Source organism: Molossus molossus, unplaced genomic scaffold (genome assembly GCF_014108415.1).
Source record: "Molossus molossus isolate mMolMol1 unplaced genomic scaffold, mMolMol1.p scaffold_m16_p_17, whole genome shotgun sequence".
Lineage (NCBI taxonomy): Eukaryota > Metazoa > Chordata > Mammalia > Chiroptera > Molossidae > Molossus > Molossus molossus.
The window spans coordinates 64,687,681-64,757,588 of NW_023425352.1; the positions used below are offsets into that span (position 1 = coordinate 64,687,681).

The window sequence follows — 69,908 nt, forward strand, 5'->3', positions numbered from 1 at the left end:
GTAGTCTCAGGAAACAAGTAATAGAGGTAAAAGAAAGGCCCTTGGATCTTAGGAAAAAGAAAGGCAGAGAGAAAGTGCCTGGGGGTAGGAGAGGGCGAAAGGCACAGGAAAGCTCCAGAGAGAGAAAAAGCATGCTGAGGTCTTTGTTTTGAGGGTTTTTCTTTGCTTTCCAAAAGTAGGAACCCTAGGGGAGGTTCCAGAGGAGGCTCTCAATAGAATATTCTTCAGCTTTCCAGGTGTGACCTTTCAGGTTGATGGTGTTCAATGATTAGTTAGCACCAGGGCAGAGGATCATCAGTCACTGCAGCTGGTCCTGTAAGCCATGTTATGGTGTCCCCTCACTGGGCCTTGCTCCTTTTCTAGGCCTGGTACTGGAACAGAACCTAAGACCTAGATGTTATCGCTAGGGCTTAATGCTTAAGGGAGTGGTGGTGCAAGCATTTGAATGAGTCTTAGGAGGCTCTTCGCCAGCCACCTTGTTCCTTCTTTAATGGGGTCTACCACATGACTAGAAACATGCTAGGAGAGGAAAGGTCAGGGGAGGGTCCCAACTGCATGACCAATGATATTCAAAGGGAGGAAAGGTCATCCTAGGGGTGAGATGCTTGTCTTTTCAGTTTTGCCTGTTGCACTCCACCTGGTGCTTTTTGCCCTAGTGATCTTCCTCTGCCCGTTCTCTTTGCTCTACTCATGCCTATCTAACTGTCTACTACAGTTATATAATTGTCCCTGGGTTACTTTCTTAGTTTTAATAAATGTACTATGGTTATGTAAAATGTTAATATTAGCAGAAGCTGAGTAAAGAGTATATGGGAACTATCTCCGTAACTCTTCTACATATCTGAAGTTATTTAAAAAAAAAGTTAAAAAAATGACATTGACCAAAAAGAGTTCCCTTAATAATTGGGGGGGGGGCATCATAAAATAATATGCCCCCCAATTATACACTTGAAACCTATATAATTTTAGTAATCAAATGTCACCCCTAATAAATTCAATAAAAATATTTAAAAATAATAATATGACCATATGATCATACTGTGTTAAAAATGTTAGGAAGCTGTGCACATAAAAGAATATATATCAGGCCCCAGGTAAATTTTGGCTGGTTCTGAGAAATGATGTGTGTCCTCCTCTTCATATGAAGTTTCTTACATATGAGCAATTTTTATTATTAATACTGAATTGGTAGCTTGCTTTATTCCTCATTCTAAAAAGTAAGTATGGTCATGAATATTATATTAGTTTAGATAAATTTATTTTCTAAGTGTTAAAAAGTAAAATAACTGTTCACGTGGAGACATGAAATTCATGCACACCTTTCCCTTCTCTTGGCTTGGGCTTGAAAGGGACAGTGCTTTGATGCACATCTCTGGGGAAAGACAATCCTGGATCCAGACAGGAGTCTCTCAGCTGTCTGCAAGGCAGAGGACCTCCAGCTGATGTCTAAAGCAGCAGGCATGGTGTATGCTGGGAAAGGGACTCTGGAGAAATGTACTTAACAATGTACGTGCCAGACACCGTCCTAAATGCTTTTACAATGTGTATTCATAAAACCCTTGTTAACTAGGCACCATTACTAGCTTACTTTTACAATTTCGGAGCGAGCGAGGCCTCGTTTCCTTGGATAGAGCCCTTTTCCAGCCCAGGCTGTCTGGAGACCAGTGCCCGCGCTCCACCGCCCGCCGCGCCGAGTCCTCCCTCTGCGCATGTGCATCCCCGCCTTCTCTCGGCCCGTCCTTCCCAGGCCTCCACCCTCCGGGGGAAACAGTCCCAGGCCTCCGGGACCACGCGGCGAGGCAGCTGCCGGTGAGCCCCAGAGGGTGGGAGCGAGGGCCGAGGGGGCCCCGCGCGGCTCAAGGTGCGACCGTTCCGCGATAGGGAGGAGCCCCACGGACCGGGCGGGACCCCAGGCGCCTGCGGCAGCTAGAGCTGAAGGGATGCCGGGCAGGGATTCTCCGTCCAAAGGCGCCGGGGTCGGTGTGGGACGCGGGCGCGCCGGGTTGCGGGGTCTACGGGTGTTTAACCCCTGTGCTGAACGGGTGGCGCCCTCGTGTGGCCGCCGGCGGGCAGTGCGCGTGCGTGACGAGCGTGCTGGGCCCGCGAGGTGGGAGTGGGGCTGTGGGGAAGGAGTACGCGTGCGCGACGAGTGTGCGTGCGCTGCGTGGGCGCTGAGCTTCCGAGGAGGTGGCGGCCGTGGGAAAACGGGTGCGCCAGGCAGGAGCCCACGAGAGCCTCGGATATCTTATCTGTAACATGCGGCGTAGGAATACTTGCCGCATTTTGTTGTTCTGGGCACCTACATTGTGTTAGCGGCTTTGTATTTGTTTGTTACGTATGGAACACATGCGCTGGAGCTTGGACAGGCTTTAGGGCCTCCAGGTCTCAATTAACTCAGGGAAATGGAAGAGGGAGAGGGCTGTACGAGCTAGACACCAGGGCCCTTTCCTGGCGCTACATTCTCCAGGTCCTAAGTTATTTATTATGTTTTCATTTGTTATTTATTATGTATAATCATGACACAGTATCCTGAAGGCATGGAAGGCTGTGTGACGTGGAAGGTCTGGGACAAATTTAAGAAGAGAGAGGTGAGCTGGAGCTGAGAGGGGTGGGCACGCAGGCTATACAGAAAATGTCACCACTTTGGAGAGTTTGCGATGTTGCAATCAAGGATGAAAGGCTCATAGGCGATAGCTAAGCAATTTGCTGTCATAACTCTTCCCTAAATACCCCCTACTTCCCACATTCTTGGTTGATTCTGTTCACTCTTTACAGAGGTGAGCTGCTTGCAGTGTCGCAGTGATTGTTGATGGCATCTAGAGAGATGCTGAGGATCCCGCTCTCCTGGCCTTATACATACACACACAGGATCGTAGTGCATGCAGGTCCTTTTGGATTATCTGACTTGACCTTATTTTGAAATTTTTTAAAAAATTAGAGAAGGTGGCTGGCTCAGATAATGCAATTTGTTAATGGCAGAACCAAGATTAAATTAGGTCTGCAGATTCCTACTGCTATTGCTCATTTTGTCAGTAAGTTCAAAGCTTCTTATTAAAAGATCCTTTTGAAAATTGTAAGCATGTTACAACCAATATTTAAAAATTTACCTTGTCTTAAACATTCCCATCCCTTTTTTCAGAGGTTTCTTGGATTATTTGACCTCAAGGGATTAATGGTGTTAGAAGGTAAATAGGTAAACAACATAGCTTGAGGGTTTTTTCTCTACAATATCAGTTTTAACAAATCCATAGTGCTTCCTTCTTTAGATCACTGTTCTATGTTAAACTCATCTTATGTTTTCAATTTTTGTGTCACAGAACCTAAATTGGTAATAAATCAGTAAGAAACAAATATTACATTCACTCAATGAAAAGTATCATGTCTAAGCTCAACATATATTGGAGCCACATGTGGACACGTAAGTATCTTGTGTGTGGAGCTGTGTAGGCAGGTGAATCCAGAAACTGAAAGACAGGTCAAGTCCGCCTGACTTCCTTCTTCCTTCTTCCTCAGCACTGCCTACTCCGCCAAGAACAGAAAATGAACAAATCCCAGGTGAGTTTTTGTTTATTATTTCCACTTGTTTTAACATGTGTTTTCTAAAGTTTATAAGGATTCATATTTTTAAAATGAAAAAGTAGAAATAGGCATAATTTTACATTAAAGGAAATGTAACAAGAGTAGCAAATCCAAAGTAGGACAGTTGGTAAAATTAGATGCAAGATGTTTAATTCTACAGTTATCCAAGTTGTTGTAAAATTTTCTCTGATCTTTCTAATAACAACACTGAAATAAATGCATTATATTGCCTATAATCATTTTTTGATGGAAACAGCACAATGATAAGGCAGAACTCAGTGCATATACTTTTCAGGACACCTAACAATGAGGTTTGAGTCCACAGCTCTGTCATGGACCTGCTTGATCCAGGAATAAAACCTTGAAGATCTGGCTGAATGGAGGGACTTTATGTCCCCAAAATAACTCCCCATAAATGTTTGTGTCAGCTGGTTTGTATTTCTAGGTTAAGTAGTAGACAGCTCTGACTCTTGTTTCTGTATATGTCAGTTACATTTTTTTTTTTTTTTATCCTCACCTGAGGACACTTTTACATTTATCTTCAGACAGAGTGGGAGGGAGAGAGAGAGAGACAGAGAAAAACATTGATGTGAGAGAGACACATCGATTGGTTGCCACACGCACGACCCCATTGGGCTGGGGATGAATCGCAACCAGGTATGTGCCCTTGGCTGGAATCAAACCCAGGACTCCCTGGTCCGCGGGCTGATGCTCTAACTGCTGAGCAAAACCAGCCAGGGTTGTCATTTACATTTCAATCTAATGAATGCAGTCTGGTTCCTTCACTGCTTACTTGAATCGTTCTGGAAAAGGCCACCAAATTGTAGTAAAATCCTGTTGAATTGTCTTACTTGATCCCTCTGCAGTATTTGACACTCTTATCTATATAGCCTGTTTTGAAAGTTTCTGTTGTTGTCTGTGACACTGCCCTCCTAGTTATCTTTTCCTAACTCTGATAGAATTTTTTTCTATCCCCCATGAAGTATCTTTTCCTTTTGTTCCAGACATTACTTATCACTGGGTTATTGCTTATTCATTGTTTATCTATTCTTGGCCCATTGCTCTTTTCAGTTTACCTATTTTTCCGGTACTATCTTTTTAAAAATGAAATATTTTTGAATTGGTAATATATTAACATGGTTTAAAAAGTGATATAAAGATAGTAACTTAAAAACTCACACTTCCATCTAGGTATGGTGACATTTATTTATCATTTAAACTGAGGCACTTTCACTGAGAGTGAAAGCGGTTCTACAATTATGCTGTGACAACTGGCAGATATTGAAATAGTCCCAGACAAACTGGAGTGTATGGTTGTCCTACAGTTGCTATCCATTATTAATAGTGTTTTGTTTGGCCTCCCATTGTTTCTTTATTCAGTTAAAAGAAAATACACGTGTATATTCTTGTATGTCCTCTCTATTTAAAAAGAAATCCATTATCCTTAAATGTTTCTGAAATTCAGATGCACCTGTACATCACTGGCATTTTGTTAAAATGCAGGTTTTGATGTGGTTAGTAGAGCTGGGTGGGGCCCTGAATTCTATATTTCCAATAAGCTCCCAAATGAAGCTAATTCTGTTAAAAGAACCACACTCTGAATAGCAAGTCTATTCAGACTATTTCCTTGTCTTTTTCCACTTTTTTTCATTCTCTCCCTGAGAGCTCTCTCTAACAGAACATGGGATTGCTGCTGCTTTTTGTGTTATACCTGTATAGTAATTCAATTGCGGATGTTCCAAAGTTTATTTAACTAGTTATTAACTACTTCCTACCTTTTTCAACTACAAGCCATGTTGTTGTTTTTAATTTTTCTATTGATATTTTCAAGAGAGAGGAAGGGAGAGAGATAGAAACGTTGATGTGAGAGAAATATATCAATCGGCTGCCTACTGGGGATCGAGCCTGAAACCAGGGCATGTGCCCTGACTGGGAATGGAACCTGGGGTCTGTCAGTCCATGGGATGATGCTCAATCCACTGAGCCACTCCGGCTGGGCCATGTTTTAATGAATAACCTTGTACATACAGATTTGTTCTATCGGATTAATTACCAGAAGTGGGGTTGCCGGATCAAAGGGTGAATACAAATTGATAAACTTGGTCAGTTTGGTGGGATTATAATATCATTTTGTATTCCCTTTATACTACATGAGAGTGCTTGTTTCTCCATAGCTATTCTTTATATATTGTGTGGTTCAACTTTTGTGAACGGATAGGTAAAAAGTGATATTTTATGTAGTGTTTATCTGCAATTTTCTTAATGAGTGAGGCTGAATATTTTTTCATGTATCTGAAAGTTGTATTTATATGTCAGTGAACTCTTTGTTCATACCTATTGCCCACTTTGCTCCTAGGTTTCTGGCTTTTTTTTTTTCAGCGTCCAGTTAGTGCTTTACAGAATAGGGATAATAATGCATGTTTATTATATGAGATACAAACTATTATTTTTTGCTATATCATTTGTCTTTTGATAATTGCTCATCATGTTTTCTCCTCATACAGGTATTCTGTTTCAAGAGACCACATTTCACTTACTCAGCAGGTTTCCTTAGGCTCCTCTTGGCTGTGACAGTTTCTCAGACTATCCTTGTTTTTGATGATCTTGACAGTTTTGAGGAGTAAAAGTCAGGTGTTTCGTAGAATGTCCCTCAAATGAGAATTGTCTCATGGTTAGACTGGGAGGATTATGGGTTTCTTGAAGGAAGACTACAGAGGTAAAGTGTCATTTGGTCATGTCAAATCAAGGGTAAAAGCTCTACCATGACTTATCAAGTTGATGTATCCTTGATCACCAGGCTGAGGTCTTGTGATCAAGTTGCTCCACTGTAAAGTTACTCTTTTTTTCTTTGTTTTTATACTGTACTCTTTGGTAGGATGTGGGAACTGTTAACTTAAAAATAAAAAGGTCTTTTTTATATTATTGATTTGAGAGAAAGAGAAAAACATCAGTTTGTTGTTCCACTTATTTATGCATTCATTGGTTGATTTTTTTTTTTTAATGTGCCTTGACTAGAGGTTGAACCCACAACCTTGGGGTATTGGGACGATGCTCTAACCAACTGAGCACCTAGAGAGGGCAAAAAGGTCTTTTAAAGTGAGAAGCAGAAAGCAATTATTGAGATACATAAGAATAACTATTTGGAAATCATTAATTCAGGCAGAAGCCCAAATAATGTTCCAGTTAGGAGACAAAAGCAATCGGTATTTATTTATAAAGAAAGGGAAGGGAATGAATGATTACATCAATAGAAGGAAGGCATCTTGAAGGTGCAGGTAACATAGTGAAGTTAAGTCTAAATAATGTTTTTAAATTACAGTCCAGTAGTCATAACGGCATTCTTGTAAATATTTTAAAACTCATCTTTGTTTAAAGTATTATAGATGTTCTCCCCTTTCTTTCCCCATTGATGCCTTCCTCCTCAATCCTGCCCCCCTCCTGCCTTCCCCACACTATTGTCGGTGTCCATTGGTTATACATAAAAGTTCTTTGGTTTATCTCATCCCTCCCTCCCTCCCCTCTTCCCTTTGAGGTTCATCAGTCTAACAACCGATTTTTATTTCTTAATTCCTTCATCTTTTTCACTCACCCCCCAGCCCGCCCCTCCCAATCTGGCAAGCAGCAAAAAGTTCTCTGTATCTATGAGTCTGTTACTGTTCTGCTTGCTCATTTTGTTTGTAGATTTAATTGTTGACAGATATATATTAATTGCTATTTTATTGTTCATATTTTTGTTCTTCAAGAAGACCCTTCAACATTTCATTATTATATGGTGATATACTTTTTTAGGTTTTTATTGTCTGGGAAACTCTTTATGTATCCATCTATTCTAAATGATAACTTTGCAGGATAGAGTAATCTTGGTTGTAGGTCATTGCTTTTCATCACCATGAATATCTCTTGCAACTCCTTTCTGGCCTGCAAAGTTTCTTTTGAGAAATTGGCTGACAGTCTTATGGGAGCTCCTTTGTAGGTAACAGACTGCTTTTCTCTTGCTGCTTTTAAGGTTCTCTCTTTGTATTTAACTTTTGGCATTTTGATGATGATGTGTCTTGGTGTGGACCTACTTTTTGGGTTCAACTTGTTTGGTACTTTCTGTGCTTCCTGGACGTGTATATCTGTTTTCTTCACAAAGTTAAGGAAGTTTTCTGTCATTTTTTCAAATAGGTTTTCAATTTCTTGCTCCCTCGTCTCCTTCTGGCACCCCTATTATGCTAATGTTGGCATGCTTGAAGTTGTCCCAGAGGCTCCTTACACTATCCTCATGTTTTTGGATTCTTTTTTCTTTTTGCTGTTCTGATTGGGTGTGTTTTGCTTCCTTATATTCCAAATCGATGGTTTGCTTCTTGGTTTTACCTACTGTACTATTGAATCTGTGTAAATTATTCTTTATTTCAGTTAGTGCCTCCTTCATTTCTGACTGGTCCTTTTTTATGTTGTCAGTGTTCTCGCTAAGTTTCTTAGAGGTCTCCTTGAGTTCCTTGAAGGTCTCGCTAAGGTCCTTGAATGTCTCACCAAGTTCCTTGAGCAACCTTATAACCTGTGTTTTGAACTTTGCATCAGATTGATTGCATGTCTCCATTTTGTTTAGTTCTTTTCCTGGAGTTGTGTTCTTTCATTTGGGACATGTTTCTTTGTCTCTTCATTTTGGCTGCTTCCCTGTGATTATTTCTGTATTAGGTAGAATTGCTATGTCTCCTAGGCTTTGTAGGGTGGCCTGTTGTTGTAGGTGTCATGTTGGATCCAGTGGCACAGTCTTCCTGATCACCCCAGCTGGGCCCTTGAGGTGCACCCCTAGTGTGTACTATACACCCTTCTGTTGTAATTGAGTCGTGATTGCTGCTGGCACATCAATGGGAGGGACTTACTCAGGCTGATCAGCTGCAAGGACTGGCTGTGCCTACTAGCCACTGGCCTCTGACTACCTTGGAGGATCAGCTGTGTAGGGGCCCACCACACAGAGCAAGACTTACTTCATCAGGGTTCTGGTACCCACTGAGTCCGCTCATTAAGCGTGCCACTTGTGGAGGTGGTTGGGTGGTGGTGGTTTGATGTGGTCTGGAGCTGGCTCTGGGGCAAGGTAGCTACTGCCTGTGTTCTATTCAGGGCCACCAGGCTTAAGCTACAAAGTGATCTATAGATGGCTGCTTCTTGTGCTGGGCTTGGAGGTGTCTAGGAAAAGCCAAGCTGTGAACCAAGGCTGATTGCTTCTAGTGCCAGGCCTGGCGCCACTTAACGAGAGGTACGGGGCTTACTGAGACCAGATGCTGCTTGTTTGAGAGATTTTAGGAAACTGAAGTAGTATCCAAGACAGGTGAATCCTTTGGAAACAGCTTGGGTGGTCCTAAAAGTTGGGTGGGGCGGGGCCTCAGAGAATCATCAGGGTGGGGCAAACAGTGTGAGCCAGGATGCTGGAGTCCCAGATATGGCAGCCATCTGCTGCCCCATGGAAGGGCTCACCGAAGGAACAACAGCCTCCACCAGCACATCTGTCCAGGAGAAAGCTGCCTCTCCAGCTGTTGTCCCAAGGCCAAACAACCCAGTTCTTTCCTGTATATCTCTGGCACCCCTGAAGCTGCCTCCCCTCTGAGCTCAGAGGGAGCAAGCCTGAGTAAGTTTGTGTGCGGGCTCTTTAAGAGGAGCTGCCTGGGGCTCCAGCAGCCTCAGCCTCCCTGAGCCTCAGTTCCCTCTGGTTTTTCCAGCCAGACGTGATGGGGACTTCTCTTCCTGGCGCTGGAAACCTGAGCTGGGTGTCTGGTGTGGGATGGGGAACCCTCAGTACTCAGGGAGGACCTTCCCAGCCGAGGTGTCCTCCTGATTTTTATCCGCCACAAGGGGGTGTGGGACCAGCCTATCGTGCCTCCGCCCCTCCTACTGGTCTCCATGTGGCTGCTGCTTTAATTTCGTAGTTGTAGGACTTCCATTCAGCTCGATTTCAGACGGTTCTGAATGATGGTTGTGTTGTAGTTTCGTTGTAATTTTGATGTGGTTGTGGGAGGAAACGATACCGCGTTTACCTACCCTCCATCTTGACCAGAAGTCTTGTAAATTTCTTTTTAATTCTAACCCAAGGTTATTTTTTTATTGATTTGAGAGAGAAACATCCATTGGTTACCTCCCATATGCACCCCAACTGGGATTGGAACCCACTATATAGATATGTGCCCTGACAAGGAATCAGACCCACAACCTTTTGGTGTACGGGATTATGCTCCAACCAACTGAGCCACCTGGCTAGGGCTGCTTTCTTGTAATTTTTGCAAATAATTCTTTTGGACACAAGGTTGCTTAGACCCAGACTAAAAGTTGTATTGTCCTGTTTTTTAACATTACAGAGATTTGAGACAAATCATGTAAGGCAGTTCCTCTTGAATGGCAGCTCAGGCTCCATTTTAAAGTGGCTCTATTTATATTATTGTTTACATTTCCCCCCTTTTGATCAAGATCTTTCCTTACAAGCATCACTGATCAGTCATTGGAAAGCAGTACTGATTAGTTATTAAAAGCACCATTTGTCCATCATTGTCAGGTGGCTCATTATGGCTATGTCATGCCATTTTCAGTCCTCTGTCACCAGGAAGGCTCAGTCCCAGTTATGTCATATATCATGCAGGAGGGGAAGTTGTTCTTTTTTTACTTAGCCTTAAGCCACATTTGAGCAACAAGAATGACAGAACAGAGGAAGGTTTTACATCTGTAGTTACTTAAGGTTTCTCACAATGAGTCTCCTAGGCCTTAGTGATCATCTCAAATGTTGAGCAACCATTGTCAGCATGGTGTCTTTATAACATTGAGCTATATAAAACAAAGTTCTATAACAGCAAAAATTCCTGTAAACAAATAATGTTAATTTCAATGTGAAGAATTGGTCTGAATCAGTAGGCACAATCAGCTGAAAATATTAAAGAACCAAGTGGAGTTACTGGTCACTATTTAATTATTTGGTTTTTGCCTAGACTTTATTTAGTTCTATCTTATTTTACCATAAGTGCCTTATCTAAGAACAACAGAGGTATTAATAATAGAACAAACTCTATTTGTTTAGCTAGGACATGGTCAAGAGCAATTCTGTTGTCTGATCTAACTTATGTAAGGACATTTAAAGATTTTTCTGGTTGGTTATTGCTGTGGCAATTACAGCAATACCTGCCAAAGGAAAAAGTATTTTTTTCAAATTTGGGACTGACATCACCAGGCTTTAGTCATCCTTGACTATGTGTGTAACCCAGTTGTACATTTTAACCTATGAAGTAGGTTCAAAGGTGATACCCGATGTTGAGTTGTCTTTCCATACAGAAATTAAAGGGAAAAAGGAAACAATAACTATTGTAGTAAGTCTGGCCAGTGTGGCTCAGTAGTTGAGCATCGACCCATGCACCAAGAGGTCACTGGTTCCATTCCTAGTCAGGGCACATGCCCAGGTGGTGAGCCAAATCCCCAGTGAGGGGCATGCAGGAGGCGGCCAGTTGATGTTCTCTCTTATCGATGTTTCTATCTCTCCCTCTCCCTTCCTTTCTCTTCAAAATCAATAAAGAAAAAAAATACATTATAGTGAGTGCTTGGCTTCTCATATTTTTGTGGGATAGGAAGGAATTAAAGTAAGGAAAAAAACAAAAAACAAAAGAGAAATACGAAAGTATACATTATATATAGGCCTGGTCCAGAATTATAGTTAGTTGTCTATAACAGATGTTTCTGCTTCAGGTCCTAGTAATTTTAACATTTCAAATCCTCTGTTGGGTGAGTAGTCCAGTTAGGTGTAATAGCTTTCTTTAAACTGGGAAATAAAGCCAAGAGTGTCAGTCAGTCTTAGTGAATTTCTCTGAAGATGAAACATCTTTATGGAAACATTTCTGTGAAAGCATCAGAGTAAAACAATTATTTTCTGTAAATGACAAAAGATTTTAAAATGGCCATGGGTAAAGATCTGGTAGCATCTCCTGTTTTTTGAGGCTCACCTCCCGCTGTTGATCTCAAAGTTTCCTGGCTCGTCCTTCCCTCCTCTCACCCCTTTGCTGTCCTGTGTAGTCATTTGGTGAGAGAAATTACTACTGCCTACCCCCTTCCTCCTCCCCTGCACTGCATATGAATGTCGAGTTTTATTATTGCAATAAAAGTGCTTTACTCTGGCTTTTCTCAAAAAAAAAAAAAAAAAACTAGTTAAGAGTGTGTTCACACACATGCTCTCATGTAAATAATGCAGTGGACTTAGTGATACATTCCGACCTTAGTTTGACCATATATAAAATTCTTTCCTTCAAGATTCTTTCTTCATGAACATCCTGCAACATACACAGCAACTTTTTGCAGCTTACATATACTTTACAGTTTTTGCCCTGTCTTTTTCCTTCATTTGATACACTGATTTTACTTCAGGACAAAATTACTTTATTTTTTCCTTTATCCACACCCCCAATAAAAATAAAGAAACATGTCCTTTATATCCATTCTTATCCAAAAAATCACATTCTCTTCTCCTTTTCATAAACAAAAGTGCTTTTACATGTCACATACTTTCCTCCACCAAAAATACACATTCTGTTTTTCACATACAGTAATTTTGTTTTATCTTTATTATTTTCTAATAGTATTGTCAAAGTCTTAGCTCTTTTACAAATTAATTTGGGCAAGGGACTTACATAGCAGTTTGTATTTTTTTAAAAAAAGTTTTTAAATTGATCTTTAGAGAGAGAGGAAGGGAGGGCAGAAACATTGATGAGAGAGAACATCAATTGGCCACCTCCTGCATGCCCCCCACTGGGGATCTGGCCCACAACCTGGGCAAGTGCCCTAACTGGGAATTGAACCGGTGACCTCTTGGTGCATGGGTCGAAGCTCAACCACTGAGCCACACCAGCTAGACCAGCAATTTGTATTTTTCTTGTTTTTCTTCAGTCTCTGTGGGGAGTGTTTTGGTTAGTTCCTAAGTGTTTACATTTATTTTAAAGACATTGTAAGAATCACAATTTTAAGAGACAGGGAAAGACTGTAAGTTTTTTGGCATTATTTATTTGAAAATGCTTCCTGTGTAATTTAACATACCAAATAAACCTAATTAGTTTGATTTCCCCCTTTTATAAAGAGAGAAAAAAATCTTAGCGGTATTTCAGGGAGACTTCTGAAAAATTTCAAAGTTCTTTAAAATGTCAAAGGTAAAAAAAGACTATTTAGGAACTTGGAGGTTTGTCAAACACATAAAAAGTTTTAAAACATTTGGTCAAATAGTCATAGGTCGTTATGGAACAATACTTAAGATATTAATCATGATAACAGACTTTGCAGGCAAATACCTACAATTAAATAGTTGTAAGCAAAATTTTAGCTTATCCAATATTAAGGAGACTGAGTGTAGTTACACAAAAGACCTGATGATAAAGAGCGCAGGAAATTATTAAAATAAAACAAAATCTTTATCTTCCTTTTATAATTTTTATTTATTTATTTATTCTCTTTTTTATCCTTACCTGGGGACATTTTTCCATTTTTTGTTCAGATAGAGTGGGAGAGAGGGAGAGAGAGAAACATCGACGTGAAAGGGACACATTGAGTGGTTGCCACCTGCACGACCCAACCATGGCCGGGGACAAACTGCAAGGGAGGTACGTGCCCTTAGCGGGAATCATACCCGGGTGTCTCTGGACTGCAGGCTGGCACTCTAACCGATGAACCAAATTGGCCAGGGCTATAATATTTTATTAAAAGCATATCAATAGCCCTGGTTGGTTTGGCTTAATATCCTTTAGAAATGTAAGCTTTTTGGCAAATATAGTTTATAATTTCCAGAGACATGTATTTTTGTACTATAGCATAAGATATATGTGTGTGTGTGTGTGTGTGTGTATATATATATATATATATATATATTTTTTTTTTTTTTGGTACATGCCCCTTGCGGGAACCGAACCCGGGATTCTCTTGCCGCAGGCCGAGGCTCCAACTGCTGAGCCAAACCCAAACTGGCCACGGTGCATAAGACATTTCTATTAAGAGACCCAAACATCTTCAGTTTCTCTGTATTAAGGAGCCAAAAGTAAGTGAACTTAGATTCATTTAGAAATTAATAGTTTTAGAACTTCCGGTCAAGATGGCAGCGTAGGTAAACACGGTATCGCGTCCTCCGACAACCACCCCAAAATTACAACTAAACTACAGAACAACCATCATTCAAAACTGCCTGACATCAAGCTGAAGGGAAGTCCTACAACTACAGAATTAAAGAAGCAGCTGCATCAAGACTGGTAGGAGGGATGGAGGCACGACTGGCTGGTCCCACACCCAGGTGTGGCGGATAAAAATCAGGAGGACACCTCGGCTGGGAAGGTCCTCCCTGAGGACTGAGGAGTCCCTGTCCCACACCAGGCACTCTGCTCAGGGTTCCAGTGCCAGGTAGAGAAGTCCCCCAAAACCAGTGGGAACTGAGGCTGAGGTGGCTAGAGCCCCAGGCAGCTCCTCTTAAAGGGCCCGTGCACGGACTTATTGGACTCTCTCCCTCTAAGCTTGGAGGGGAAGCAGCTCTAGGGGAGCCAGAGACATACAGGGAAGAACTGAGCTGTTTGGCATTGGAGTGAGGGCTGGAGAGGGGGCTTTGTTTCTTTGATGAGCCCTTCCCTGGGGACTCCAGCAACCTAGCTCACAATGTTTGCCCACCCTGGTGATTCCCTGAGGCCCTGCCCCACCCAACTTTGAGGTCCACCCAAGCTGTTGCCAGATGCTTTATCATATTATTGGCCTGTCTTGGATCCTGCTTCAGGTTTTCCTAAAGTCTTTCAAACAAGCAGCATCTGGTCTCAGCTAGCCCCATACCTCCAGTTCAGTAACCCATAGAAACAAACACAGGGAGGCAGCCAAAATGAGGAGACAGAGAAACGGGTCCCAAATGAAAGAACAGGAAACCCCAGGAAAAGAACTAAGCAAAATGGAGATAAGCAACCTAACAGTTGTTGAATTCAAACTACTGCTTATAAGGATGCTCAGTGAACTTAGTGAGAACCTCAGCGAACTTAGTGAGGGCCTCGAGCCTAAAAAAGGACCAGTCAGAAATGGAGGAGGCACTAACTGAAATAAAGAATAATTTACACAGATTCAATAGTAGATCAGGTAAAGCCAAGAAGCAGACCATCGATTCGGAATCTAAGGAAGCAAAAAACACCCAATCAGAACAGCAAAAAGAAAAAAGAATCTAAAAAAATGAGGATAGTGTAAGGAGCCTCTGGGACAACTTCAAGCGTACCAACATTCGCATCTTGGGGGTGCCAGAAGGAGAAGAGAGAGAACGAGAAATTGAAAACCTATTTGAAACAATAATGACAGAAAAATTCCCTAACTTGATGAAGGAAACAGACAACAAGTCCACGAAGCACAGGGAGTCCCAAACAAGATGAACCCCAAGAGGCCCACACCAAGGCACATCATTATCAAAATGCAAAAGGTTCAAGACAAAGAGAGAATCTTAAAAGCAGCAAGAGAAAAGCAGTTAGTTACCTACAAAGGAGTTCCCATTAGCCTGTCAGCCAATTTCTCAAAAGAAACTTTGCAAGCCAGAAGGGAGTGGCAAGAAATATTCAGAGTGATGAAAAGCAAAAACCTACAACCAAGATTACTCTTTTTTTTTTTTATCCTCACTCGAGGACATTTTTTCCATTTTTTGTTCAGATAGAGTGGGAGGGAGAGAGAGAGAAACATCGACGTGAAAGGGACACATCGAGTGGCTGCCCGACCAACCAGGGCCAGGGACAAACTGCAACCACGGTACGCGCCCTTTGTGGGAACTGAACCCAGGCCTCTCTAGATCACAGGCTGATGCTCTAACCGCTGAGCCAAACCGGTCAGGGCTGTTTTCTTATTGAATCTTAAGTGTTCTTTTTTATATTTTGGTTGCAACTCCTTGGTTAGATATATTTGTTGTGAATATTTTCTCCCAGTCTGTGGCTTGTCCTTTCATTTTCTTAAAAGTGTCTTTCAGAAGTGATTTTATTTTTAGCAAAACAACCTATGTATTTTGTTTTATAAAAAAATTTTTTTCCTGTTGTATCTAAAAACTCATCACCAAATACAAGATCACATAGATTTTTTTTTTTTTATGATCTGTATTTTCTTCTAGAAGTACATAAATTAGCATTTTATATTTAGGTCTGTGATTCACTTTTACTTAGTATTTGTGTAAGGTTTAAGGTCTTTGTCTAGGTTCAGTTATTCAGATACCATTTGTTGAAAGACTATTTTTTCTTCATTTAATTGCCTTTGTGCCTTTGTCAAAAATCAGTTGACAATATTTTGGTGGGTCTGTTCCTGGACCCACTAGTTCCATTAATCTGTGTGTGTGCATTTTCACTAGAACACACTGTCTTGGTTATTTGTAGCTTTATAGTAAGGCTTGAAATCAGGTAATGTGAATCCTCTTGTTCTTCTTCCACATTTTGTTGCCTATTCTAAGTCCTTTGCCTTTCTACACAAACTTTAGATTCATTTTGTCAATATCTATAAAACAGTTTGGATTTTTATTTCAACTGCATTGAACGTATAGATTAAGCTTGAAAGACTCGATGTATTAACAATATCGTCTTCCAATTGATGAATATGGAATAGCTCTCCATATTTAGACTGTTGATTTCTTCCATCAGTTTTGGTGTATGTATTTTTTTTTTTTTTTTAATCCTCATCCGAGGACATTTTTCCATTTTTTTGTACAGACAGAGTGGGAGGGAGAGAGAGGAAGAGAGAGAGAGGGAAACATCGATGTGAAAGGGACACATCGAGTGGCTGCCACCCGCACGACCAACCAGGGCCGGGGACAGACTGCAACCGAGGTACATGCCCTTAGCAGGAACCGAACCCGGGTCTCTCCGGACCGCAGGCGGACGCTCTAACCGCTGAGCCAAACCGGCCAGGGCTGGTGTATGTATTTTATTAGATTTATACTTGAGTACTTTTTTATTTGTGTGATATTATAATTTGTACTTTTTTTTATAGGAAGATTTGTATTTTCAGTTGTTTATTCTATATAGGAAACAGTTGACTGTTTTTTCTTTATTGATTTTAGAGAGAGGAAGGGAGAGGGAGAGAGATAGAAACATCAATGAGAGAGAACATTAATTGGCTACCTCCTGCATGCCCCCCACTGAGGATTGGACCCACAGTCTTGGCATATGCCCTGACTGGGAATTAAACCAACGACCTCTTGGTGCATGGGTTGACGTTCAACCACTGAGCTACACTGGCTGGGCTTGATTCAATTTTTTTAACAGGTGTAGTTCTATTTAGGTGATATGATTTTCCTTGTGTGAATTTGATAGCTCTGTCTTTTTAGGAATATATCCATTTCCTCTAAGTTATCAATTTTTCAGAAGTAGAATTGTTTGTAGTATTTTTTTATTATTCTTTTAATGTCTTTTAGGATCAATAATGTCAACCTATCTTTCATTTCTGAGATTTGCAATTTGTTTCTTTTCTGTTTTTCCTTGGTGAGATTGTCTGGAGGTTTATTAATTTTATTGATCTTTTCAAAGAAGCAGCTTTGGTTTCATTGATTTTTTTTTTTTGGAATGTTTTCATGTTTTTAATTTTTTTTACTTAATCTGATTATTCTTCTTCTTATTTTTTATTTTGCTTGCTTTAGGCTTAATTGGCTTTTTTCCTCATGTTTCCTGACATGGAAGCTTAGGTTACCGATTTTTTTAAAATTCGTTTTTTAATTATAGTTGACCTGTAACTCTAGTACCCATCCAGCACCATGCATAGTTATTATAGTATTATTGACTATATTTCTTATCCTGTACTTTATAACCTGTGATTAATTTTATAACTGGTAGTTTGTACTTTAAAATATATATATAATATATATATAAAATATATATATATAAAAACACACACATATATATATATGTTTTTAGTGATTTTTTAGAGAGAAAGAGAAGCATTGATGTGATAAGGAAACATCAGTTGGTTGCCCCCAGTACACACCCTGACTGGGGGTTGAACGCACAACATGGTATATGCCTTGACCAGAAATCAAACCACTGACCTTTCAGTGCAGGGTACAAGGCTCAACCAACTGAGTTATACTGGCCAGGGCTTATTTTTTTAATTAAATGTATTGGGATGACATTAGGTAATAAGATTATATATGTTTCAAGTGTATATTTCTATGATACATGATCTGTATTGTGTGACTACCATCCAAAGTTAGATCATCTTCTATCACCATATATTTGGCCCCCTTTATCCTTTACTACCACCATGTGATTGTCTTTGTCTTTGAGTTTCAGTTTTATATCTCACATATGAGTGAAATCATGATTTGTTAAGCTTTTTCTGACTGACTTATTTTGCTTAGTGCAATATTTTCAGGGTCTATTCATGTTGTCATAAATGGCAGTATTTCATCTTTTCTTATGGCTGAGTAGTATTTCATTGTATATATATACTACATCTTTATCCAATTATCTGTTGAAAGACACTTCAGTTGTTGCCATGTCCTGGTCACCATGAATAATGAATGCTGCAGTGAACATTGGGTATATATATATTTGTGAATAAATGTTTCAAATTTTATGGGTAGATACCCAATAACTCTATTGTTATATTTTAAAGGACCCTCCATACTGTTTTCTGTATTGGCTGTACCTGTTTACATTCCCACCAGCAGTAAATGTGGGTTCCCTTTTCACCACAACCTGTCCAACATTTGTTATTACTTACCTTGTTGATAATAGCCATTTTAACAGGTGAGAAGTGGTATCTCATTGTAGTTTTGATTTGTATTTCCCTAATAGCTAGTGAAGTTGAACCTCTTTCCATGTATCTGTTGGCTGTTTGTATGTCTTCTTGGGAGAAGTGTCTGTTCAGTTGCTCTGCCCATTTTTTAATTGATCGTTTGTTTGGTGTTGAGTTGTATGAGTTCTTCGTATATTTTGGACATTAACCCCTTGACAGAGCTGTTGTTTGCAAGTATCTTCTCCCATTTGGCTGGTTGGTTTTTGTTTTGGTGGTGGTTTCTTTTTCTTTGCAGAAGCTTTTTAGTTTGATATAATCTCATTTAATTATTTTTGCCTTTACGCCCCTTGCCTTTGGGTCAAATCCATAAAATCTCTAAGACCAAGGTCTGTAAGTTTAGTACCTATGCTTTCTTCTATGTACTTTATTGTTTCAGATCTTGTATTTAGGTCTTTGACCCACTTTGAATATTAATTTTTGTACATGGGGACAAACTGTAATCCAGTTTCATTCTTTTGCATGTGGCTTTCTTTTTTAAAAAATATTTTTTCTTTATTGATTTTAGAGAGGGAGATAGAAACATCAATGAGAGAGAACATCAATTGGCTGCCTCCTGCATGCCTCCCCACCCCCCACAATGGGGATTTGGCCCACAACTTGGGCACCTGCCCTGACCGGGAATTGAACTGGCAAACTCTTGGTGCATGGGTCGATGTTCAACCACTGAGCCACACCAGCTGGGCTGCATATAGCATTCCAATTTTCCCAGCATCATTTATTGAAGAGGCTTTCTTTTCTCCATTGTATGTTTTTGGCTCCTTTGTCAAAAATTATATACCCATATACATGTTTTATTTCTAGGTTCTCTGTGCTATTCCATTGGTCTTTGTGTCTATTTTTCTGCCAATACCTTGCTGTTTTGATTATTGCTTCTCTGTAGTATCATTTGAATTCAGGTAGTGTGATACCTTAGGCTTTGTTCTTTTTTCTGAGGATTGTTTTGGTTATTAGGGTTTTATTGCGGTTCTATACACATTTGATGATTTTTTTTTCCTATTTCCTCAAAAACTGTTGTTCAGATTTCTTATTCATTATTTTATTAATTAATTTTTGTTACAGATCACCCCCTCCCCCAGCATTGTTGTCTTTGTCCATTGGTTATGCGTACATGCATATAAGTTCTTTGGTTTATCTCATCCCTTCTCCCCAACTCCCTCCTCTGAGGTTTGTCAGTCTGAACAATGCTCCTTTCTATGTCTCTGGGTCTATTTTGTTCGTCAGCTTATTTTGTTCATTATATTCCACAAATAAGTGAGATCATGTGGTATTTGTCTTTGTCTGATTGGCTTATTTTGCTTAGCATAATACTCTCCAGATTCCTCCCTGTAAACTCAAAGGATAAGAGAGCTTTCTTTCTTATAGCTGCATAGTCATTCAGATTTTGATGGAAATTACATTGAATCTGTATATTGCTTTGTGTAATATGGACATTTTAACTGTCTTCCAATCCATGAACACACAATATCTTCCCATTTCATTGTGTCTTTTTAAATCTCTTTTTAATAATGCTTTGTAGTTTTTAGTATATAGGTCTTTCATATCCTTTTTTATTCCTATGTATTTTATTGTTTTGGTAGTAATTGCAAAAGGAGTTGTTTTGGCCCTGGCCAGTTTGGCTCAGCGGTTAGAGCATCCGCCTGCGGTCCGGAGAGACCCGGGTTCGGTTCCCGCTAAGGGCATGTATCTCGGTTGCGGTTTGTCCCCGGCCCTGGTTGGTCGTGCGGGTGGCAGCCACTCGATGTGTCCCTTTCACATCGATATTTCCCTCTCTCTCTCTTCCTCTCTCTCCCTCCCACACTGTCTGTACAAAAAATGGAAAAATGTCCTCGGATGAGGATTAAAAAAAAAAAAAAAAAGGAATTGTTTTGTTTGTTCGTTTTTTGTTTCATTCTTTTGAAAGTACATTGTTAGTATATAAAAATGCAGTGAATTTTTGTACATTGATTTTGTATCCTGCAACTTTACTGTTTTTTTGTTTATTATTTTTAACAGGTTTTGGTGTAGTCTTTAGGGTTTTCTATATAAAGAGTCATCTTTTTTTTTTTTTAATTAATTTATTTTTGTTACAGATGATTCTTTTTTCCCCTTCTTCCTCCCTCCCCCACCCTGTCCCCAGCTTTCTTGTCGATGACCATTGTTCATGCATACATGCATGTAAATTCTGTGGTTTATCTCTCCCCCACTACACCCTGTTCTAGGGATTGCCAGTCTGTACCCCACGTCTCTGGGACTACCCCATTTCTCAGACTGTTATGTTCATTATATTCCACAAATAAGTGAGATCCTATGATACTTGTCTTTCTCTGTTTGGCTTGTTTCGCTTAGGATAATACTTTCCAGGTCCCTCCATGTCGTCTCAAAGGATAAGAGATCTTTCTTTCTTACAGCTGCATAGTACTCCATTGTGTATATGTACCACTGCTTTTTATTTTTTCCAAATCTTTATTGTTGGGTGTAAAATGTATTACAGATGTTCCACATTTTTCCCCCATTGACCCCCTCCCCCCTCTCTCGCCCCCCCTCCCACCTTTCCCACACTATTGTCTGTGTCCACTGGTTATGCATATAAGTTCTTTGGTTTATTTCTTCCCACCCCCCACCCCCAACCCCTTTCCCTTTGAGGTTTGTCAGTCTAGCAATGAATTTGTACTTCTTAAACTCTTCACCTTTTTCACCCATCCCCCCAACCCCCCTCCCAGCTGGCAACCAACAAAATGTTCTCTGTATCTATGAGAATGTTTCTGTTCTACCTGTTCATTTTGTTTGTAGATTCCATTGTTGATAGATATGTATTCATTGCCATTTTGCTTCCTTATATTCCAAATCGATGGTTTGCTCCTTGGATTTACATACTCTATTATTGAAGCTTTGTAAATTATTCTTTATTTCAGTTAATGCCTCCTTCAATTCTAACTGTGTATCCATGATTTCTAGCTGGTCCTTTTTTATGCTCTTGAGGCCCTCCCTAAGTTCACTGAGGTTCTCACTAAGTTCATTGAGCATCCTTATAAGCAGTATTTTGAACTCAGTATCTGTTAGGTTGCTTATCTCCATTTCGCTTAGTTCTTTTCTTGGGGTTTTGTTCTGTTCTTTCATTTGGGACCTGTTTCTTTGTCTCCTCATTTTGGCTGCCTCCCTGTGTTTGTTTCAGTGTATTACTTAATGAGAGGTATGGGGCTAGCTGAGACCAGATGCTGCTTGTTTGAAAGAATTTAGGGAAAACCTGAAGCAGGATCCAAGACAGGCCAATCCTATGGTTAAGCAAGTGGCAACAGCTTGGGTGGGCTTGAAAGTTGGGTGGGGTGGGGCGGGACCTCAGGGAGTCAGCAGGGTGGGGCTACCAGTGTGAGCCAGGTTGCTGGAGTCCCAGATATGGCTTCTGTCTGCCGCCCCCCGGGAAGGGCTCACCAAAGGAACAAAGGCCTCTTACAGCACGTTTGTCCCCGAGAAAGCCCCCTCTCCAGCCCTCGCTCCAGTGCCAAACAGCTCAGTTCTTCCCTGTATGTCTCTGGTGCCCCTTGAGCTGCCTTCCCTCCAAGCTTAGAGGGAGAGAGTCCAATAAGTCCGTGCGCGGGCCCTTTAGGGAGCTGCCTGGGGCTCCAGCCGCTTCAGCCTCCCTGAGCCTCAGTTCCCGCTGGTTTTCCAGCCAGAAGTTACGGGGATTCTCTTCCTGGCACTGGAATCCTGAGCGGGGCACCTGGTGTGGGATGGGGACCCCTCAGTCCTCAGGAAGGACATTCCCAGCCGGGGGAGCCTCCTGATTTTTATCCGCCACACTTGGGTGTGGGACCAGCCGCCCCTCCTACCAGTCTGGATATAGCTGCTTTTTTAATTCCATAGTTGTAGGACTTCCGTTCAGCTTGATTTCAGGCGGTTTTGAATGATGGTTGTTCTGTAGTTTAGTTGTAACTTTGATGTGGTTGTGGGAGGACGCGATACCACATTTACCTACCCACCATCTTGACCGGAAGTCCTGTACCACTGCTTTTTTATCCATACATCTATTGATGTACATTTGGGCCGTTTTCAGATCTTAGCTATTGTAAATAGTGCTGCTACGAACATGGGGGTACATATATTCTTTCTGATTGGTGTTTCAGGCTTCTTAGGGTATATTCCTAGAAGTGGGATCACTGGGTCAAATGGCAGTTCAATTTACAATTTTTTGAGGTAACACTGTATTGTTTTCCATAGTGGCTGCACCAGTCTACATTCCCACCAGCAGAGTCCCCTTTTCTTCACACCCTCGCCAACACTTGTTGTTTGATGAATTGTTGATGGTGGCCATTCTGACAGGTGTGAAGTGATACCTCATTGTTGTTTTAATTAGCATCTCTCTGAGGATTAGTGATGTAGAGCATTTCTACATATGTCTCTTAGCCATTTGTATGTCCTGCTTGGAGAGGTGTCTCTTTAGTTCCTCTGCCCATTTTTAATTGGATTATTTGTCTTCCTTTTGTTGAGTTGTATGAGTTCTCTACATCGTATCTGCAAAAAACAACACTTTTACTTACTTCCCAATTTGGATGCCTTTTATTTCTTTCTCTTGCCGATTGCTCTGGTTACGGCTTCCAGAACTATGTTGAATAAGAGAATGGGCATCCTTGTCTTGTTCCTGATTTTAGAGGAAAAGCTTTCAGTTTTTCACCATTGAGTGTAATATTAGCTGAGGGTTTGTCATATAAGGACTTTATTATGTTGAGGTATTTTTTTTTCTGTATCTGTTTTATTGGGTGTTTTAATCATAAATGGATGTTGTATCTTATCTAATGTTTTTTCCTGCACCTATTGATAAGATTATATGATCTTTATCCTTGTTAATGTGGTGCATTATATTGATTGGTTTGCACATATTGAACCATTCTGGTGCCCCTGAAAATAAACCCTACTTAATCGTGATGTATTATTTTTTTAATAGGTTCTTTTTTTCCCCTATTGATTTTTTTAGAGAGAGAGGAAGGGAGAGATTGATAGAAACATTCATGTGAGTGAGGGAGTAACATTGATTGGCTGCTTCCTTCACGATTTCTACTGGGGATCGAGCCTGCAACCCCATGCATGTGCCCTGATTGGGAATTGAACCGGAACCTCTCAGTCAATGGGATGACACTCAGTCCACTGAGCCACACTGGCCAGGCTGATGTGTTATTTTTTAAAAATATATTGTTGTATTTGATTTGCTAGTATTTTGGTTAGGAGTTTTGCATCTGTAGTCATCAATGATACTGGTCTGTAGATTTCTTTATGTGTGTTATCCTTGCTTGGTTTTGGTGTCAGGGTTATGTTGGCCTCATAAAATGTGTTAGGAAGTATTTCCTCTTCAGTTTTTTAGAAGAATTTGAGAAGGATGGGTATCAAATCTTCTTTGAATGTTTGGTAGAAATCACTAATGAAGCCATCTGGTTCTGTATTTTTTTATTTTGCGGGGGGGTTTGATGGTTGTTTCAATATTCTCATTATTGATCAGTCTATTTAGATTTTCTAGTTTTTATGATTTATTCTAGGAAGGTTATATATGTCTAGGAAGTTATATCTATTTCTTCTAGGTAATTGAATTTGGTGGCATATAGTCTTTCATAGTATTGTAGTATGATCCTTTATATTTCTGTGATGTTACCTGTTTTATTCTGATTTTGTTTATATGAACCTTTTCTCTTTTTCTTAGTGAATTTAACAAAGGTTTTTGTCAGTTTTTGTTGTTGTTGTTAATCCTTACCTGAGGATATTTTTTTCATTGATTTTTAGAGAGAATGGAAGGGAGGGAGGGGGAAAGAGAGAGAGAGAGATCAGTGTGAGAGAGATCAATGTTAGAGAGAGACATCAATTGGTTGCCTCCCACATGTGCCCTGACCGTGGCTGGGGATCAAACCTGCAACCCAGATACATGCTCTTGACTGAGAATTAAACCTGTGACCCCTTGGTGCACAGGCCAACGCTCTATCCATTGAGCCACACTGGCCAGTGTAGGGGTTTGTCAACTTTATTGATCTTTTGAAAGAACCAGCTCTTTGTTGTATTAATTTTTTGTATGGTCTTTTGTTCTCTGTTTCATTCACTTCTGCTCTAATTTTTATTGTTTTCTCCTGCTGACTTTGGTCTGCTTTTGTTCATCTTTTTCTAATTCTTTAAGATGTAATGTTAGGTTGTTTACTTGGAATTTTTTTGTTTCTTGAGGTAGGCCCCTAATAATATGAACTTCACTCTTATTACTGCTTTTGCTGCATCCTAGAAATTTTTATGTCATATTGTCATTCTCATTTTTCTCTATACATCTTTTGATTTCATCTTTTATTTCCTCTTCGACCCAGTCATTTTTAGTAGTATGTTGTATAATCTCCACATATTTGTGGAATTTTTACTTTCATTTTGCAGTTGATGTCTAATTTCTAAGCATTGTGGTCAGAGAATATGCTTGGTATGATTTCAGTCTTCTTGAATTTGTTGAGGCTGGTTTTGTGACCCAACATATAGTTTATTCTTGAGAATGTTCCATGTGCACTGGAAAAGAATTTTTCATCTAATGTTCTGGGATGAAAGTCTCTGTAGATGTCAGTTATGTCCATTTGGTCTATTTTGTCATATAAGGACAATAATTCCTTATTGATTTTATGTTTGATGATCTATCTATAGCCATCAATGGGTTATTTAGGCCCCTTACTATTTATTGTGTTTGTCAATTTCTCCCTTTAGTCCTGTTAGTAGTTGCTTTATATATTTCGGTGCTCCTTGATTGGGTGCATATATATTGAGAAGTGTTATGTCTTCTTGATGCAGTGTCCCCTTTATCATTATAAACTGTCCATCTTTGTCTCTTGTTACCTTTGTTATCTTGAAATCTGTTATGTCTGATATAATATGGCTACACCTGTTTTTTTTGTGGGTGCTGTTCGTTTGGAAAAACATTTTCCACCTTTTTACTTTGAATCTAACTTTGCCTTTGCAGCTTAGATGTGTCTCCTGAAGGCAGCATGTGATCAGGTGTTATTTTAATCCAATTTGCTACTTTGTGCCTCTATTGGTGAATTCAGTCTATTTCATTTGGGGTAATTATTGATGTATGAAGATTTCCTATAGCCATTTTATCTTTTGTTTTTGGTAGCTCTTTGCCTCCATTGGTTCTTTTAATTCACGTTTCTTTTGTTTTTGTTTGGTGGTATTCCATATTTCTTCCTCTTTTTCCCCTTTTATTAAGTTATATGTCTTAGTTTTTGTGTGCGTGTTTAGTTACCCTTCACTTTATGAAAATTAAAGTTTCATGTATATACAGTAGTGCTTTTTCCTTTGAATGCATCTGATCTCTATCCTCCTTTGCACATTCAGACCTTTACCCGCCTCCCGTTTTGTGATTTTATTGTCACAAATTTTCTCTGTTTATGCTGTTAATTTGCTGGTGATCTTACTCTTAGTTTTGTTACCTTTTGGTCTTTATTTCAAGTAGAATAACCCCTTTGAGTATTTCCTGCAATGAACATCTTCTGGTTATGAGTTTCCTCAGCTTGTTTATGTCTGGAAAAGTCTTTCTTTCTCCTCCATAGTTAAAGGATATCTTTGCTCAATATATCATTCTTGGCTACTAATTTCTCTCTTTCAGTAGTTTGAATATTTGATTCCACTGTCTTCTGGCTTGTAGAGTTTCTGCTGAGAAGTCTGATGATAACGTAATGGGCTTTTCTTTATAAATTACTATCTCCTTTTTCCTGGCTGCCTTGAGAATTCTTTCTTTGTCATTAATTTTGACAGTTTTAATACAGTGTGCCTTGAAGAAGGTGTATTTTGGTTGAGGTAATTAGGTGTTATGTTTGCTACTTGGATTTGAGGATCTAGCTCTTTCCATAGGTTTTGGAAGTTCTTGTCAAATGTTGTTTTGAATCTACTCTTCATTTCTTTCTCTCTCTCTTTTTCTTTTAGTATACCTGTTCTTTTTCTTTTTTTTAATCCTCACCTGAGGATATGTTTTTATTGAGTTGAGAGAGAGAGAGAGAGAGAGAGAGAGAGAGAGAGAGAGAGAAACATCAATCATTTGCCTCCCATATGCCCCTCTCTCTCCACCTTCCAACCAGGGATTGAATCCACAACCTTTTTGGTGTCAGGAGGATGCTGCAACCAACTGATCCACCTGGCCATGGCCCTATTATTCTTATATTGCTTTTTCTGGTGGAGTCAGATTGTTTTTTTTGGAGTTCTTTCATGTTGTTGTTGTTTTTCTAAATGCTCAAGTTTCTCTCTTCCCTCTGTCATATCAAGATTTCTGTCTTCAATATCACTAATTATTTCTTCTGTCTGGTCAGCTCCATTTCCTATGCTCACTAGTTCATTCTTGATCTCTTTTATTGAGTTCTTCATTTCCAGAATTTCTATTTGGTTCTTTTCTAAAGTTTCAGTCTCTTTGCTGAAGTACTCATTTTGTTTGTTGATTTGGTTTCTGTGTTCATTAAACTGCCTGACTGTATTTTCTTGCATCTCAATTAGTTTTTTTCAGAACTGCAAACTCGAATTCTCTGACATTTATTTATTTATTTATCCTCACCCAAGGACTTTTTTTTTTTTTTTTTTTCATTTTTATTCAGTTAGAGTGAGAGGGAGAGAGAGAGAGAGAGAAACATCGATGTGAAAGGGACACATTGAGTGGCTGCCTCCAGCATGACCCCAACCAGGGCCAGGGACAAATTGCAACCAAGTTACATGCCCTTAGCGGGAACCGAACCTGGGTCTCTCTGAACCGCAGGCTGATGCTCTCACCACTGAGCCAAACCGGCCAAGGTGAATTCTCTGACATTTAAATCACCTATTTCCATGTCCTTAAGTTTATTTTATCCAGATTTTTAATTTTCTTTTCTGAACTTTCTCATTACCTTGGTTATTCATGGTATTGATGGCTTCCTTCTCTGTTTAGGCATCTATGTATGAGTGGCATCTCTCTGTGGTGGATTGATAAGAAGTCTTTCTATTGTTTTCTAGTAGGTCACGCTGAATCACAAGTTTTTAGTTCTCTTGCATTTCTCCAGCTTTTCAGATCTCTCTGCAGGGTGGTGGAAAATGGCCTGTGTTGCATGGAAAGGAGGGCATCTCCTATGTGTTCAGGTCACCTCAGTCTCAGTGAACCAACCCCGCAGGGGAATGTAGTAGGCGATGGGGCCCCAAATCTGTAAAATATTAATGCTGTCCCCCACATCCAGATGCTGCCCGGCAGTCTGCCGCAGTGTTTTGGGGGGTCAGGTCAGTTGAGGAAACCCGGCTGCCTCCTTTGTTGCTTTGCCCTTTCAGCAGTGGTGACCACTGGACCTCTGCAGTGCCCCCTTGTGCCTCCACCCATTGCTGGGATTAGACACAGAGTGCACCCTTCACTCAGGGGTGAAAAAAGTGTTTCTATATTACCATTTTTCAGGTTTGCAGATAATGTGCTTTGCAACCCGACACGAAAGGTAAGGGAAGGCAAGTTCTGAGGCTTTGTCTTTCTGTCTGGAATGCCGATTGACAGACCACCATGGCTGCGCCTCTGCTTCGTCCCTGCCCTGGACACTGGGCTCATCTGCACCTCTACTGCCCACTCCTGCAGAAATGCTAACCAGATTTCTTTGCTCCTTTCGGCTGAAGGGAGTGCCATTCACAGTCTGATTCCTCCTCTGTCCAGGCTGAGCCCCGTAGTGAGCTCCAGGCTGCAGGGCTATGTCCATGGCTCCTTTGAGCTCTTCTCCCTTCTTGTCACCCCCATTTGCTCCTACTTGCTCACCTTTAGATGTTTCAATGTGCATATCTCTCAGGCATGTTTGTATGTTAAGCAGGGAATCTTTTGTTGAATTATAGCTGTTCAAATTATTGAAACTCAAGGGGAGAAACCAAGGGGGTCTCTCATGCCACCATTCCTCAGATATCACAGGTTACCAATTTTGAAACTTTTATATCTAACATACTTCTAATGCTATAAATTTTCCTTTAGACACTGCTTTCACTGTATCCCACAAATTTTGATTGGTATTTTCATTTTAACTTTATTTACTATAATTAAAATTTCTTTTGAGACTTCTTTGACTTGTAGGTTATTTATAAATGTGTTGTTTAATTTTCAAGTTTTGGGGGGATTTTCCAGCTGTCACTTGCTTATTCATTTATATTTAATTCCCTTGTGGTCTGAACATGTTTTGCTATTGCTTTAAATTCATTAAGGTATGTTTTGTGGCCTAGACTATGTTCTATCTTGGTGATTGTTCCATGTGAGCTAGAATGGAATGATAGAATGTGTGTTTTATTGCTTTGGATGAAATCGTTAGATCATGTTGATAGTGTTGCTTAGGTCTTCTATACACTTACCTGATTTTCTTCCTGCTTAATCTCTCAATACTGAGAGAGGAGTGTTGAAGTCTCTAACTATGATTATAGGTTTGTCTGTTTCTGTTTTCAGTTCTGTCAGTTTTTGTTGTATGTATTTTGATATTCTTTTGTTAGATACATACATGTTTCAGATTGTCTCCTTTCTGTAGTATGATTTTCAACCCATCTAATAAGTTCTGTATTGTGTTTTGCAGCTCTAGAATGCCCTTTTTATGTATATATGTGTGTCTATGCACATGTGTGTATGTATACACATGTATCAGAGGTCCCTAGGGATTCCCAGGTTCAGTGACTCACTGAGATGACTCAGCATGTAGTTGTACTTATGGTTATGACTTATTAAAATAAAAGGATACAAAACACAGTCAGCAGAGGGAAAAGGCACATGAGGCCTAGACCAGAGGAAACCAGGCACAAGCTTCTAAGAGTCTTCTCCTAGAATACACTTAGTCCTCTAGCAGTGAGCTTTGACAACAAACGTGAAATGTCTTCTAGGGAAGCTCAATAGACACTGCTCACAGTTTTTATCAGGGGCTAGTCACATAGAGACTCTCTGCTTAGCACATGAAATTCCAGGCTCCAGAAGGATATACATGTACAACATAAACTGTATTATTAACACAAAGAGTTTAGGCTTAATGAGACATTCTTATCAGAGAATGGTGAGAACCCTCCTGAAATCCAAGTTCCCATATGCCAGCCAAAGGACACCCTTGTCACAGACCTTTCAAGAGCTAGCAGTTTCAGGCCTGCTCTGTTCTTTTCTGCACAACACACATACCATGTATCTGTTGAACTTCCCCCATCTTTCATTTATTTTGTTCATATTTTCATCTGTTTTATTGAATACATTATTTATAATTTATTTTGAAGTTATTGCTTATCAAGTCTAATTTTATTGTCAGTTTTTTCCTTGGTCTTTGTCTTTTCACAGAACATGAAATTTTTCATAGGATACCAAACATTGTATTTAACAACAACAAAAAATGGTAGAGGCTCCAGAAAATGATCTCTTTTAGCAGAGAGGGTTCATCTTTTTCTCTGGTGGGCAAGTAGAATGCAGGGCTTGTCACTTTAATCAGTCATGGATTGAGCTTGATCAGGGCCTGCACCATATTCATTTCAATCCTGCTGTTCACTGTAACAACTAAAAGTTTTACTTCCTCAGTAAAAGTCAGCAATATAAAAGAACTAACTTTTCCTTGGTAACCGCAATCTACTTTGTGCATACTTCCAGCTCCTATAATGTCTAATTTAATAAATGATAATGTATATGTCTCCTTATCAGGTCATAAGCACTTTGAGAACAGAAACTGTGTTTTCATCACTAGTTATTTGCAGCAGTTAGGACAGTTTCAGGGCCTTAGTGGAAACTCAGTTTGTACATATGTTATTTTATCCTGCATAGTCTAGCACAAAAGAAGACATCTTATATGATAATTTTAGTAAACTCTAAAGAGATTAGTTATTTCAGGTGTTTTTCTCATCATGTAGTTCTGACAGCTTCATATAGAAAAAGAATATACCGTTACAGGAACAAGTGTCATTCAAAGATGTGTGTGTGGACTTCACCCAGGAAGAGTGGTGTCTTCTGGATCCTGCTCAGAAGATACTATACAGAGACATGATGCTGGAAAACTACAGCCACCTTGTCTCAGTAGGTAAGAATTTTTTCCATGTGTCTACATTTCTTACTCGTTGAAACACGAACTTCCTGTAGAGTTTTCTGATCTGAAGCTTGAGATTTTGGCCACAATCAAGAATGCTGTGTTCTTAACCTCCTAAAGGATTGGTTCATTTGGATACCTCCTTTGAACAGCTCCTAAATCTGTACCTTTCTTCTCCATCATTTTTTCAGAGTCCTTAACACCAGGCTGTTTAGCCATAGTGCTGTATTATTTTCTCTTAACAGGGTATTGCATTAGTAAGCCAGAAGTGATCATCAAGATAGAGCAAGGAGACGAGCCCTGGATATTAAAGCAAAGATTCCCACGCCAGTGGCACCCAGGTGAGTTTATGAATTCACAAGCAGATGGAAGCCACAGCAAATGAGATCTTAAGCCATTGGTTTAGGGTTTAGCACCTTTCAAATATTTTTCAGATAGTTCTTTTTGTGGTCCCAGATCTTTAAAAGTGACTAAGGACAGTTGTCCCACATCCCTCCATTACCTTAATCACATTCCTCCGTGTGTCACTTTCACTCATGTGCTTTCCTTTGTTCTTTGACATTTTGAATGATTTACCTATACCATAACCCAAAGTCAGTTGGCATCATTTTAGATCATTTATATTAATTAGGGTATCTTTTAGAATTGTTCGCTTCCTTCTATTTGTCTTGTGTTAGCTGGTGTGTTGTCATGCAGTACTTCTATATATTAATTTTAACAGATATATGGTGAGCACTCACTATCATCCAGTTATGTGTTTTGGTAATATTTTTTCTTTTTCTTTATTGATTTTAGAGAGAGAGGAAGGGAGAGAGAGAGAAACATCAATGAGAAAGAATATTGATTGGCTGCCTCCTGCACGCCCATGCCCCCCACTGGGTATTTGACCCACACCCTGGGCATGTGCCCTGACCGGGAATTGAACCAGCGACCTCTTGTGGCATGGGTCGATGCTCAGCCACTGAGCCACACCAGCTGGGCTGTGTTTTGGTAATTAAAAGAGCACTGCCCTGCTATCATGTAGTGTACATTACAGTGAGGAACACAAAGCATACGTGTGTGTGTGTGTAGCTATATGTGCATGTATATACACACACAATGTTGTTGGGTGATGGTAAGTACTTTAGAGTTAAAGCAGAGGAAAGGGAGATGGAGAATGATGGCATGTACTATTTGGTTAAGAAAGTCAGGGAAAAACTTTATGATTAAGTCAATAGAGATGAGACTCTAATAAAGTGAAAGGATGAGTTATTTGGAAACATTAAGTGCTGAACTTCTCCAACAGATATATTCTTAGAGTGAAGAATGACAAAGAGGGCAATGTGGCTGGAGACCAGTGGGCATGGGGGAGATTGATAGAAGTTGATGTCATAAGAAATAGCATGGACCATGCCAGATACATTACTTTTATTTTGAGTGATGTGAGAAATCCTTTGTTTTTTGTACTTTTAGTAACTGTAAATCAAATTATGTCATCAAATCTGATTTATGTTTAAAGGGGTCTCTCTGACTTCTAGGCAGTGACTACACTGTGGTGGGTGGGTGGTACTTAGGCATGAACAAGGAAGGAACACCAATTAGGAGGCTATTATGTATTCCAGAGGAGAGAAGGTGATGGGTAAGGCTATGCTGGAGTGCTCAGAAATAGTAGATTTGTACAGATATATTAAAGAAGAGACTAAGAGGATTTGCTGTTGGATTGGACAAGAGCATGTGAGAGAAAGGACTCAAGAATGACTCAGTGGTTCTCAAGGAACTGGGTAAATTAGGGTGTCATTTACGGAGATAGAGAAAATTAGGAGAGATTATATGAGAGTTATTACAAATGTAAATTTGAACTCAAGAATCTTGAGATAACTTGAAATCCAGCCTCTGTATTGGAGGTAGAATATATACAAGTATGGAGTACAGAACTAGAAGTATCCATTTGAAAGGCATCAGTTTCAGGTGGTGATAAATGCAGGGGGATAGAGGAGATCTTCTAGAACAGATATTGGCAAATGTCATTACAAAAGACCTGAAGGTAAATATTTTAGGTTTAGTGACCACATGTGGTCTCAGCTGTTGCTGCTGCTCCTCTTCTTTTCACCTATTTCTCTTCATATTTATTCTCCTCCTTTTTCTTCCTCCTTTCCTCTTTATCCTTGCTACTTCCTACTGCCCCTTCTGCTTTTTCCCTCTAAAAAGATAAACATTCTTAGTTCTAGGAGCATTGCCTTGCAGTTATAGTTTGCATACTTCTTTTCTAGAGAGTGGTTGTTTGTGAGAAAAGTGGTCTTGGGACAATACACTTTTACAAGTAAATCCATTAAATCTCATCATTACAGGAGATTGAGAAGGAACAGTCTGAATGACATGAAAACCAGAGAGGTTGGTTTTGCAAGAGTCAAATAAGGGACAGTCTGCAATCTTTTTACTACCTTAAGTGGAAACTATGGATCATTGCACTAAACCTCTTACCACCTATTACTAGTCTATTCAGACTCCTGCTGTTGTTTTCCTTTCAAACCCACCTACTACATCTCTTCATTTTCTCATTTGTCACTTTTGCTACTTAAAACCAGAACTATGTGTCTGATTTTTCATTCCTGGCTTAAACCAACTCCTTAATGGTTTTTATTTTTAACCTAATCATCCAGTGTACTTTTACTACCCTGACAAAATTGCTTTTTTTTTTTAAATCTTTATTGTTGTATGTAGAATGTATTACAGATGTTCCTCATTTTTCCCCCATTGACCCTCTCCTCCCCACTCCCGCCTTTTCCCACACTATTGTCTGTGTCCATTGGTTATGCACATAAGTTCTTTGGTTTATTTCTTCCCACACCTCCAACCCCTTTCCCATTGAAGTTTGTCAGTCTAGCAATGAATTTGTACTTCTTAATCCCTTTACCTTTTTCACCCATTCCCCCATCCCCCCTCCCATCTGCCAACCAACAAAATGTTCTCTGTAATCTATGAGAATGTTTCTGTTCTACCTGTTCATTTTGTTTTTAGATTCCATTGCCGATAGATATGTATTCATTGCCATTTTGTTTGTTCATATATTTTATCTTTTTCTTCAAAAAGACCCTTCAGCATTTCATATAATAACAGTTTGGTGGTGATGAACTCCTTTAACTTTTTCTTGTCTGGGAAAGTCTTTATATGGCCATCAATTCTAAATGACAGCTTTGCAGGATAGAGTAATCTTGGTTGTAGGTTCTTGCCTTTCATCACTCTGAATATTTCTTGCCACACCCTTCTGGCCTGCAAAGTTTCTTTTGAGAAATCAGCTGACAGCCTTATGGGAACTCCCTTGTAGGTAACTAGCTGCCTTTCTCTTGCTGCTTTTAAGATTCTCTCTTTGTCTTGAACCTTTTGCATTTTGATGTTGATGTGTCTTGGTGTGGACCTCTTGGGGTTCATCTTATTTGGACTCTCTGTGCTTCCTGGACTTGTATGTCTGTTTTCTTCACCAAGTTAGGAAAGTTTTCTGCCATTATTGTTTCAAACAGGTTTTCAATTTCTTGTTCTCACTCTTCTCCTTCTGGCACCCCAAACATGTGAATGTTGGCACGCTTGCAGTTGTCCCAGAGGCTCATTACACTATCCTCATTTTTTTGGATTCTTTTTTCTTTTTGCTGTTCTGATTGGGCGTTTTTGCTTCCTTATATTCCAAATCGATGGTTTGCTTTTTGGATTTACGTACTCTACTATTGAATCTGTGTAAATATTCTTTATTTCAGTTAATGCCTCCTTCATTTCTGATTGTGCATCCATCATTTCTGACTGGTCCTTTATTATGCTCTTGAGGCCCTTAGTAAGTTCACTGAGGTTCTCACTAAGTTCATTGAGCATCCTTATAAGCAGAATTTTGAACTCAGCATCTGTTAGGTTGCTTATCTCCATTTCGCTTAGTTCTTTTCTTGGGGTTTTGTTCTGTTCTTTCATTTGGGACCTGTTTCTTTGTCTCCTCATTTTGGCTGCCTCTCTGTGTTTGTTTCAGTGTATTACTTAACGAGAGGTATGGGGCTAGCTGAGACCAGATGCTGCTTGTTTGAAAGAATTTAGGGAAAACCTGAAGCAAGATCCAAGACAGGCCAATCCTATGGTTAAGCAAGTGGCAGCAGCTTGGGTGGGCCTGAAAGTTGGGTGGGGCAGGGCCTCAGGGAGTCACCAGGGTGGGGCTACCAGTGTGAGCCAGGTTGCTGGAGTCCCAGATATGGCAACTGTCTGCTGCCCCAGGGAAAGGCTCAGGAAAGGAACAAAGGCCTCTGACAGCATGTCTGTCTCAGAGAAAGCCCCCTCTCCAGCCCTTGCTCCAGTGCCAAACAGCTCAGTTCTTCCCTGTATGTCTCTGGTGCCCCTCTAGCTGCCTCCCCTCCAAGCTTAGAGGGAGAGAGTCTGATAAGTCCGTGCGCGGGCCCTTTAAGGAGCTGCCTGGGGCTCCAGCTGCTTCAGCTTCCCTGAGCCTCAGTTCCTGCTGGTTTTTCCAGCCAGAATTATGGGGACTTCTCTTCCTGGCACTGGAACCCTGAGCGGAGCACCTGGTGTGGGACAAGGACCCCTCAGTCCTCAGGAAGGACCTTCCCAGCCGAGGTGTCCTCCTGATTTTTATCCGCCACACATGGGTGTGGGACCAGCCCGTCGTGCCTCCGCCTCTCCTACCAGTCTCGATGTGGCTGCTGTTTTAATTCCGTAGTTGTCGGACTTCCATTCAGCTTGATTTCAGGCAGTTTTGAATGACGGTTGTTCTGTAGTTTAGTTGTAACTTAGTTCTGTTTTGTCTGGTGTAAGTATTGCTACCCCAGCTTTTTGTTAGTTTCTATTTTCATGAAATATTTTTTTCCATCCCTTTACTTTCAATCTCTGTGTGTCTTTCAATTTGAAGTGTCTCTTGTAGATGGTATATGTAAGGGTCTGTTTTTGTTATCCATTCAGCTTCATTAGGTCTTTTGATTGGAGCATTTAATTCATTTGAATTTAAAGTAGTTGTTGATAGGTTGTGCATTTATTACCATTTTATTATTCATATCATTTTCTTCTTCTTAAAGAAGACCCTTTAACATTTTTTGGTTAAATATACTGGTTTGGTGGTGATGAACTTCTTTAGTCTTTCCTCGTCTTCTTTATCTGTCCTTCAATTCTAAATGATAGCTTTGCTGGGTAGAGTAATCTTGGTTGTAGGTCCTTACTTTTTATCACTTTGAATATTTCTTTCCTCTCCGTTCTGGCCCTAAAGTTTCTATTGAGAAATCAGCTGACAGTCTTTTGGGATCTCCCTTGTAGAAAACTAACTGCTTTTCTTTAGCTGCTTTTCAGAATCTCTCTTTTTCTTTAAACTCTGGTGTTTTAATTATGGTGTGTCTTGGTGTAGGCCTCTTTGGGTTCATCTTGTTTGGGACTCTCTGTGCTTCCTGGACTTGTATGTCTATTTTCTTCACCAGATTGGGGAAGTTTTCCGTCATTATTTTTCACAAGGTTTTCAATTTCTTGCTCTCTCTTCTTCTGGTACCCACATGGTGCGATTGTTCGTACATTGAAGTTGTCCCAAAGGCTCCTTGTACTATCTTTTTTATTTTTTTTATTTTTGCTGTTCTAATTGGGTGTTTCCTGCTTCCTTATCTTCCAGATCTCTGATTTGATCCTTTGCTTCATCTATTCTACTGTTGATTCTTTATAATGTATTCTTCATTTCAGTTAGTGTATTCTTTATTTCTGACTGGTTTCTTTTTTGTTTTCTAGTTCCATTTGTATGTATTCTATCTCAGTTCATCCACTCTTCCCCTACATTCATTGAGCATCCTTATAAACCATTGTCTTGAACTCTGTATCTAACAGGGGTGGGGAACCTTTTTTCTGCCAAGGGACATTTGGATATTTATATAATTTGCAAGCCATACATAATTATCAACTTAAAAATTACCCTGCCATATTTGGTCAGGCTAATTTGGTGAGATATGTGATGTTAACTGGTGTTGATTTAGTGGGTGTCATATGGCCTATGGGCCAGACATTCCCCACCCCTGACTAGATTGCTTGTTTCCATTTATTTAATTCTTTTTCTGGAGTTTTATTATGTTCTTTCATTTGGGATATGTTTCTTTCTCTCATCATTTTGGTTGCCTCCCTGTGTTTGTTTCTGTATGTTAGGTAGAGCTGCTACATCTCTTGGGCTTGTAGAGTGGCCTTACGTAGTAGGTATCCTGTAGGGCCCAGTAGCACAGCCTCCCTGATTACTGGAGCTGGACATTCCAGGTGTGTGCCCCACCCTGTGTGTGCTGTATACACCTTCCTGTTGTAGTTGAGCCTTGATTGCTATTGACCCTTCAGCTGGAGATTGGCTTCAAGGACCAGTTCCGACTACCATGGAGGATCGACTCTGACCCACAGAGGAAGACTTACTTCAGCAAGGCTCTGTGCCTCCTGAATTCCACCCTAGGATGTGTCCCTTATGGAAGAGGTGGTGTGGTGCTTTGATGTGGTCTGAAGCTATCCACTGGGTGCGCTGGCTCCTGGGGCCTCTCGGGTGGTGCTGGCCAAAGTCAGCTGCCACCTGTGCCTTGCCAGGGGCTACACAACATGAGCTACACAGAGATCTGCAGATGGCTGTTACTTGTGCTGTCTTGGAGGTGCCCAAGAGAGGCCAAGGTGGAAGGCCAGATACTGCTTCTTTGAGAATTTTAGGGAAGTCTGAGCATGAGCCAAGAGAGGCTATTTATATAGAAAAGCTACTGGAAACTAACAACTTGGGTTGGGTCCACAAGTTGGGTGGGGCAGGGTCTCGGGGAATCACCTGGGTGGAGCTAACAGTGTTAGCCAGATTGATGGAGACTCAGATATGCTGCCTGCCTGCAGTTTGTGGGGGTGGTCCCAGGAAAGGAACAAAGGCCTCTGCCAGCACTTCTCTCTGGGAAAAAGCTGCCCCTCCAGCTCTTGCCCAATGCCAGATAACTTAATTTCTCCCCATATGTCCCTGGTGCCCAGCATGGGAACTCAAGAGTGAGAGAGTCCAAGTAAGTCTATGTGCAGGCCCTTTAAGAGGAACACCTGGGACTCCAGTAGCATCCACCTCACTCAGCCGTAATTCAAACTGGGTTTTACTACCAGAATTTATGGGGACTTGTCTTCCTGGTACTGGAATTCTGGGCTAGGACACCTTGCTCCTCGGGGGAACCTCTGCATCCATGATACCACTCCTTTTTTACCCACTACACGTGGGTGTGGAACCAACCGGTTCCATATCTCTGCCCCTCCTATCATTCTCAGTGTGGCTTCTTTATATCCTTAAACTGGTATTGATTTGGGTTTAGGTTTTCTATTCAGCTAGATTTCAGGAGGTTCTGTATGATGATTGTTCTCTAGTTAAAACTTTAATGTGGTTGTCAGAGGAATTGAGTACCGCATTAACCTCTGCTGCTATCTTGACTGGAACCCCTTAAATGCTTTCTCTTTTATCTATAACTTTCAATCTGTTCAGTTTTCCTTTTCAGATACTTAGATTAATTAATATTGCACATATAAAGTATTTACACATTGCATGGTACACAGTAATGGCTATTGTTATTGTCTCACTTATTTTAAGTTAGAGCTCAATATTTTTTGCTGTAACTTAATATTCCTATTTGATGACCCTAACCCACTAGTGGCTATATCACCCAAAACTTAGACCTGATCATATGTCTGTTGCTGAGGGTTTCTTTCCTATTTCCTAAACAGAAGGCCCTTTCTTACTTTTCCTAATTCTGGTCTTTTAATAATTATTTTGTTGATTAACTATGGAGTCAAGTTTAGAAGAGGTCCTTCTTTTTCATCCATTCAGAAAGCATTCTGTAGTACTTTGACAAAATGCACATTCCTATATTGTCTTTGTGTATTATAGCTCATGAAGTATAGATTGGGAATAATTCATATGCATATTGCTTTTTAAGAATTATTAAGATTCTGTCTCCTCAATGAAGTTAGAGGAAATAGGATTTTGTTAACACCTGCCAAGACCCAGCCTTGTGGTCATGATACAAGGTGTGGCACTGACCAAGAGATTTTACATTACAGTGAATTATACAGACAGTAACTTCTAAAGGCAGCAGATGGAGACTGAAAATGATAGGGATGCTATAGGATTTGTTGATTTTGTTCTTTTATTTTATTTTTGTCATTTGTTGTTTTAAATGAAAGAAAGTAGCATTTCCTGAAGGATGTCCAAGTTCCAAGGATAGTCAGGGTGGAGTACAGCTAGTTAAGTGAAAGATGTGTTGTTGGGAATGAGCAATTTATAAGAGACCCAGATATTTTTAATGGATTTGTAGAATGGTGGCTTGAGCACTATATGTGAATCCAGTTGGTGTAAAGTTAGTTTTTTTTGTTTTGATTTGTTTTTGCCAGGATAATAACTATCATCTGTGGTCCTTGAAGCAATTGGGCTCAGGACTGTCATAGATTTTTTTTAACATGTTTTTTGTTGTTTTAACATTGTTGTATTAAGTAGCAACAATGAAATGTAGCCCCAAATTTTAAGATAGTGTCTACTTAAGGTATCAGAACCATATAGAGAAATGTGATCTTTATGAATATTACAGGTAAGTAAAATTCACAGATGAAGCTAGGTGTGAAAGCTGAAAACCTCAATATAAAAGATAAACCTAGAAATAAAGGCATACTTAAAAATCAACATTGCCTCAGAAACAGAATTATTTTGGGGAGAAGCCTGCCAGTTGAGGTAAAGAAACATATGACTTGATGATTGGGACAATTTCATTAACAGCTGTGAGAAAACAGAATGAACCTGATCCTTTTGCAGAGATGTCCTATTTCTCATCTGTGTCGTATACCCTGTTGAACATTTATAGTGTGGTGAATCACAGCTAGACAGAGAGTTGTAGTCTGGGGTAAAACAGTGTTCCTTAATACATGAGGAAATAGATGCTTTCAGAAATGTATTTTGATGTTGACATAAAACAGGGAGAGAAAGGAATGGCAACAAGCATATTAGTGAGGATCTTACCACAGTAACAAGCTGTGAGAAGGTAAGGACATAAACCATGATCTGTCTCTGCCAAACCAGATTCTCTCTCTAATATGTTTTCTGGTGTGTTTTCCTTAACAAATACAAAACTTCCCTTAAGAACTCATCCAGTTCTGAGTTTCTTGCTTTCTAAGTGAACATTTCTCAGAAAATCGCTACTGTTTGCTCACCATGTCTTCAGTTCATTTCACCTTTTCTAACTTGCCTCTCTTAAAGCATTTTTAAAGATAAATGATTTTTTTGTGACTTATATTAAAGAAAAATCTAGATCCTGGGTCATAGGACTATTCTTTTGGACCCAAGGAAGTTGATATCTTCAGAACTTTAGTTTGGTGTTGATGTGTAGAGCAGAGGCATGTACTCCAGTAGGAATCCTCCCCGGAACAGTCGTCCCTCGTTTATCGCGGTTAATCCGTTTCAGACTCTAGCGGTTGCACCTGGCGTAGAAGGATTCCTGGGGCGCTCGAATACATAGGCCTACAGTCCATATTTACAGTAATTTTAATTTTAATTGTAATACAGGGGCATATAATTGACTCAGACAACCGAGCATGTTCTGTATCATTTTCACTGTCTTAATCAACTTTGTAATCTGTATATGAGGAGACTAGGACTGAACTGTTCTCCCTCTACCTACAGGGTTCATCCTCTGAATGCCCTTGTCTGCTAATCTTCACTGTCACTTTATTCAGTGTTTAATGTCTCTTTTGGGCTCACCCCATTCTCTGAATGTCTCTGTTCCTGAATCAGCCAGTCCCTAGTTCTTTGTGCTTTGAATTTTATTTCCTTTTTTGTCTAGTTTTGAAGATTATATTTATAAAGTGTTAAATGTCATTGCCAGTTTCCTTTCCCTGCTTCCACTGCAGCATGTTATTTTCTGCTCAAACCAGAAAGGTAATGGAAATGCATATTTGGATTTAGTTCATACCAGTAAAGTGGGTCTAAGAGTAAGGATTTACTGTATAATAGCTTATTTGTATAAACATCCAATTCCATGAGAAATGTACTGAGATTCATAAAATGTGGTTATTTCTTTCATTTCTAGAAGACTGGAAAGTTGATGACCTAATAGAGAACAGCCAAGAATATCAAGATGAGCACTTTTGGCAATATGCTCTCAGCACCAATAAAGCATTAAGTATAAATGATGGTAACAGAGTAAGGAAAACTTTTGATCTGGGTACAGACTGTGTTCCTTCAAGAAATTTTTCATATAAGATATGTGCCTCGTGTGAAATGAGTTTGAAGAATATTTCAGGCTTAATTATTAGTAGAAAGAACTATTCTGGAACAAAGCCTGATAAGTTTAATTTATATGAGAAATTGCTCCTTGATATTAGACATGAGAAAATGCCTACTGGAGGGAAATCCTATAACTATAATCAAAAAAGGAATATCCTCAGCCATGGTCAGGATCTCACTCAGCCAATTTTCGACCAGCCTTTTGAGTATAATGAAAATGGACACGGCTTCCAAGAGGAGGCAGCCTTTTTCTCAAACAAGAGAGCTCAGATCGGAGAGACACTCTGTAAATATAATGAATGTCAGAGAACTTTCAGCCAAAGTGTAAAGCTCAGTTTATCTCAGAGAACTCGTTTGGAAAGGGAGCCATATGAATGCAGTATTTGTGGGAATTCCTTTTATATGGATTTAAGATTGGGACATCAGAGAGCTCTTACAGGGGAGAATCCCTATGAGTATAATGCATATGGGCAAATTTTCTGTGACAATTCAACTTTCATTATTCATCCGAGTACTTATGCGGGAAAGATTCCCCATGAATATAAAATAAGTCACAAAACGGGGAGGAAATCATCCCTCTTTAAACATCAGATAGTACATATGGGGGGAATACCTTATGAGCACAAGGAAAATGGAAATAATTTCAACAACAAGTCACACCTCACCCAACCTCGAAGAGCTCACTCAGGAGAAAAAAACTTCGAATGTGCTGATTGTGGGAAAACATTCTGGGAAAAGTCAAACCTCACTCAACATCAGAGAACACACACAGGAGAGAAACCCTATGAATGTGCTGAATGTGGGAAATCCTTTTGTCAGAAACCACACCTTACCAACCATCAACGAACACATACAGGAGAAAAGCCTTATGAATGTAAGCAATGTGGAAAAACATTCTGTGTGAAGTCAAATCTCACTGAACATCACAGAACACACACAGGAGAGAAACCCTATGAATGTAATGCATGTGGAAAGTCCTTCTGCCACAGGTCAGCACTAACTGTACATCAGAGAACGCACACAGGAGAGAAACCTTTCATATGTAATGAATGTGGGAAATCCTTCTGTGTGAAGTCAAACCTCATTGTGCATCAAAGAACTCACACAGGGGAGAAACCATATAAATGTAATGAGTGTGGGAAAACCTTTTGTGAGAAATCAGCTCTTACTAAGCATAATAGAACTCACACAGGGGAGAAACCCTATGAGTGTAATGGATGTGGGAAAACCTTTAGTCAGAGGTCAGTACTCACTAAACATCAGAGAATTCACACAAGGGTGAAAGCTCTTTCAACATCCTGAATATTCAGAAACCTTCATCCACCCTTTCAAATTTGTTATTCAGTTTTTAAAAATAAGATTAAACCCAAAGAATGTTACAAATTACTTCAAAGTTACATCTTATTGTACTTCAGATAATTAATATTTGAATAAAACCTTATAAATGCTTTAAATATGTGGAAGCTTTTAAGAAAATAATTTTGTCAGAAAATTTGTACTGAGGGGAAATTTAAGTAATATTGTAAAACTTCATAAATAGAATTTATGTTGACCAGTGTCATGGTCCAAATGTGATACCAAAATTTTATTGTAAATATAATGGGGTGATAGTTATACTGATATTCACAATGTAATCTGAATCTTAAAAAATGTCGAATGACAATAGCATTAAATGTTTATATGAAGAGTCCCTAATGTGTGCAGGCCTTATGTAAGTATTTTAATAAAACAGAAATTTGAGGTATGCTTGATTTGTATACTAGAGCCCAACATGCTTGTGAAGAGAAAGGATGAACACTTAGTTAAACAACTGTTGTGGTCTATATAATACTTCCCACACTAAATGTCACCAGTATCTTTGTAGGTTGACACATTTACAAATGTACCTGTAAATATATTTATATTCATATATAGTGGTGTGCTAGAGTAAGTTCATACTGGCTTGGAAGTACCGCTGATTGTTAAATTTTCAGGAATTTTATGAGCCAGTTGTTAAATACAGTCATTATTAAATCAAATTTTATACAGTTACAATTATATTTAAAACAAAGGTAATAAACACTCAATACGTCCTAATTATTTTATAACATTTTGCTATTTGTTCTTTAGGTTACTTTTATTATTGAGTCTGCATGGAGAAAATACTGTATAATGAATGGTGTGCTACTGCACATCTTCCAGCTCTACATTCAGTGCTGTCACATTGGTAACTTGGATTTAGTGGGAGTATTTACACCATGGAAATTGGCAAAGTCTACAAATTAGGGTTATTTTCTCAGAGAACCTATTGTCCAATATTTACCAGCACACCACTATGGATATAAGAAAATATATTTGGAAAAGTTAAAGTGAAAACCACATGCCCTTTCTCCTATTTTTTGACAAATACATGGCTGTGGTCATTATTGCTGAACTGCCTCTTCAATAAAGACAACATATGTTTCTTCTGTGAGGTTTTTAAATACCTCAGCATAATTTCTATTCTCAATACTAACTGTGTCTCTTTAGAGTATGGCTAGTATATGTTATTTTACAGCCACTCATCTACCTTTACCCTGACTTTTTTTGGCATTTATGAATGAGTACAGCCATTGCTGCTCAACTATTAAATCTATTAAAAAGCCAAACATTTTTTTTCTCTGTTTTTAAAGCTGCCTCTTGGTCAGTCAATACTGTAAATGCTGTGAATAATAATACTTACATAAATTCCATGAAGATTAACATCAGTTATAACAGTAATACTGCACTGTACAGATAAAAAAATAGTGGTAATGAAATGCCTCTTTCATACTCTTGGTATTTTGCTGTATCTATGTAGGCATGCTATATGTAACCTGAGCTGTATGTAAACCAGGAACTATGTATTTGTATTTTATATAATAGAGTGTCATATACTGTCTCTTTAGCCTTTGTCCTACTGTTTGCTATGCCTCCTTGCAACATATTAGCAGTTCCAAGGAACTCCACTTTTTTTTTTTCTGCCTTGCTGAAGCAAGGCCACCAAAAATTTTTTGGTTGCCTCCCACATGAAAAAAATGGGAGTGGGAGAGAACACTGGGACTCTACTTCTTTTTTGCTGGGCTCTGATTTGTCTTTGTTCATCCTTCCCCCCGATGATATAAGGGTAAATCCAGGTTAGTCTGAATTAATCATGGATGTGTTAATGATTTTGTTGGGTGGACATGTGAACAGTGAGATGTTTGAAAAATATTCTGCAGTGCTTCTGGGAAAAATCTCAGCAATAAAATATTGTCATGATGTAAGAAGACAAAAGAAAGATTATCTCTCTTTTAATGGACTTTTTCATGTTTGTATGTTATATCAAATTATAGTTTATGGCCCTAAAGGGCAGTAGCCTGAAGATAACATTACACAAGGAGATAAAACCCTGGTTTGGAGGTGACATCATTGGGATGTGCAACTCTATCTGGACCTGCTCTCCATGAGGACCTTATATTACTGTGAGGATAAAGGTTTCTTTTTTATTCTTAGGGCTGTTACTTATAGCTAAAGGTATTGCCCCTAATAGAGAAGAATTTGGGGAAGAATTATTTCTTTTGACTAATCAATATAGGGATGGGTCTTGTCTCAGCCGTGGTTCTAGTAAAAAACAGAATTCTAGACTTTAATGGCAGAATTACAGTGGTGTGGGCCAGAAATGAGGGCTATTGAAGCACCTAGAGACTAGCATCAACAGGAAGCCATTACCATTGTAAATCCTAAAGGGGCAAAGGATGAAAACTATTGTTTCAAAGGAGGGGCCACCATGTAGGAGATAATTATCACTACCAGAATTGTGACACCAAATTGCTAGCGCCTCCCTTTGGAGAACCCAAGCAGATGCCATCTGGCCAAGTGGGCACAGAGAAGATCTTAGTGGAGCTAATGGAGAATAAGCCGCACAGTGTTTTTAAATTCCTGTAACTTCCTTTGTAGAGGCTCAGTATTAGAAATTTATTCTACTAGTTGAAAGTTGTGTTTTTGCTTTGTTGTGTTTTTTTGTCATAAATAAATTTCTTTTGGAACTGAGAAAAGTGGCAGGTGTGTCTCTCCTTTAACACACGTGAAGCAGATATGTGTAATTGCATTATTAATATATCCATCTGTGATGTTTCTTTTTATTTAAAAATTTTTAAAAATATGTTTTTATTGATTTTTTTTAGAGAGAAACATCAATGTGAGAGAGAAACATCGACTGGCTGTCTCCTGCACAACCTCTACTGGGGTTCAACCCCAAAACCCAGGCTTATGTCTTGACCAGGAATCAAACTGGGACCTCACTCAATAGGATGACGCTCAGTCCACTGAGCCACACCAGCCAGGCTGTGGTGTTTCTTGTTACATGTAGTGTGAGGTAAGCAGCTCTCTAGTTTTCCAAATAAATATCCAGTTGTCCCTGCACTGTTTGATTAATTTGCCCTTTTTCTTATTGGCTTGATATGGCATACTTAATACAACTTTGCAGGACATTTGGACCTGTCTAAAACATCCACTGAGACATGGTCCTGTCCAAAATGTCTTTAGTATTTATTTGGCCCTGTACAAAACATCTATGGAGACATTTGGCCCATGATTTATTAAATAATATTATTTAACTTAAATTTTTATTTGTTATTTTTGTAATTTATGATGAATTTTGGATTTCACAATTATTTTTGTTTTTCCTCATGAACAATTGCTGTCAAGAATATATCAACCTGATTATGGGCTTTATATTTGTTAGATCTGTTAACAATTTTGGTTATACAAATTTGATTTTGTTGATAGCATTGTGAATTGGTACTGTATTTGAGTGTGACTACCAAGAGCCTGGGTGATATCTTGATTGCTTTGCTGTTTATCTTTAAATGCATTGAAGGATGATACACTACCATCAGCTTTGAAATTTGCTATGCCTGTCTTCCTGTGTTGTTAGTCCCATGATGGGCCTTCAGTACTCATCTGTATGAATTCCAAGTTTCTGATGGAAATCTTGAAGCTTCTGGTCTACTCCTCTGCCACATCTTCCACAGACATACCCTCAACATAGTCTATTAGGATCATCTAAATTTTTTTTCTGCATTCTCCACAGCGTACTTAATTTTATTTGTATCTTGCAAAGGCACCAGTGGAAGTCCAGACAACATGGATACAGTTATGGGAGTTTTCACTGACATTTACTTGTGTGTTAGACCCCAAAAAGATGTTCACTACAGTGGTTATGAAACCAGTATCCTTTTACTTGTACATTTGCATTTGGTAGTAGATCACATTTACATTTGCAATTATGAAATCTGTCATGCTCAATGAAGGGTTAGTGCGATTTCTTTCCTGTGCAAATATATCTGCAAGTGACTTCTTATCTTTGTTAGGACATGAATCAATGGCATAGTGTGAACCAGTCTTACAGCACACACAGGAAATAACGGTGTTGATGCTGTCTGGAAGGTGCCATCATTGAATAATGTACTGGTGCATAAATATTGAATATTGTCTAAAATTGTGTAAATAAGAATTCTTTCATCATTTTGAGCACCAGAATTGTGCATAAGTAGTGGGTCTCATCCTGGCCAGTTTGGCTAAGTGGTTAGAGCATTAGCCCATGGACCAGAGAGTCCCATGTTTAGTTCCTGCTAAGGGCACGTACCTTGGTTGCAGTTTGTCCCCACCCCAGTTGGGGTCGTGTGGGTGGTGACCAGTTGATGTGTCTCTCTCACATCAGTGTCTCTCTCTCTTACCCCCTCTCTCCCTCCTGCTCTATCTGAAGGTAAATGCAAATATATATATATATATATTTGGTTCTCTGGGTCTGGTCACTTTATATTTTTCTGTTTCAATTTCATGCAATGAAGTTGGATTTGGGAGTCGATGTCTGTTTTGATTTTTTTTTTTTTTTAGAGAGAGAAACATCGATGTGAGAGAGACACATCGACTGGTGGCCACCCACACAACCCCAACCAGGGCCAGGGCCAAAGTGCAACCGAGGTACGTGCCCTTAGCGGGAACCAAACCCGGGACTCTGGTCCACGGGCCAGTGCTCTAACTGCTGAGCAAAACCGGCCAGGGCAATTTTTTTTTTTTAAATCCTCACCTGAGGGTATTTTTCCATTTATCTTCAGATAGAGTGGGAGGAAGAGAGAGAGAGAGAGAAACATCAATGAGAGAGAGACACATCGACTGGTTGCCTCCCACATGACCCTGAACAGGGCCAGGGACTGAACTGCAACCTAGGTACGTGCCCTTGACCGGAATCGAACCTGAGACTTCTTGGTCCATGGGCTGATGCTGTACCATTGGTTCTCAACCTTCCTAATGCCACGACCCTTTAATACAGTTCCTCATGTTGTGGTGACCCCCAACCATAAAATTACTTTTGTTGCTACTTCATAAGTGTAATTTTGCTACTGTTACATCTTAGGCGACCCCTGTGAAAGGGTGATTCTACTCCCAAAAGGGTTTTGACCCACAGGTTGAGAACTGCTGCGAGTCAAACCGGCCAGGGCTGTTTTGAATTTACTTGCCTTTTTAATGAGCTTCTTTCTGGTAGCATTAACAGGATCTTTTTATCATGAATATCATGGAGAATTCTTCATAGTACCTGTGATGGTGTTATATTTGGTTCTTCTGTGTGTTTTAACTTTTTCAGGGTTTTCCTTACTTCGCCTTCAATACCAGCTTTCTGCTGATGTTTTTCTTTCCCATTGTGAATGTTATCTAAATCCTGATTGACTTGTTGTTCCTTGGGCATTGCAGACTCTTACCTTTGCAGCAGCAGTACTTTTTACAACTAACTATCTTTGTTAAAGGAATGGAAATGGCAACAAAAACCATTATAATGTAGCACTGGCTTTTCTTTATGTGAGTATAATATTTCTACCATATTGTATGGAGAATTTTCAAATAAAGATGCTATACTGCCAAGCAAAAAAAGATTTTTCTGTTCTTTTCTAGCTGGCCAGTGATTGCTGGTTTATTGGTAGGGGAAATCTAACTAATGTCTTAATGGATTTAACACCTGGTTTGGCCCCTCTGGATCAGTCAGTATGTAGGCAGCAGGCAAGGGCATGGTGATCCATGCTATTCGTAAGTGTGGGAGTCACACGTACTGAAACCTCTCCAAATAGCGCAGACTCTTGCAGTCTGGTGCAGTAATACCTTTGTAGGACATTAATTCAAGGGAAGCATCAGACATTAATGCTGGGCAGTGGGATAGCTGTAGGGGGGTTAATTGGATGTCCAGTATTATCCCCATGACAGCTATTATACCTGACTGCCCTGTGGTAGGAGAGCCACACCCATTTTCCGTCCTGAACAAGCTAGATGCTCCTTTGGGCTAAGCTCCTCCTTTTTACACTCTGCAGTTATTGAACAACATAGCCATACCCAAGCAAATGCCCAGTGACATATTAATGGCTCCATGCATCACGAGATCCTTTCCATGACTTGTCATCGTCTATGCATTTCTCTAATTGTAAGATTCTTCCTCAGTACATATAGCTAATTCAGACCCCACTCTTATGCACAGTTTGAACCCCGACCTATCTACCCGAACTTTACCAGCTTGTATACTGATCTAAGAGGGTTATTATTGGGAATACAGCCATAACACAGTTACTGGACCAAAAAAATAATATTTTTTATGAATTAATCATGTAAACAAAAAGTATAAACAAACATTATGGGCTGTTGGAACCCAGAGATGTTTTCTAAATGTGAACTATTTTTACAAGTCCAAATTTCCAGGACCTTTTGGCATAGGCCAAATATGCTCATGGAATGTTTTTGATGGGACAAATTTCAAGACCTTTCAGTGTAGACCAAATGTCTCCATAGACATTAGAGACTGAACCGGATTTCAAAGAACTTTGCACATGGACCAAATGTCTCAATGGACATTCTGGACAGGACCAAATGTCCACTAATTTTATCATGTACTTAAATATGTAGTGGCTATTGCTTTTGTCTGCTCAATGCAACTTTTCTGTGTTCTAGGAATGTGTCCAATCCTTGTGAGCAAATCCTGGTCTCAAATTTGTATTGATCTAGAACTGGTCTTTTGTTATAAAATAGATCAATAACACAACTTAGAATATTTGTTATTGAGAAGTCACCATGACTGTGTAGCTTTTGTCCTTGTCTCCACCAGCAGCCATATCAGGAAAATACATGTATAAAGGAGAAGTGCTATAAAGGAAAGTAAATATAGAAAAAGTTGTCTAAAGGATGGTTTGATTTTATTCTTTTTTTTTTTATCCTCACCCAAGGATATTTTTCTATTTTTCTTTAGATAGAGTGGGAGGGAGAGAGAAACATCAATGTGAGAGAGACATTGACTAGTTGCCTCCTGCAGGATCCTGAACAGGGCTAAGACTGAATCACAACTGACGTACGTGCCGTTGACCAGAATCAAACCCGCAACTCTTTGGTCTGTGGGCCAACACTCTAACTACTGAGCCAAATGAGCCAGGGCAAGGATGGTTTGAGTTTTAAACAGCATGGAAAGGAAAAGACTTCACTGGGAAGGCTACAGTGGAGATTGAGCCATTTGGATATCTGGAGGAAATATGTGTGTGCAATACATATGCATGTGTCATAAGCAATTTTATATATGTGTGATTTTGTTTCATGAAACAACATCCAGATTTACTCTTGGAGAGACTGTATGGCTGTTGGGCAAGGGCCATTATTTCCTTGTGCACCTGAGTAATGCCACCATTCTAGTGTTGGACCAGCCCCCACCTCCCCAAGGCATCGGCCTGGGGAGTGGCACTAGCCCCTCCCTGCCATCCCCTTAGGTGGACAGGTCTGTCTTGTCCTCCAGCCTGAGTCCACAGTGCAGACTTTATTGAGGAGCTCTCAATAAAGTTCAGGAAGGCTTGTAGAGTGCCAGAGACGCACGCAGATACTGAGTTCTGTGGCTTTTGGAAGAGACATTTCTTCCCAGTGTTTCTGAATGGTACAGCCATTCTTGTGTTGGATCCTTCCCCATCCCCCCAACACATCAGCCTGGGCAGAGGCACTAGCTCCACCACAAAGATCCAGAGTCCCCAAACAGGTAACGGCTAGCCTTGGTGTACCCTGAACATTGGGAGGAGTGACCTCAGATCCAGCACAGGTGCTGAGTTAAAATCTGTATACACCTAATGAACACCATTTGCTCTTACCTGGTGACTCACTGAAAACCTGCCTCATACAACTTGAATACTTCCAGAAGCTCTTTAAGAGGCTAAACCTAATGGGCAGCCAGCAAATAGTGATGGATCCCTGGGTGCTTTGGTGCTTTTGTTGACCTGCCCAGGTCCAGTATGGGTGACAGAAAGTCTTAGTGCATACCTTGGCCCATCCCATGAGAACCCAGTCCCAGCACAGGCAGCTACCTACCATCCAGGGATTGCCTTGTAGCTCCTAAAAGGTAGCCCTAAGGTCACAAGCAGCGTCTGACATTGATGTGCACCAGAGTCCCTCCCAAGAGGCCCAGAACCAGCATACCCAGTTGGCTTCATACTACATCAGAACATAAACTGATTAGCTCCACAGGTGGCACACCCAAAGGGAGGTCTTGGCAGGCACAAGACTATGCCATGGTGAATTCAAATTCATGAGGTGGGCCCACACATTAGTTTGTACACTGTGGTTGAGGTCAATCCTCACAGGGAGCTGGGGGTCAACCCCACCCATGATTGGGCAAACACAATCAAGAAGAGGGCTTACATAGCTCCCCCACCACCACCAAGAGACACTCCTGGAACATTCAGCTGGGAATCTCAGAAACCACACCACTGAGACCCACAGGACCCTTGCCACATAAGAGCATCCTAACAAGGTTGGGAGACATTGCAGATCTAATGAGTACATAAAAACAAATACAAAGAGACAGCCAAAATGGGGAGACAGAAATATGTCCCAAATAAAAGAAAAATAAATGAAATGGAGGCAAACAATCCACTAGATACAGAGTTCAAAACTTAGAACTTTACATGCATCAACATAACAAGGCCATATATAACATCCACAGATAGCATTCTACTCAACAAAGGACAACTAAAAGCATTTCCCTTAAGATCAAGAATAAGACAGCGATGTCAGCTTTCACCACTCTTCTTCATCATAGTACTGGTGCCACAGCAATAAAATAAGAAGAAAGAAAAGATATCCAAATTGGGAGAACAAAAGAGGCAAAATTGTCATTATTTACAGATGACATGATACTGTATATAAAGAACTCTAAAGATTACACCATAAAACTACAAGAACTGATAAATTCAGTAAAGTGGCAGGATACAAAATTAATATTCAGAAATAAGTTGCATTTTTACATACCATAATGAACCATCAGAAAGAGAAACTAAGAAAACAATCCCACTTACAGTGTCATTCAAAATTAATATCTAGAAATAAATTTAACCAAGGCTGGTAAAAGATATGCACTCAGAAAATTATACGACATTGAAGAAAAAAAAATTGAATATACAAATAAGTGGAATCATTTACTGTGCTCATGGATGGAAAAAATTAACATCATTAAAATGTCTATACTAACCCTGGCCGGTTTGGCTCAGCAGTTAGAGCGTCAGCCTGTGGTCCAGAGAGACCCGGGTTCAATTCCCGCTAAGGGCGTGTACCTCGGTTGCAGTTTGTCCCTGGCCCTGGTTGGTTGTGCGGGTGGCAGCCACTCAATGTGTCCCTTTCACGTCGATGTTTTTTTTCTCTCTCTCCCCCTCACTCTAGCTGAACAAAAAATGGAAAAAATGTCCTCGGGTGAGAAAAAAAGTCTATACTATCCAAAGCAGTCTATAGAGTCAGTGCAAGCACTATCAAAATACCACTGGTATTTTTGACAGAATTAGAACAGATAACCCTAAAATTTATACAAAACCTGAAAAGATCCCAAATACCCATAGAAATTCCAAGAAAGAAAAACAAAGAAGTATCACACTACCTGATATCAAACTATACCACAAGGTTATGATTATCGAGACATTCACTGGCATGAAAACAGGCATAGATCCGTGGGACAGAACAGAGAGCCCAGAAATAAACCCATGACTATATGGTCAATTATTATAAGGAGGCGAGAACCAACAGTGGTGTAAAGACAGTCTATTCAATAAATAGTGTTGGTATATTGGAAGGATACATGCAAAAAATAAGACTAGACTACTTACTAACTTACACCATATACAAGGGTAAATTCAAAATGAAGTAAAGACTTAAATTTAAGACCTGAAACCATAAAACCCCTAGAGAAAACATAGGAAGTAAAATATCATATATTCATCTTGGTAATATTGTTACTGACATATCTCCTTGGGAAAAGAAAACAAGAAAAAAAAATGAACTACATCAAACTAAAAAGTTTTTGCACAGCAAGGAAAACAATAAAATGAAAAGAAATCCTACTGAATGGGAGAATATATTTGCCAATGATGCATCTGATAGCGGATTAATATATTTTTTTTAAGTCAACACACACACACACACACAGTTAAAAAGTGGGCAGAGGACATGAATAGACACTTCTCCAAAGGACATACAGATGGCCCATAGACACAGGAAAAGATGCTCAGCATCACTAATCATCAGAGAAATACAAACCAAAACCACCATGAGATATCACTTCATACCTGTCAGAAAGGATATGGAGAAAAGAAAGAGAATCCTCATGCACAGTTGGTGGGAATGCAGATTGGTGCAGTTATTATGAAAAAGTGTGGAGGTTCCTCAAAATATTAAAAATGAAACTGGCTTATGAACCAGCAATTTTACTTCTGGGTATGAATCTGAAGAAACCCAAAACACTAATTTGAAAGAATATATGCAGCCCATGTTCATTACAGCATTATTTACAATAACCAAGATTCGTAGCAACACAAGTGTCCATGAATAGATGAGTGGATAAAAAAGTTGACACATATAAACAATGGAATATTACTTGGTCATAAAAAAGAATAAAGTTTTACCATTTGCAACAGCATGGATGGACCTAGAGGGTATTATGTTAAGTGAAATAAGCCAGACAGAAATACAAATATAATATAACATATATGGAATCTAAACAACAAAATAAACAAAATGGAAACAGACATAGATACAGAGAACAGACTGATGGATGCCAGAAGGGAGGCCTGTTTGGGGGCAGGGTGAAAATGATGAAAAGGTTTAAGAAGTACTAATTGGTAGTAGGGGTGTAATTAAGAAGTGCTAATTAGTAGTAGGCATAGAGAAGTAAAATAAAGCAAAGGTATATAGCCAACAATACTGTAATAACTATCTATGGTTCCAGGTGGGCAAAGTATATAAATGTCTATATATATTTTGCAGAGTATATGAATGTCTATCTGCTGTGCTGTACACCTGTAATTAGTATAAAATGGTGTTGAATGCAAACTGTAATAAAAAATAAATAAAAATAGTGAAAGAGCAAAAAAAATGCTGAAGAATATTGCCAACCGAAAATACTTTATCCAATGAAGTTGTCACTCAGAAATGAAGGCAAGATAAAGACTTCCCAAACAAAAGCTGAGGGAGTTCACCACCAGTAGACCTGCCTTGCAAGAAATGCCAAGAAGAGTTATTCAAGTTGAAACAAAAAGACGCTAATTAGTACCAAGAAAATATACAACACATTGGTAAAGTTAAGTATATAGTCAGGTTTAGAATACTTTATAATATAGTGGTGTATTAACCACTAAACTCTAGTATAACACTTAAAGGACAAAGGTATTAAAATAGCTATAGGTACAGTAATTTAATGCACACAATATTAAAAGATGTAAATTGTGCCCAGCTCACTGGTTGAGCATCGACCCATGCACCAGGAGGTGGCCAGTTCGATTTCTGGTCAGGGCACATGCCCAGGTTGTGGGCCGGATCCCCAGTGAGGGGCATTCAGGAGGCAGCCAATTGATATTCTCTCTCATCAATGTTTCTATCTCTCTCCCTCTCCCTTCCTCTCTCTCTAAAAATCAATAAAGAAAATAAAAAGATACAAATTGTGACTTCAACATAAAGTAGTGGGGGAGGTAGATAAATGGGTAGTTTTTATATGTGATTAAAGTTGTTATCAGCTAGAAATACACAGTTGTATCAGCAAGATGTTTCAAGTAAACTTTAGGGTAATAACAAAATACAAACCTATAGTAGATACAAGATAAAGAGAAGGGAAGCAAAGTATAAAACTAAAAACTAATTATCCACCTACAAAAGAATGAAATTGCACTCCTATTTTACATCACTCAGAGAAGTTAACTCAGTATGGATAAAGTCTTAAAATGAGGCCTGAAACCATAAACTTCTAGAAGAAAACAGAGAAAAAAAAAAATCAAATTGGTCTTTGCAATGATTTCTCGGCTATGAAACCTAAAGTACCAGCCACAAAAGCAAAAATCAAAAAGTAGAACTATGTTCAACTACAAAGCTTCTATATGGCAAAAGAAACAAAATGAAAAGGAAACCTATGAAACCAGAGAAAATATTTTCAAATCATATTTAATAAGGGGTTACTATCCAAAACATACCAGGAAATCACACAATTCCATAGCATATAGAAAAAAAAATCTGACAGAGGAAATAGACATTTCTCCAAAAAAGACATTCAAATGGCCAAATTTAAAGTAGATTCATATACCAGATATATATGGTAATAGGGTAATAGTTGTTTTAGGGAAAGCAATCACTATGAAAACTCAAAAATAATAAATCATTAAAAGATAAACCAACTGTTTGCTCCATATAATAGAATATAGCAAATCAATAAAAAGAAACAAGTTATAGAGCCATGAAAAAACAGAGAAACCAGAAATGCATATTTCAAAATGAAGGAAGCCTGTAACTGAAATTAAAAAAGAAGAAAAAAATAAATAACGGCCTGATTAGTGTGGCTCAGTGGTTGAGCATCGACCCAGCACCAAGAGGTTGCCGGTTCAATTTCCAGTCAGGGCACAGGTTGTGGGGCCACTCCCCAGTGGGGGGCGTGCAGGAGGCGGTCGATCAAAAAATATTTTTTAAGAAAATTACTAGATGGACTTAACAACACAATAGAGATTAAGTGGGAGAGTTAACTTGAAGATACATAAATAGAAACTATTCAGTATGAAGAATAGGGAGAAAAGGTATTAAAAGAAAACCAAAGAACAAAGACCTGTAGGAAATTTTTTAAAAAGAAAAGAAAAGCCTAACATTTAGTCCTAGAAGCAGGGAGAACAAGTTTGGTGTTTTTAAAAAATTTGGCACATGATATAAACCTATAGTCTCATATTTAATGAATCCCAAATAGGTTAAACCCAAATAAATACATACCAAGATACATCATAATCAAATTGCTCAAAACTACGGACAAAATAGGTAAAATATTAACTATAAGGGAACAACGTTTTGAATGACTACAAATTTTGCATAAAAAAAATGGAACCCAAAAGAACTGGCGTATTTTATTTTTATCATTTTAATTAATTGATTTATTTTTGTTACAGATGTTTCTCCTTTTTCCCTCATTGAGACCCTTCTCCCGTTCCCACCCACCACCCCCCAGCATTGTTGTCCATATTCATTGGTTATGCTTATATGCATAACTTCTTTGGTTTATCTCTTCCCCTGGACCCCGCCCCTGCCCCCTCCTCTGAAGTTTGTTAGTCTGAACCCTACTTCTATGTATCTAGGTTTATTTTGTTCATCACCTTATTTTGTTCATTACATTCTACAAATAAGTGAGATCATGTAATACTTGTCTTTCTCTGACTGGCTTATTTCGCTTAGCATAATGCTCTCCAGGTCCCTCCATGTCATCTCAAATGGGAAAGAGAGCTTTCTTTCTTACATCTGCATAGTACTCCATTGTGTATATATACCACAGCTTTTATACCCACTCATCTACTGAAGGACACTTGGGCTGTTTCTAGATCTTAGCAATTGTAAATAGTGCTGCTATGAACATAGAGGTGCATGTATTCTTTCTGATTGGTGTTTCAGACTTCTTAGGATATATTCCTAGAAGTGGGATTACTTGGTCAAATGGCAGTTAAATTTTTAATTTTTTAAGCAAACACCATAGTGCTTTCCATAGTGGCTGCACCGGTCTGCATTCCCACCAGCAGTGTACTTTTCTCCACACCCTTGCCAGCACTTGTTTTTTGCCTCATAGTCATTTTTAATTTGCATCTCTCTGATGATTAGTGACACTGAGCATTTTTTTTATATATCTCTTGGCTATTTGTATGTTCTGTTTGGAGAGGTGTCTATTTAGGTCCTCTGCCCAATTTTTAATTGGATTGTTTGTTTTCCTTTTGTTGAGATGTATGAGTACTTGACATATTTTGAAAGTTAACCCCTTATCTGATATAACGCTGGCAATTATGGTCTCTCATACAGTGGGTTCCCTTTCCATTTTTACGCTTGTTTCTTTTGCTGTGCAGAAGATTTTTAGTTTGATGTAGTCCCATGTATTAATTTTCCCCTTTGTTTCTCTTGCCTTAGGCATTATATCATTGAAAATTCTGCTGTGTGTGACGTCTGAAATTTTGTTGCCTACATTTCTTCTAGAATTTTCATGGATTCACAAGTTACATTTACATCTTTTATCCATTTGAGTTTATTTCTGTGTATGGTGTAAGTTGGTGGTCTAGCTTCATTTTTTTTGCATGTAGCTGTACAATTTTTCCAATACCATTTATTAAAGAGGCTGTCTTTACTCTATTGTAGGCTCTGACAACCATTGTCAAATATTAATTGAGCATACTGTCTTGGGTCAATTTCTGGGTTCTCTGTTCTGTTCCATCAATCTATATGCCTGTTCTTATGCCATTACCAGGCTGTTTTGATTACAGTGGCTTTGTAGTATAACCTGATATCTGGTATTGTGATTCCCTTCTACTTTGTTCTTCTTTTTCTATGTGCTCATTGTTGGTGTATAAAAATGCCCATGATTTCTGGATGTTGATTTTGCATCTTGCTACTTTGCCAAATTTATTTATTAAATCTAGTAGTTTTTGATGGAGCCTTTAGGGCTTTCTATGTACAATATCATGTCATCTTCGAATAATGACAGTTTCACTTTTTCCTTTCCAATTTGGATCCCTTTTATTTTTTCCTCTTGTCTGATTGCTGTGGCTAAGACTTCCAGTACTATGTTAAATAAGAGTGGTGAAAGTGGACATCTCTGTCTTGTTCCTGTTCTTAAGGGGAATTCTTTTAGTTTTTGCCCCTTGAATATGATGTTGGCTGTAGGTTTATCATATATGGCCTTTATTATGTTGAGATATGACCCTTCTGTTTTTCTCTCTAAAAATTAACAAAAACATATTTTTAAAAATTGGAAAAAAAAACATATAAACAAATGATAGTCTGAAGTACAACAAACAGCAATAGTAGAAAAATATTTAAATAACCTCAAAGGGGACAATAAAAGGAGAAACAGATATAAACAATGAAAGGCACAAAGAGAAATTAAACAATATAGTGGTAGACCGAAAACTGAATATGTCAATAATAACATTAAATATAATTTGTCTAAACACATTAATTAAGAAAAGAATATCAGCCCTGGCTGGCTTGGCTCAGCGATTGGAGTGTCGGCCTGCAGACCAGAGAGTCCCAGGTTCGGTTCCTACTAGGGGCACGTACCTTGGCTGCAGTTTGTCCTGGCCCTGGTTGGGGTCATGTGGGTGGCAACCACTTGATGTGTCTCTCTCATGTCGATGTTTCTCTCTCTCTTCCTCTCTCCTTCCCACTCTATCTGAAGATAAATGCAAAAATGTACTCTGGTGAGGATTGAAAAAAAAAAAAGGAATATCAGAATGAATAAAATGTTTAATCCAGCCCGGGTGGTGTGACTCAGTGGATTGAGTGTTGTCCCTCAGACTGAGAGTACCCGGTTCGATTCCCTGTCAAGGCACATGTGGCAGGTTGCAGGCTTGACCCCAAGTAGGGGGCATATAAGAAGCAGCCAATTGATGTTTCTCTCTCACACTGATGTTTCTATCTTTCTCTCCCTTCCTCTCTGTAAATAATCAATAGAAAATTTTTTTTATTGATTGATTTTAGAGAGAGGAAGGGAGACTGAGAGAGAGAGATAGAAACATTGATGAGAGAGAACATAGATTGGTCACCTCCCACATGCCCCTTACTGGGGATTTGGCCCACAACCTGGTCAGGTGCCCTGAACGTGAATTAAACTGGTGACCTCTTGGTGCATGGGTTGATGCTCAACCACTGTGCACACCAGCTGGGCAATAAAAACATATTTTTAAAAAATAAAAATAGCCCAGCTGGTGTGGCTCAGTGGTTGAACATCAACCTATGCACCAAGAGGTCACCTGTTCAATTCCTGGTCAGGGCTCAATCCCCAATGGGGGCTATGTGAGAGGCAGCCAACCTATGTTCTCTCTCATCAATGTTTCTAACTCTGTCTAAAATCAATAAAGAAAAATTAATGAAAAAAAAGCCCAATCCAACTCCCTTCAAAATACAATTTCATACTTATATGTAAAACAAAAATAACAACCTCAATCAAAACATCTCATTATACAGAAGATAATTCAAAATGAATCATTGATCTAAATGTAAAATGTAACACTATAAAAATTTTAGAGGAGGCTTCCAGTCAAGCTGGTAAATGCAGTATTCACTTCCTCTCACAACCACATCAAAATTGCAACTAAGCTACAGAACAACCATCATTCAGAACCACCTGAAATCGAGCTGAATGGAAGCCTACAACTACAAAATTAAAGAAGAAGCCACATCGAGACTGGTAGGAGGGGCGGAGGCCCAGACAGGCTGGTCCTACACCTGTGTGTGGTGGATAAAAATCAGGAGGGCTACCTCAGCTGTGAAGGTCCTCCCTGTGGAGCAAGGAGTCCCTGTCCCACACCAGGACCTCCAGCTCAGGGTTCCAGTGCCAGGAAGAGAAATCCCATAATGTCTGGCTGTAAAAACCAGCGGGAACTGAGGCTGAGATTTCTGGTGCCCTAGGCAGTTCCTCTTAAAGAACCCATACCTGGACTTACTGAGTTTTGCTACCTCCAGGCACTAGTGTAGGGGAGGCAGCTTGAAAGGCACCAGAGACATATGGGAAAGAACTGCGTTGTTTGGCATCAGGCCGAGAGCTGGAGAGGCAGCTTTGTCCTGGACAGACATGCTGGTGGAGGCTGCTGTTCCTTTGGTGAGCCCTTCCCCCACTGGGTAGGCAGAGAAGTGCCATATCTGGGACTCTAGCAACCTGGCTCATATTGTTTGTTCTGCCCTGGTGATTTCCTGAGATCTTGCCTCACCCAATTTCTGAGACCACCCAAGCTGTTTCCAGTGGCTTTACCATAGGATTGGCCTATCTTGGCTCCTGCTTCAGATTTTCCTAAGTTCTCTCAAACAAGAAGCATCTGGCCTCAGCAAGCCACATACCTCTGTCACTGAGTGTCCCCAGGCCTGGACATAGAAGCAACCAGCCTTGGTTCACAGCTTGGCTTTGCCTGGGCACTTCCAGGCCCAGAACAAGAAGCAGCTATCTGCAGATAACTTTGTAGCTTATGCCTGGTGATCTAAGATAGAAAACGGGCAGTGGCTGACCTTGCCCTAGAGCCAGCACACCCAGTGGCCAGCTTTAGACCACATCGAAGCACCACCACCCAACCACCTCCACAAGTGACACTCAAGGATTGGACCCAGTGGGTACCAGAGCCCTGCTGAAGTAAGACTTGTTCTGTGTGGTGGGCCCTGCAAAGCTGATCATCCAAGGTAGTCAGAGGTTGGTGGTCAGTGGGCACAGCCAGTCTTTGCAGTTGATTAGCCTGAGTAAATTCCTCCCATTGACATGCCAACAGCAATCAAGACTCAATTACAACAGAAGAATGTACAGTCCACATGAGTGGTACACCCCAGCTGGGGTAAAGAGGTAGTCTGTGCCACTGGACCCTATATGACACCTACTATAATAGGCCACCCTAGGAAGACTAGGTGGCATAGTAACGCTACCTAATACAAGGAAACAAACACAGGGAAGCAGCCAAAATGAGGAGACAAAGAAACATATCCCAAATGAAAGAAAAGAACAAAGCTCTAGGAAACGAACAAAATGAAATGGAGATAAGCAACCTAACAGATGCAGAGTTCAAAACACTGCTTATAAGTATGCTCAATAAACTTAGTGAGACCATCAAAGAACCAGTGAAGATCTCAAAAGCATAACAAAGGATCAGTCAGAAATAAAGGATGCATTAACTGAAATAAAAAATAATTTACAGGCAATTAATAAGCAAATCATTGATTTGGAATATAAGGAAGTAAAACACACCCAATCAGAATAGCAAAAAGAAAAAAGAATTAAAAAAAATGAGGATAGTGTAAGGAACCTCTGAAACAACTTTAAGCATACCAACATTTGAATCATGGGGGTGTCAGAAGAAGAGACAGAGTAAGAAATTGAAAACCTATTTGAAGAAAGAATGACAGAAAACTTCCCTAACTTGGTGAAAGAAACAGACATACAAGTCCAGGAAGCACAGAGAGTCCCAAACAAGATGAACCCAAAGAGGCCCACACCAAGACACATCATCATCAAAATGACAAAGGTTAAAGACAAAGAGAATCTTAAAAGCAGCAAAAGAAAAGCAGTCTGTTACCTACAAAGAAGCTCCCATAAGACTGTTAGCTGATTTCTCAAAAGAAACTTTGCAGGCCAGAAGGGAGTGGCAAGAAATATTTAAAGTGATGAAAAGCAAGGACCTACAACCAAGATTACTCTGTCCTAAAAAGCTATCATTTAGAATCGATGACCAAATAAAGAGTTTCCCAGACAAGGAAAAGCTAAAGCAGTTCATCACCACCAAACCAGTATTATATGAAATGTTGAAGGGTCTTCTTGAAAAAGAAGAACAAAAATATGAACAATAAAATAGCAATAAATACATATCTATCAACAATGGAATCTACAAACAAAATGAACAAGCAGTACAGAAACAGACTCATAAATACACAGAACTTTTTGATGGTTGCTAGATGAGAGGGTGGCTGGGGGAGTGGGTGAAAAAGGTGAAGGGATTAAGAAGTACAAATTGGTTGTTAGACTGACAAACCTCAAAGGGAAGGGGGAAGGAGGAAGAGAGAAACCAAAGAACTTATATGCATATATGCATAACCAATAAACACAGCAATAGTGTGGGGAAGCCAGGATGGGGGGTGAGAGTGGGAGGAGGGTGTCAAGGGGGAAAAAAGGGGGGAGACATCTGTAATACATTCAACAATAAAGAAATTTACATAGGAAGAAATAAATAAATAAAATCCCTTGTATTTCCTAAGGAGAAAAAAAAAAAAAACATTTTAGAGCAAAACAGAGAGAAAATGTTTCCTGATCTGGAGTTAGTCAAAAAGTTCTAGGACAGGACATCAAAAGCATGATCTGTTAAAAAAAAAAATTTGATAACTAGTTTAAAAGGATATTGTGAAGAAGATAAAAAGCCAAGATACAGACTTGGGAAATATTTCCAAATCTATTTCCATCATAGGACTTGTATTCAGAATATATAAAGAATTCACAAAACTCAAGTAAAACATGTACAAAAAAATTAACAGGGTTTTCTGGTCAAGATGGTGTGTAGGTAAATGCTGTGCTTGCATCCTCCCACAATCACATCAAAATTACAACTAAACTATAGAACAATTATTATTCAGAACCACCTGAAATCTAGCTGAATGGAAGTCCTACAGCTAGGGAATTAAAGAAGCCAAATCAAAACTAGTAGGAAGCGCAGAGACATGGAACAGGTTCGTCCTACGCTCACATGTGGCAGATAAAAATCATAAGGATAAATATCTCAGCTGCGGAGGTCTCCTCTGAGCAGTGAGGAGTGTCAGGCCCATACCAGGCCTTCCAGCTCAGGGTTCCAGTGGCAGGAGGAGAAGTCCCCATAACTTCTGGCTCTAAAAACCAGTGGGGAGGGTAACTGAGGGAGACAAAAGCTGAGAAAGAAGGAGGCCTCTGGAGTCCCAAGCAGGTCCTCTTAAAGGGCCCACACACCGACTTACTCTGACTTGCTCCCTCTGAGCTTCAGCACTAGGGCAGCAGCTCGAAAGGCATCAGGGACATACAGGGAGAAAATGAATTGTCCAGCATCAAGACGAGAGCTGGATGGGCAGCTTTCTGCCAAACAAAAGTGAAGGCAGAGGCACTTGTTTCCTTGATGAGCTCTCCTCCCAATAGAGTTGGCAGACCTGAATTTCCATCATCCTGGCTCATACTGTTTGCTCCACCCCATTCATTCCCCAAGATCCTACCACACCCTACTTGTGGGCCCACACAAGCCATTTCTAGTAGCTTTTCTATACAAGCTGCCTGTCTTAGCTCCTGCTGCAGACTTTCCTAAAATCTTTCAAAGGTTAACAAATTGCAAACAAGTAGCATCTGAACTTGGTGTGCCTCATGCCTCTCACTAACTGGCCTCAGGCCTGGCACTAGTGGATGCCAGTCTTGGTTCCCAGCTTGGACTCTTCGGAGCACCACCAAGCCCAGCAAACTAGCAGCCATCAGCAGATCACTCTGTAGCTCATGCCAGGTGGCCCCAGGCAGGGCACAGATAGTGGCTGACTTTATAACTCCCAGGAGGCCCTAGAGCCTGTTCACCCAGTGGACACCTTCAGAACATGCTGGATTACGAACCTATGATCTCTACAAGCAACACACTCATGAAGTGGACTCAGTAAGCACTAAAGCCCCACTGAAGTAAGTCCTGCTCTGTAGGATTGACTCCTGCACAGCAGCTCCTCTGCTGTAGTCATTTATGGTCCTCACAGCCAATCATCTTTGGAGTTAATCCCTCCCAGTGATGCCAAAAGCAATCAAGGCTCAACTACAACAGGACAGTGCACACAACCCACACAGAGATGCACCTGGAGTCCCCAGCTCAGGTGACTGAGGAGGCTGTGCCACTGGGATTTACACATGGCCACTCTACCAAGTCCAGGATACATAGCAGCTCTACCTAACACATAGAAATAAACATAGAGAAGCAACCAAAATGTGGAGACAAAGAAACAGGTCCCAAATGAAAGAACACAAGCAATTTCCAGACAAAGAACAAAATAAAATGGAGGCAAGCAAATCACTAGATAGAGTTCAAAACAGTGGTTATAAGGATGCTCAAGGAACTTAGTGAGAAATTCAATAGCATAAAAAAGGACATAGAAACCATAAAAAAAAGAACCAGTCAGAAATGAAGAATACACTAACTGAAATAAAGCATAATTTACAGGAATCAATACTAGAGCAGATGAAGCTAAGAATCAATTGGTGATCTGGAATATAAGGAAGTAAAACCCACCAATCAGAATAACAGAAAGAAAAAAGAATAAAAATAAATGATGGTGGCAGGCAGGACCAGAGTGAGGGTGAGTGTGTGAGGGTGTGAGTGAATGTGAGAGAGAGTGTGAGTGGATGTGAGTGTGGATGAGCAACCTCAAGCAATGCAGAAACACAGGGCAGAGTGTTCTGGTGCTGTGGATGGGGAGCGCTGGCTACCCCAGTAAGCAGCTTGTCAGGGTGCTTCTCCCTGCGCAGCCAGAAGGCCTCACCATTTTGGAAGATCCCTGGTCTTCTCTGGGAGAAGGCAGCAGAGAGCAGTCTAGCCAAGTGACCTGAATCCACCAGTGCACCATGCACCGTTGGACCAGTGGACTCCGCTGTGTCAATGCAGACTAGCGCACAGTAGTGGCACTGTCAAAGTATCTGCTCATGGAAGCAGCAACCAGCCAGGAGCCCAGCACCATCCCCCCAAGCAGCAGCCTGATTGGAGCCAAGCCCCCCCCCCCCCAGCAGCAGTAGTGCCAGCACAGGAGCCCAGCACCTTTCCCCACAGCAGCAGTGACTGTGTGGGAGTGTAGCCCCACCCCCAACAGCAGCTGAGGCTTGGGAGCTGAGACACACCCTCAGAAACAGAGGCTGAGGAGCACACAACCATCCCCAGGCATCAGCAGCACAGATCAGCAACTGAGACCCATCCACAGAAGCATCAGCAAAGGCTGATCATGAGCAGTGCCCCAGCCCAAGCAACAGCAAGGTTTGCACAGCCGAGACCCACCCCTGACAACTGCAGCAGCAGATTTGGAGTGGAGTCCCTCCCCCAGCAGTAGCAAAGTTCGGGGAGCTGAGCATCCTCAGTCCCAACAGCAGCAGAGGATTGGGAGCTGAGAGTATTCCCTGGCAACAGCAGCAGCAGTAGCAGCACAAACCAGGAGCTGACATTGCCCCCAGCAGCATCAGCAGTGATTGATAAAGAGCTGAGCCCAGCCAAGCAGCAGCACAACCCAGCAGAACACCAGATGGACCCACGCACCCCAGAAGTACACCAGCAGGACCCATGCACCCAAGAAGCACCTACCATCACAGACCAATACCAACTGTCAGTTGTCAATCCTCCAGGACCCACAGTAGGCAAGAGGTGACATGCACCAAAACAGTCTGGGAGGCACAGTAGCCTTATTTCATACACACCAACCTTCCCACACATCCCAACATCCTTCACTAGGCCTAGAACTACCAGACTGCTAAAATAGAGAGACAAAGAAACAACACCCAAATAAAAGAAAGGAGGAATCACCAGAAAAGGAACTGCATGAAATGGAAGCAAGCAATTTGTCAGATAAAGAATTCAAAGCAATGATTTTAAGGATGCTCAAACAATTTACTGAGAACTACAAACAACTTAATGAGAATTATAAAGAGCTCAGTGGAAACTACATCAGCCTAAAAACAAAGGTAGAAGCTATGCATAAAAATAAAGTGGAAATAGAGAATGACATAGCTGATATGAAAAATACCTTAGACGGTCTCAATAGTAGATTAGAAGAAGCTGAAGACCAAATTAGCAACTCAGAAGACAAGGTAGAAAAAATCACCCAAATAGAGCAGCAATGGGAAAAAAAAAATTAAAAAGCAGGAGGAGAGTTTAAGGGAGCTTTGGGACGATACGAAACATAACAACATTTGCATCATAGGAGTACCAGAAGGAGAAGACTCAGAGAAAGGAATAGATAACCTGTTTGAAGAAATAATGACAGAAAACTTCCCTTGTTTGGTGAAGGAAAAAGTCACAGAAGTCCAGGACATACAGAGAGTCCCAAGCAAGATGAACCCAAAAAGACCCACAGCTACACACATCATAATTAAAATGGCAAACATCAAAGACAAAGAAAGAACCTTAAGGGAAGCAAGAGAGAGACAGAATGTTACCTACAAGGGAGCTCCCATTAGACTGTCAGCTGATTTCCAAATAGAAACACTGCAGGCCAGAAGGGAAGTATACAAAGTAATGAAAGGCAAGAGTCTGAATCCAAGACTACTCTATCCAGCAAGGCTATCATTCAAAACTGAAGAAGAAATAAAAAGCTTCCCAGACAAAAGAAACCTAAAGAAATTTACCACCACCAAACCAGCACTTCAAGAAATGCTAAAGGGATTGTTGTAAGAAAAAGAATAAATAGAGAGAGAGGGAGAGGAACACAGGCATAATATAAAAATGGCAACTAATAAGTACCTATCAATAATAACCTTAAATGTATATGGCTTGAATGTTCCAATCAAAACATGACCTATATATATATATATATGCTGTCTACAAGAGACCCACCTCACAACAAAAGACTCACACAGGATTAAAGTGAATGGATGGAAAAAAAATTTCCTGCCCCCCCCCCCCAAAAAGTTGGTGCAGCAATACCAGCTGATGAGATAGACTTCAAAACTAAAACCATAATAAAAGACAAAGACAATATATAATATTGAAGAAATCAATACAGCAAGAGGATATAACCCTGATAAACATATATGTACCAAATATAGGAGCACCAAAATATATTTTTAAATTTCTGCAGTACTTTAAGGGAGAGATCAATAGCAATACACTCATAGTGGGTGACTTTAACACCCCATTGACACCACTAGATAGATCTTCTAGACAAAAAAACAACAACAACAACAACAACAAAAACAAGCAAATAGAGTCCTTAAATGACAAACTAGATCAGTTGGACTTAATTGATATTTATAGAACATTTCACTCCAAAGCTGCAGAATATACATTCTTCTCAAGTGCACATGAAACATTCTCAAAGATAGACCACATGTTAGGACACAAAGTAAGTCTCTAAAAATTCAAGAAGATTGAAATAATATCAAGCATCTTTTCAGATCACAGTGGCATGAAACTAGAAATCAATTACGATAAAAACACTCAAAAACATTCAAACATCTGGATGCTAAATAACATGTTATTAAATAACAAATGGGTTACCAATGAGATCAAGAAAGAAAACAAAAACATCCTGGAAACTAATGAAAATGAACACACAACAATACAAAATCTATGGGACACAGAAAAAGCAGTACCAAGAGGGAAATTCATAGCACTACAGGCCTACCTCAAGAAAGAAGAAAAATTTATAATAAACTGTCTAATCCAACAACTTAAAGATTTAGAAAGAAAACAAAAAGAAAAACCCAGAGTTAGTAGAAGGAAGGAAATAATAAAAATCAGAGCAGAAATAAATGACATAGAGACTAAAACAGCAATGTAAAAGATCAATGAAACCAAGAGCTGTTTCTTTGAAAAGATAAACAATATTGATCAATCTTTAGCCAGACTCACCAAGAAACAGAGAGAACCCAAATTAATAAAATCAGAACTAAAGAGGTGAATTAACAATGAACCCCTGTCCCCACACACAAAAAAAAGGATTATAAGAAAATACTATGGCCCTGGCTGGTTTGGTTCAGTGGTTAGAGCATCGGCCTGTGGTCCAGAGAGACCCGGGTTCGGTTCCCATTAAGGGCACGTACCTCGGTTGCAGTTTGTTCCCGGCCCTGGTTGGGTCATGCGGGTGGCAACCACTCGATGTGTCCCTTTCACGTCGATGTTTCTCTCTCTCTTTCTTCCTCTCTCTCCCTCCCACTCTATCTGAACAAAAAACAAAAAAATGTCCTCGGGTGAGGATAAAAAATTTTTTTTTAAAAATTAAAAAAAAAGAAAATACTATGAAAAATTGTATGCCAACAAATTCAACAACCTAGGCAAAATGGAAAAATTCTTAGAATCATATACTATTCCGAAACTCAACTGGGAAGAGTCAGAAAACCTAAACAGACCAATAACAATTGAGGAAATAGAAGAAGTAATCAATACAATCCCAGCAAATAAAAGCCCTGGCCTGGATGGCTACACAGGGGAGTTTTACCAAACATTCAAAGAAGAACTAGCACATATTCTCCCCAAACTATTCCAAAAAATTCAAGAGGAAGGAAGACTTCCAAGCTCTTTTTACAAGGCCAGCATAATCCTAATCCCAAAATGAGATAAAGACACTACAAACAAAGAAAATTACAGGCCAATATCTCTGATGAACATAGATGCCAAAATCCTCAACAAAATTTTAGCACATTGAACCCAGCAAAAAAAAAATATACACCACAATCAAGTGGGATTTTTCCCAGGGATGCAAGGCTGGTACCATATTAGTAAATCAATAAATGTAATATACCATATAAACAAAAAGAAAGACAAAAGTCATGTGACCATATTATTAGATGCTGAAAAAGCATTTGACAAAATCCAGCATCCATTTTTTTTCAGGTTCATAATTTATTGTACAAATTGAGTATCATATGATGAGTTGAATTAGCATCTCCAGGCATGGGAAATTAACAGATGAGGAACAGTTTAGAATCCTTTTATGTGGCTTTCACAGCTGAATTTTTTTTTTTTATACCTTAACTTGAAGTATAAAACCAGCAAAGCAATGCTTCCATATGTGGCCAGTACACAATTCATTCTACTTGTGAGAGTATAAGAATTTAAATAGTTTCTGATTCCAGTGAACTGGAATTGGGCATCAGTTTCTGCACTCACCATGATATCAATCTTGCGAAAAGCACAACTCCGCAGGCTATGTCCTTCAACGTATGAAGCTACCTCTCAGCCCGCCAGAAGAAGCTGCCCAGTATCCATTTTTGATAAAAATTCTCATTAAAGTGGGAATAGAAGGGTCATATCTCAACATAATAAAGGCTATTTATGACAAACCTACAGCCAACATCATACTCAATGGGCAAAAACTAAAAAGCATTTCCCTTAAGAACAGGAACAAGACAAGGATGTTCACTTTCACCACTCTTATTTAACATAGTACTGGAAGTCTTAGCCACAGAAATCAGGCAAGAAGAAAAAATAAAAGGGATCGAAATTGAAAGGGAAAGAGTGAAACTGTCATTGTTCGAAGATGACATGATATTTACATAGAAAACCCTAACGACTCCATCAAAAACTACTAGATTTAATAAATTAATTTGGCAAAGTAGCAGGATGCAAAATCAACATCCAGAAATCATTGGCATTTTTAATTTTTTCCTTAATTGATTTTAGATAGAGAGGAAGTGAGAGGGAGAGAGAGACAGAAACATTGATGAGAGAGAACACCAATTGGGCACTTCCAACATGCTTCCCACTGGAGATCAGGCCCACAACCCTGGCATGTGTCCTGACCGGGAATCAAACCAGTGACTCCTTGGTGCATTGGTCGATGCTCAACCAACGAGCCACACCAGCTGGACTCATTGGCATTTTTATACACCAGTAATGAACACATAGAAAAACAAACTAAAATAAATAATCCCAATTACAATTGCAACAAAAAATTTAAGATACCTAGGAATAAACTTAACCAAAGAACTAAAGGACCTTATTCACAGAGAAACAAAGTAAAACATGAATACACGGGACTACATTGAACTAAAAATCTTCTGCACAGAAAAGGAACACACATCAAAATGTAAAGGGAACCTACTATATGGGAGAGCCTAATTTCCAACGATATATCAGATAAGGGGCTAATTTTCAAAATATATAGAGAACTCATACATCTCAACAAAAGGAAGTCAAAGAATCCAATTTAAAAAATGGGCAGAGTATCTAAACAGACACCTCTCCAAACAAGATATACAAATGGTCAAGAGATATATGAAAAAATACTCAATGTCACTAATCATCAGAGAGATACAAATTAAAACGACTATGTGGTATCACCTCACACCTGTCAGAAAGCTGCCATCAACAAATCATGAAACAACAAGTGCTGGAGATGGTGTGGAGAAAAGGGGACTCTAGTACACTACTGCTGGGAATGCAGACTGGTGCAGCCACTATGAAAAACACTATGGTGTTTCCACAAAAAATTAAAAATTGAACTGTCATTTGACCCAGTGATCCCACTTCTAGGAATATATCCTAAGAAGCTTGAAACACCAATCAGAAAAAATATATGTACCCCTTTGTTCATAGCAGCACTATTCACAATTGCTAAGATCTGGAAACAGCTCAAGTGTCCATCAATGGTTTATTGGATAAAAAAGTTATGGTACATATACACAATGGAACATTATGCAGCTGTAAGAAAGAGAGATCTCTGATCCTTTGAGATGATGTGGAGGGACCTGAAGAGTATTGTGCTGAGGGAAATAAGCCAGTCAGAGAAAGACAAGTATCACATGATCTCACTTATTTGTGGAATATAAAGAATAAAATAAGGTGATGAACAAAATAGACCCAGAGACATGGAAGTAGGGTTCAGACTGCCAAACTTCGAGGGGGGGGGGGAGAGAAATAAACCAAAGAACTTATGCATACAAGCATAACCAATGGACCTAGACAACAATGCTGGGGGGTGGTGGATGGGAATGAGAGGAGGGTGTCAATAGGGGAAAAAGGAGAAACATCTGTAATAAAAATAAATAAATCAAATAATAATAAATAAATAAAATTCCAGGACATTTCCACTTCCTTTAGAGCTCCTGTACAAGGGAACAAAACTGTGTGTGAGGTAATTACTCTTGCAGATTTAACTACAATCATTTGTATGTTATTACTAATAATGTATAATATATAAAGAAATGAAAATTAATAAATATGTGTTAAAACTATTAAAAAAATAAAAGAAAAAAGAATTTAAAACAAAGAAGATAGTATAAGGAGCCTTTGGGACAACTTCAAGCATACCAACATTCAGATCATGGGAGAACCAGAAGGAGAAAAGAGAGAAAGAAATTGAAACCTATTGAAAAAATAATGACAATAAACTTCCTTAATCCAATGAAGTTTATTTACATACAAGTCCAGGAAGTGCAGAGTCCCAAACAAGATGAATCCAAAGTGGTCCACACTAAAACATATAATTAAAATTCCAAAGGTTAAAGACCAAGAGAATCTTAAAACCAGTAAGATAAAAGCAGTTCGTTACCTACAAGGGAGCTCCTATAAGACTGTAAGTTGATTCCTCAACAGACAATTTGCAGGACAGAAGGGAGT

At 39.6% G+C, this 69,908-nt stretch overlaps 1 protein-coding gene and 1 pseudogene across 5 annotated transcripts; one reads left to right on the forward strand and one right to left on the reverse strand.

The window, feature by feature from the left end:
* Positions 1-1,750: 1,750 nt before the first annotated feature.
* On the forward strand, positions 1,751-45,157 carry ZNF248 (zinc finger protein 248). 5 transcript variants are annotated; one of them, XM_036265599.1, is made up of 7 exons: positions 1,763-1,809; positions 2,526-2,588; positions 3,318-3,418; positions 3,514-3,555; positions 30,215-30,341; positions 30,593-30,688; positions 40,400-45,157. In XM_036265599.1, the coding sequence occupies exons 4-7, from the start codon at positions 3,541-3,543 to the stop codon at positions 41,896-41,898; spliced, it is 1,737 nt and encodes a 578-aa protein (XP_036121492.1). In that variant the 5' UTR covers positions 1,763-1,809; positions 2,526-2,588; positions 3,318-3,418; positions 3,514-3,540; the 3' UTR covers positions 41,899-45,157. The 5 variants fall into 5 exon arrangements, with proteins under 5 accessions (XP_036121490.1, XP_036121492.1, XP_036121491.1 ...); XM_036265598.1 differs by having other exon boundaries at positions 30,215-30,337; XM_036265597.1 differs by lacking the exon at positions 3,318-3,418 and having other exon boundaries at positions 1,751-1,809.
* Positions 45,158-67,279: 22,122 nt separating this feature from the next.
* LOC118632763 lies at positions 67,280-67,460 on the reverse strand (annotated as a pseudogene).
* Between the last annotated feature and the right edge of the window lie 2,448 nt (positions 67,461-69,908).

Bases quoted from the DNA above. Each gene is read 5' to 3' on its own strand.
- ZNF248 (XM_036265594.1), top strand. From the start codon at position 2,517: ATGACACAGTATCCTGAAGGCATGGAAGGCTGTGTGACGTGGAAGGTC. The intron at 3,556-30,214 runs GTGAGTTTTTGT...ATACCGTTACAG, and splicing joins AGAAAATGAACAAATCCCAG to GAACAAGTGTCATTCAAAGA. The intron at 30,689-40,399 runs GTGAGTTTATGA...TTTCATTTCTAG, and splicing joins CCCACGCCAGTGGCACCCAG to AAGACTGGAAAGTTGATGAC.